The sequence below is a fragment of the Zingiber officinale genome, chromosome 3B (assembly GCF_018446385.1).
Source record: "Zingiber officinale cultivar Zhangliang chromosome 3B, Zo_v1.1, whole genome shotgun sequence".
Lineage (NCBI taxonomy): Eukaryota > Viridiplantae > Streptophyta > Magnoliopsida > Zingiberales > Zingiberaceae > Zingiber > Zingiber officinale.
This window is the reverse complement of record NC_055991.1, coordinates 120,989,174-121,061,262: the sequence shown is the minus strand read 5'-3', so window position 1 is coordinate 121,061,262 and position 72,089 is coordinate 120,989,174. Positions and strand designations below refer to the sequence as shown.

The window sequence follows — 72,089 nt, the reverse complement described above, 5'->3', positions numbered from 1 at the left end:
TGGGTGGTCAACTCGGACAAGTCTCTTACCAATAGGACACTGATTGCCTCGACCGACCTTACTAAGGTCCTCCGCTCAGCCACCGTAGGCGAGCCTTTTGACACTTTGACGTTGACCATCTTGACTTTGACCTCTAATTTGGTAGTTGACTCGTGCCGGGCGGGCCTCCCTTTATCGCCGCATCAAGTGTATTCCAAATTGTTTTAAAATAAAAAAAATATTGAAGTATGTCTGATTACTTAAATAAAAGATGAAGAAAACACCCCTTATAAAAAGAAACAAAATTGAAGAAATAAGAACAATCAAATAGGATAAAAATAGAAAAAAAATTATACTCTCATGCTTAACTCATCATCATATGTGAAGTACAAAAAATAAATAAATAAAAAATATATGTATAAAATGACAAAACCAATACAATCCGTAGAAAATAAAAATCACAACGAGACCAAACCATTCATTATCATTTATCAAGAACTAAATAGGAGTCTTTTTAGACACAAAGCAAAAGAAAAAAAAACATATTTTTCATCATCTAAACTAAAAACGATTGTAAATGATAGAATGGAGACAAAGAGAAAATCGAACAATTTATGATTGTAAATACATCTAAATAAAAGTTAAACTTAATGCCTATCAAGGAAATGAAATAGTAACGATATCTAACTCATTATTGCTAAAAAATAATAAAATCTTCTATTTCAATTAGACATAATATAGATGAATACATCAACATTTGAACTTAATTAAGCAAGAAGCATAGTATCAACATCAATCGGATCAACGTGTTAGTGTTAGGTATGGTTTCTCTTCTCCAATCTCAACAAGGAAGAGAAGCATAAAGAAGGAGAGTCAGAAAAGGGGAAAAGGGGGAACTCAACAAAAAAACTAGTATTTTTATTTTACATTATATAGATAAGATAAAAAATTTCTAATTCATGTTCTTATTGATCAAAGGAGAAAGCATCGCTAACAAAAGAAAAACGTAACAAGAGAAGGATAGGATTGAGAGATATTGAAAAGAAATAGATTAGATCTTATAAAATAAGATCCATAATTAAAAATAAATTTAATTTGCTTAAAAAAAAGCTCCTTTATGACTCTATCCATTGGAATCATATTGAGATATTTACGAAATCCAAACCTTTGATCAGAGATTGAGATCATGTAAATCTTTAATCATGTGAGTCCTATTATAAAAAATATTTAATATATTAAAAATAATGGTCCTAATTTTTAGAGAATGAGATTATGCAATCTTTTATCACATAGACTCTATTCTTTCTTATTATTCTCTTTAAAAATAAATAAAAATATATTTAATATATTAAAAATAATGAGCCTCAATAAAATTGGGGCCCTAGGCATAGGCCTTAACGACCTATGCCTAAAGCTAGCCCTGGGTCCATGAAATGATCCTTAACTCGGTCGACACAAGGCTATGTCAATGTAGACTCTACATGACATGTCACCCATCAAGCCGACTTGATCAGTCGAGTCACTCACCTCCTGACCTCTTGAGCAGGCTGACTTGCCAAGCTGACTCGATCGATCGAATTGTCGACCTCCAACTTCTTGAGTAGCCTGACCTGTCGGGCCGACTCGATCAACCTAGTCGCCAACCTCCCGACTTACTGAGTAGTCTAACCTGTCGAGTTGACTCCATCAGTCGAGTCACCAACCTCCCGACTTCTCATTCTGCCGACTCACCACGTCATCCAGGCAGACATGGACCATGATCCCCACTTGCCCATGATCTCTTACCCACTTCTCTATGATCTTCTCCCCACCTCTTCATGATCTTCTAAGAGGGATCAGATCTCCTGGTCAATATTTTTGTAGACCAGGGGATGGAGCATATAAAATTGAGGCCGGATTGTGGCAACAATCCAGCCGCAATTGATTACGATCCCTCCCTAGATTCATCGTCCACCCAGGTTATAGATTGGGGCCGGTGGTCGGAGACCGCTCAAAGGCCACCGGTGGTGGGCAAGTGACCAAGTTACTGGTCGTCGAGTGGAGAGTGGCCTTCGGATGGCCTCCGGCCATCCACCCCGACCGAAGCTATAACTTGAGGCAGGGTCGTACTTGAGTTTTCGTAGGCCTGAGTCGAAATTTCAAAATTAGGCCCCTGCAATCAATTTTTCTTAATCAAAAGTATTCTTTATTAAGACCTACAAAATACAAAGCAAAATATTAATTTGAAATTGTATACACAATATATGTAATTTAGTTAAACAATAATAAATTATAGATATTACCAATACTCACTTAAATATAACACGTCTTGTCATTTTTGATGCAAAAATATCAATTAAGCATGAGTAATCAAGATATTCCACAATTTTCTTCTCAATTGATAGGCCAGCCCGTTCAATCTTTCTTGTGACATAGTTGATCGAAGATAATTTTTGATCAATTTCAACTTTGAGAAACTTTTTTCGACAGTTGCAACTGTAACTGGTATAGTCAACAAAATTCTATAAACAATATAAGCATTCGGATAACAGTCATCCACATCTTTGAGATGATTCAACACGTCTATTGCTCTTTTTGCTTCTGTTGGTAAAGAATGCTTCAAAAGAGTTAACTTCATGAATAACTCATGCCCATTAATATCAGAATTGCCATTATGCTTTAAACATTGTTCAAGATTTTCACAAGATCTTAACAAATTATCATCATCAACACACTTTAATTTCTCCAAACTGAATAAAAATCCAAAAGTTTCTTCATATTTTTTAAATTGTTCAAACCGGCTTTGTAGAGAAGAATACCCTTAATCAATCAAAAAGAGAAAGTAGTTAACTTTGAAAGATTCCTCCGCTGATTATGTTACCTCATTTGTAACAGTTTCATCAAACTGTTTTTTTCTTCTAATAATATGTTTTTCCTTGAATGAAGCTTCAATTCCCAATTCATTTGCCATTTGTTTAGCTTCATTAACAGCCTTTTCAAATCCATGTTCTCTATATTCTTCAAAATTCAACATAAGACCCTTTATATGTTTAATAGCAACATCAATATCTACATCTTCAGCTTGGAGAATCTTGCTTACAATATTTATTGAATGCAACAACTTATACCAAATTACCAAACCAACCAAGAATTTAAAATTTTCAAGATCATGTGTTGCTAAAGACTCAGCCTTACTCTTTCCTATTGGATCATCGCCCATGTCTGCTAAGTCAAGTAAAGCATCTCTTATCTTTGAAATTTGTTTTTTTATCGGTCTCACACTTTCAACGTGACTTTCCCAACGGGTTTGTGACAATGGCTTAAGTGTTAAACCTTCCACGTGATGTTTGAAAATTTTCCATCGCTTGGTAGAAGATGAGAACAATTTATATATCCATTGTATTACTCCAAAAAATGACATAGCTTGAGGACAACAATTCGCAATATCACATAATGCCAAATTTAGGCTATGACATCCACAAGGAGTATAGAAAGCTCTAGGGTTCATATCTAATAATTTTGTCTGCACTCCATTATGTTTTCCTTTCATATTTGATCCATTGTCATATCCTTGGCCTCTTATATCATCAAGATTATGTCCAAGATTTTTCAACACAGTTTTTAACTCAGTAAAAAGTCCATGTCCTGATGTATCATCTACCTTCAAAAATTCAACCCAATATTCTTCTATCACTGCAGAGCTTGCTGAATCATCCACACAACGTATTACAAGGGACATTTGTTCCTCATGACCTGCATCTGGAGTACAATCTAGTATAACTACATAATATTTGGCCTTTTTAACTTTTGCAATGATTGATTTTTTCACTTCATGTGCTAGCATATGTATCAACTCATTTTGGATTTTAGGACCAAGATATGTATAATGAGTTTCCCTTGATTGTATCCGACGAATGTGTTCTTTCATTATTGGATCAAACTCTGCTATCATTTCAATCATTTGTAAAAAGTTGCCATTGTTTTCAGCATAAATTTTCTCATAATCTCCTCGAAATGCCAAGTTGTTTTTTGCCAATCTATGCACAATAGCAATTATCCTCTTTAATAGTTGTCTCCAATGCTCCTTCTCTTTGTTGATTTCTATTTGTATGCTATCATTAATTGCCTTATTTTTTTCCAACCTTTTCTCCAATTCAATCTAATTAATTATACAATCAATATGTTCCTTACTTGCTTCATGATTTTTCAGACTACGACTCAAGTTATGCCAATCTTTGTACCCTTCATTAGCCAATTGACCAATTTTGTACATGGTACTTTTAGTTTTGAATAATTTGCAATAGAAGCAAAATACTTTGTCGGAAGAAATTGAATACACAAGCCACTTTCTATCTTTTTTTTCGCCATTAGGTAGTAATTGTAGGGGATCGGTGGCCGGCTTGAAGGGAGGTTGGATAGACGACACCCCCAAATACTCGCTTCCTACACTTGTTAGTTTACGCAGCGGAAATACAAACTAATATGAATACAAAGAAAGCTAAAGACAAGAAATAAATCAAACCAAACTACACGATCATTTAACGTGGTTCGAAGATTGCTTGCTCCTACTCCACGGCGTGTCCTTGAGGTGGGCGATCCCTATCCGTCGGTGGATTAGCCCCCGGCAAACTCCGGCTATCTCAAGTCGCTCCTTGTGGGTGGAGAAACCTCACCACAACACCGACCAAGACTCTTGAGACTAGTAGACTACTAATTATGTTTACCACCACTAATTTCATCAGAGATAACCAAGCTTCCAAGCCTTGGTTATATAGGCCACGGGTTGAAATTCAACTGTTACATCCCAACAGTTACATCCCGCCTACCAGTCGACTGCCCTCTGTGGAAATTCAACTGTTACATCCCAACAGTTCGATACCAGTCGACTGCTAAAACTAACAGTCGACTGCTCCACACTGATCGAACGAACAGAAGCATTCTGTTCGCTCCCAGTCGACTGCACGGTCGACTGCACCAGTCGACTGCACGGTCGACTGCACCAGTCGACTGCTACAGTAACACTATAGTAACACTACAGTAACGCTACAATAAAATCCTAAAACTAGGATTTTACTCCGAGTACAATCTCTCATGCACTCGTACCCTCACCCTTATGACTCACTTGACGCTTCTTTGCAGCCTTAACCTCTTGCCTTCAAGCCTACTTCCTTTGGCTCTCGTCCCTCGGATGCATTCAAGCCTGCGGCTCATCCCCAATGTCATCCTTCGCGTATGCCTCGAAGTCGCTTCTCTCGGCCCTTGTCCTCGCTGCCTTGTCCACGGTCCCTCGGATGCTCCATCCTTCACCGGACCCGAAGCCATCAACCTGAGTCACATGTGTATCCTGCATACCTGCACACTCATATACACATATCAAATAACAAGGGTGAACCTAACTTAAACCCTTTGCCCAAACACCAAAACACATGGTCTCACGGATCATTGAGATTGCTCCAACAGTAATCTCTTGTAATGTGATGCATCAAAATGCCTACCATTATTGTCCTTAGGAAACAAAACACCATCAACTCTACTTGAACCCCTTTCAACTAAAAAATCCTAAATATTTTGATCAATCTTATCCCAATTTTCTGGATCATCAATATTAAGTGGAAACAAAGTCTCTCGATTTTCAGATTGATTATTAACCACATCCACATCATCTTCATCATTCGATTCATTTACATTGAGGGTTTGAATCAATTCTATATCCAAAGATTGATCAAGTTCTTCAACATGAATGTTGTTTTTATTCTCTTGTTCCACATTCGTTGGATTATCAATTGTTTCTTCTACCATCATTCTCTTGTTACTAGAAAAATATTTATCAATATCTCCTGCTTGACTTTGAATTAATGCTTCTTCCTTTTGCTTTCTCTTTCTTTTCTGATAGCCAGATAGATGTTTGGGATTGGGAGCCATTAATTATATATTTTACCTAAAAAATGTGTAAGAATTATCAAAATATTAAAAATCTTATAGTCTTATGTTATCCAAATTTTTCTAAGGAATTACATTAACTACAAGAAAAACCCCACCTCAAGGGAAGAATTTTCAATTTGATATTTTTGCCTATATTATGCTCCCCTTAGTTAACTGTAACCAAATATGCAAGATATAAACAAGATTCCAATTCTTAGTATAATGATCTTAATTATCAAGACAAAATAAAAAAAAAATCCAACAGCATTGAAAGATACAAATGGAAGCTTTAATCTTGTGTCTCATACCTTATCGAACCTTAGGTAAAGAGAAATGGAAGCTTTAATCCAAACACAAACAAAGACAAATTCTGATTTTTGCAATAAGTAAAGAGAAATAGGGTTATAGCATTAAAACCTCAAATTGAAACATCATCAAATTCAAACCCACTAGAGAAGATACGATGATACGAACCTTGCACAGTTGCACTGAATGATTGGAAATTGGAATCGATGAATGGGAAAGAAAGGAAATAAGAAATGCCGACAATGACGTGAACAACAAGTCAGCACTCAGCAACTTAGGTAGCGTTGCGATTGTTGAATCATGAATGTTGAGCCTCGATCGATGCTTCCTTGTTAAAAAATTTTGATAGAAGGCGACAGCCGACAAGAGACCGCAATAGTAAAGGGAGGAGAAGCATCACAGGTGGCTTCGTGGAACAATGACGAGTCGGCGACGCAGAATGACAGCAGCAGTGCGGACCAACGACGTTAGCTGCTGGCGGCAGGGAAGTGAAAAATCGAGAACATGTGGAAGAAAAAGGGGAAATAGGGTTCAACTTATTATTTTACACTTTTACATAAAGTTTTTAAAATTATAATTAAGTCCTTGAAAAGTGTAGCTCGATTATTACAAAGACCCTCTATTGTGCTCCAACTATTGGGCCCCCTAAGATGATGGGCCCTGAGACAGTTGACTCTTGGGACTGTGCTCAAGTCCGGCCCTGTCCTGAGGGGACAGTAAATCCAAGGATGGACCACATGGAATTGTGGCCGAATTGCTATCATGATTCAATTGTAATTCCGTATGATCCATCCCCTAATCCATAAAAATATAGAAAAGAGATCTCCCCTCGTTCTGAGCTATCTCACATTTATAAAAGGCTAAATATATACTCCGCAAAAAGAGCTCCCTTGAACTAAACTTCTCTTATTACTTTGTCCTTTTTGATTGAAACACTAATGATTTAGACATCGGAGTGATTTCGCCAGGATAACTCCCAACTATTCCTTTGATTTTTGTTATTCTTGGCTCCTCTACTAGACGACAACGAGGAGAAGACTTCAACCTCATCTCTCTTGGGTGTGATGAACAATTTCCATGCTGAAAGGAATTAGTTACTCTTTTTAAGCCGCTCTTCAGCAAATTAGGTAATGTGTCACAAAACTCTCTCCAAAGTTTTATCATTATTATTTTCTTTATAGTAAGTGTTAGAAATGTGGATGTATATTAAAAAAATTAAGGTAAATAAGTTATTTAGGGTATAGTAAGCGTTAGAAATGTGGATGTAAATTAAGGTAAAAAAATTAAAGATGATAAATTTTTTTGGGTATTTGATATAGTGTGTAATGAAAAATGATTATCTAAATTTAAGAAAGTGGATCATTTACCTTAAATTTTAGATCGATAAATTTATATGGCTAAAATCTGGCCAGCTAGAAAATTAATTAAATAATATTAATAATATTTATATTTAATAAATTACTAATTAGCCCTTACTTAAAGTATTACTTATTCTTTTATTGAAATTACTTAAAATTAGTTGAAAAATTTATTAAGAACTTGAAATCAGTGAGAGAATTTATTAATATTTATATATAATAAATCAGTAAATCTTGTTTATTAGAAATCATTTAGAGAATTTATTGAAAACGGTTAATGATATTTCCCTATAAAAAATTAATAATTCGTTCTTAATTATACTATTTTTAAATATTATTAATAATATTTATATATAAAAATTACTAATTAGCTCTTAATTAAAGTATTAATTATTCTTATCCTGTTAATAACATTTTCCTATAAAAAATTAATAATTAGTTCTTAATTATACTACTTTTAAATATTATTAATAATATTTATATATAATAAATCAGTAAATCTTGTTTATTAGAAATCATTTAGGGAATTTATTGAAAACTGTTAATGATATTTCCTTATAAAAAAAATTAATAATTCGTTCTTAATTATACTATTTTTAAATATTATTAATAATATTTTTATATAAAAAATAATAATTAGCTCTTAATTAAAGTATTAATTATTCTTATCTTGAAAAACTTAAAATTAGCTGGAAAATTTATTAGGAACTTTAAATCAGCTAGAGAATTTATTGAAAATCGTTAATGACATTTCCCTATAAAAAATTAATAATTAATTCTTAATTATACTACTTTTTTCCATGATGACTTTAATTAGTTTAGAGTTAAAATTGATATTAAAATTGAAAATCACAACATCAATTCTATTCTTCTTCTACGAGAATATTTCATACGAGACTCTTCAACTTCAGTTCATTAAGAATAAAGTATGTGCAATAAAAAAAAAAATTTCATATTCTTGAAAATTTTTAAGATTTTTGAAAATTCGTATTTATAAAGGATTCCTTTAATGAATGAATATCTCTTAGAAATGCAAGTTATCTTGGAAATATAATTAGTTATTAATATAGAGAGATAATTTGCATGTCTCTTGTAAATATATGTCATTGGAAACGTAATTAATCATCAATATCAATATAAAGTGATAATTTTTAAAAATTAAATATTAAAATAAGTGGAAAGGGTATAATTGACCTATAAAATATGATATTACTTACATACCCTTAATAATAACCTTTAAAATTACTAAAAGGTCCATTCTAGTTGGTCAGATTCGGACTGTTTAGCACTGTCCATTTTAGATATAGTAATACAAAAATTAATATGGATGCTTTTAGATATTCGTAAATCGATTTTCAAGTATGAAATTAATACAAAGACAATCCTAGTACGAATACAAAACAATCCAAGTGCATGCATAGAATTAAATTAGTATACTAGATTAAAAAAATACGTAACAATTACATGTCATATCTCATTCTCGATATAGTACTTCTAATGTCAACAAGTACTATAATACAATGGGATTGATGGTTTAATTTCCAACTATGAAAAATTTATTAAAAAAATAAATAAATAAGACACGTAATTAAAAGATGTTAAATTTCTTGATCTTTCACTGCAAACATTTAGAATCGAACCGATCACTCCCAAATTAATCAATAAGACTAATTAAATTTATATATATTTTTTCATTAATTTTTTCCGACGGGATGTCAGCCCCGTGAAATCTATTTAACTTTATTTCATCCTTTTTGGCCTTGCTTGTAAGGCCATGCCCCCCATGTGATGACCATACGAAAAAGGACCGCCGTAAGATCTTAATTCTCAATACACTTTCTATACCAACCAGAGTACCAAACGCACAATAGGAAAGCGAACAAAAAAATACACCCCGAAACTTAAGGAAGACTTCATTTTTTTTGCTTTAGATCATTAAACAATATTGCACAAGCACTCTCTCTTTTTTTTTTAATTAATATTCTAGCGTAATGCCTTCCTCGCTGTGCAGCATTTGGGTCGGACCAACCTTCCCCCTCCACTCCATTAATGGCTGCTTCATCTGCTCAACGTCTATGTCTCTGCCTCCCCTCCGGGCCCCCTTCCACCGCCTAATTAACACGCCATGCCATTCACGCACTCCATTAAACCTCCCTCCCTCCCATGCATCGCCCACATTATCTTGCCTATAGCGACTGTTCTTCTTGTAATCAAGCACCAATCGCACACAGGAAACTGTAATTAATTCAGACAGAAGAGTAGAGAGCAAGCAAAAATGATGGATGATTTCAGTTTCCCCACCGTCGCAGTAGATGAAGACCCCCTCGCCCCCTTCCCCCACTTCGCCCCATCTCCCTTCTTCTGCTTCCTCTCCTCTGCCGGAGATCAGCAGCCGTTCGAGGACGCTGAAGCGACGATGAAGAAGACGAATCCGAAGGTAGACAGCGCAGAGAGCAGCCGTCGGTTTGTTGACGAGGAGAGGATGGACATGCTGTGGGAGGATTTCAACGACGAGACGTCGAGGAAACTGAGCAACAGCAGCAGCAGCATCAGGAGTTGCAAGTCGGAGCAGCAACGTGGGAGTTTGATTCATAGGAGGAGGCCGAGCCTGATTGTGATGGTGAAGGTGCTGAAGAAGTTGCTGTTGATCCAGAAGGCTGCTGCATCGTCTAAAAGAAAGCAGCATCACTCCTCTACGAATTAAACACAAATTTTTCCATGTCACTTAGTCAAAAGAGCCTGATTGTGATGATTTCCTATAGATATAAACTAGTCAAAAGATATACTTTGTGATACAAAATCCATGACATTCTCTCCCTACACGTACAGATTGCTTTCTGCCATTAGCATTGCCCTGTGTGATTGGGAACTATATTCGAAGAAAGATGACCAACAGTTAGAGGTATTAATGACCCATGTAGAGACAATTTCACCTAAGCTAATCGGGTTTTTCCTGATTCACATAGTTAAATTTTTACAATTATCAAACAGGATAGTTTTATAATTATCACATCCCGTACCCATTTTTCATTTTATCTCTATCAATGATTTATTTTTTATCAGTAAAATTGATTCTGCAATGTGCCAAAACATCGAAATTTTGAGCAAATCAAGTTGATGGACCAAATGACCTTGAATTGACATGAAATTAATTTTTATGTGTTCGGCTATCTCTCCTGATTATATTCATGCCCTCAAATATTAATTTGACTTAATATATTAAGAACATCGATTTTTAAACACAAATGTGTTTGAAAAATTCAATTCGTGTTCAAAAAATTATTGTTCTCAAATTGGTATTTGAGAACACAGATATAATCAGGAGAGATAGTCGAACAAATAGAACTAGTTTAATGTCAATCCGACCCCCGGGGCAAGGTTGAGTTGGCTAGTACGGAATAGAGTTGCAACCATAAAACAAGGGTTCGAATCTTAGCAAAGTCAAGGAAAAAAAGCCCTCCTCCACACTGGCCAACTACGCCTTTCAGATTTACCTCTTCACATATGGTTGTGGGTCCGACCATGTGGAACCACTTGGGTGGCGGATTTCACTTTTTTTTGCTACCATAGTTTAACGTCAATCCGAGATCATTTAGTTCATCAGCCAAATGACCTCGGATTGACATAAGACTAGTTCTTATGTATTTGTCTACCTCTCCTGATTATATCATGTCCTTAAACATTAATTTGACTCAGTATACTGAGAACAATGATTTTTTAATAAGAAAATATTTGAAAAATTCAATTTGTGTTCAAAAAATCATTGCTCTCAATATATTAGGTCAAAATGATATTTGAGGGCATGGATATAATCAGGAGAACTAGCTGAACACATAGGATCTAGTTTCATATCAAACCAAGGTTGTTTGGTCCATCAACCGAATTTTATGAACATGAATTAAAATTTTTAAATATATTCGTGTTAAAAAAAATTATTGCTCTCAAGATATTTTGTCAAATTAACGTTTGAGCACATGGATATAAAGCAGGAGAGGTAAACGAACACATAAGAACTAGTTTCGTATCAATTACCTTGAATTAACACAAAATCGGCTGATAGACCAAATGACCTTGAATTAACATGAAACTAGATTCTATGGGTTCGACTAGTTTTCCTGATTATATCCATGTCCTCGAATATCAATTTGACCTAATATATTGAGAGCAATGATTTTTTAAACACAAATATGTTTGAAAAATTTAATTCGTGTTCAAAAAATCATTGTTTTCAATATATTAGGTCAAATTGATATTTGAGGACATGGATATAATCAGGAGAACTAACCAAACACATAGGATATAGTTTCATATCAATCCGAGATCGTTTGGTTCATCAGTTAGTTTTTTTTTAACATGAATTGAATGCTTCAAACATATTCATATTTAAAAAATTATTGTTCTCAATATATTGGGTAAAATTAATGTTTGAGGGTATAAATATAATCAGGAGTGGTAGAAGAACACATAGGAACTAGTTTCATGTCAATCCGAGATCATTTGATCCATCAACCTATTTTGGGCAAAATCAGTTGATGGACCAAACAACCTCAGATTAACATGAAACTAAATCCCCGTCTACCTCTCCTGATTATGTTCATGCCCTCAAACATTAATTTGACTCAATATATTGAGAGCAATAATTGTTTGAACACGAATTGAATTTTTATATTGAATTAACATTTAAATATTTTCATGTTCAAAAAATTACTGCTCTCAATATATTGAGTGAAATTGATGTTTGAGGGAATAGAGATCATCAGGAGAAGTAAATGAACACATAGAAACTAGTTTCTGTTGAGGATTGTTGGATTGACTAAGGGAGGGTTGAATAGCTCGTTACCCTGAAACGTTTGCTTCTCTATAAATCGTTAGTTGCGTAGCGGAATAAAATTAAAAGAATTAAAGCAATAAGAATGAAAGCAATCAAATTCTAACATGTTTCCTTTTACGTAGTTCGGAGATTTCTTACTCAGATTCCACGGCTTGACTTGAGATAGACAAACCCTCAATCCGTCGGTGGATTAGTCCTGGTAATCTCCAACTAGAGCTTATTCCTTCTCGATGGAATACAACATCTCACAAAGCTCTCTTCCTCTTGCCAAGATGAAACTTAGGTTTAGGAGGAAGAAAAAGACTTAGAAACTTAAGGGATGATTTAGAAGTTTTTCAATACAGATCAGTAACCTCCTTCATCCCTCAAAACTCCTTTAAATAAAGTGGAAAGAATTGATCACAAGACAACTCATTTCCTGCACCAGTCGATTGGTCCATACACCAGTCGACTGGTGTAGCCGTTAGACACAGCCAACGATACTTCGTAGAATCCGAAATTCTGCCAACAACAGTCAATTGGTTCAATTACCAGTCAATCGGTCTTCACAACTGTCGAGTACAAAATCATTCTGTGCTCTTGTGAATTTGGACCAGTCGACTGGCTTCAGTACCAATTGACTGATCCATTACATTCTCTCACACTCATCCTCTCCAGAGTCGCCCTTGAAGTCCTCTTTATCGACCTTTGTCCCTCAGATGCACTTGAGCCCACGGCTCCTCTCCGTGCCATCCTTCACATTACCTTGAAGCCCCCTTCCCTCGGCCCACTCCTTTGCTCCTTGTCCGACGGTCCCTCTGATGCATCATCCTTCACCAATCTCAAGGACCTAAACCATAGGATGAGATTTTGCTCATATGTTTCACCAAATCCTGCATGACTCCAACACATAACAAAGCAATATAAAAGTCTAACTTAAACTCTTTGACACACACATCAAAATCATGATCGTACCCGATCAAACTTAGGTCGATTACACTCACAATCTACCCATTTTTGATGTGTGACTATGTTTAAGTTAGGCATAGAACAACAATCGAAAATAACAAGCATGAAACATAAAATGCAAGCTTCTCCTTAACATTTGCTCTTCCACTTAATTTTCAAGTTTGCACAAACATGGAGAAATAAAAGTTTCTAATTTAAATTTTCCCATTTTTCTTTCTTTGACACCATCAAAAAGATAGCATTGAAGCACTAAGTACAATGTGGTATCAACTTTGACTTAAATTTGACAAAAAATGAAATTTTGAATTCATAATTAGAATGCTAAAAACATAGCCACCAGTCGACTGCCCTTTGACATAGTCGACTGATATATGTTCAGTCTGAATTTCTAATTTCTGAAATCAACTTTAGAAATACATAAAAAATTCTAAAATTTTTGAAAAATCATGAAATTTTTGGAAACATGTTTCTTTTAAGTTCCTTTAACTAGGAAAAATATATTTTCATGAAAAGTCAATATGTTTTTAAAATTTTGACAAACACTCAAAAACTTTGAAACCCACTCAAATTTATATCAATTTTAAACTTATTTTGAATTCATATGTTTTTCAAAAACTAAGTAGTAGTTTATAAAATATAGAATTATTTTGAAAACATTTAAAATGTCCAACTATGATCCATTAATTAAATGTTTACTTTCCCCATAGTTAGTATTATGATGGCTAAAATTGATACATTTGATAACTCATCAAGATGTCATAAGCATAAGTAAATTAAAAGTATCATTCTATTATCTCACATGTGTAGAAACAAAAAGAAAATCATTGTGAGATGAAATTAAGGTAATAATCTTAGTTTTCCCCCCTTAGGTCTTAAGCCAACTATTTTCAGAAATTTGAACTATAACATTTATGGTTGACTAAACCCTAAATCCTTTAACCCTTGAGAATTGATTTTAACACCCAATAGAAGTTCTTTCTAATTAGGTTAACCAAATATTCCTTGGGAATCCATTTCCTATATATGGTCTTTATCTTAGATTGCCCCTTAGTAATTAGACAATGGTAGGATTTATCATTATTAGATTCCTCATAACCTAATTTCCTTTTGTTAAAACTAACCCTTTAACTCCTAATTATCATATTTAGGGTCTTAGAACTAATAGTGAATTTTTCAAGGGCTTTTGTAAGATATTTTCCATTAACTCCTTATTTTCTTCTTTTAAACATGAATCATTTAAACTACAAAAAGAAGCATGCAAATTAGAGGAATTTTGCACCTTAGGGGACAAAGATTATAATTTTTCTTCTAAGCAAATAATATCATTTTTTAAAGAGTTATTCTTGTTTTTTTACCTTAAAGAAATCCTTATTTGTGCTTGTAATAATTTTGACTAAAGTTTGAGTGGGTAGATTGTATACCTCACTTACCAAAAAGTCCGAATATGATGTTTTCCCTCCCCCTTCACTTGAGTTCCCTTCTTCTTCACTTGAGCTTCCTCCTTTTTCATTTCGGATGAGGTGGATGCTAAGTCATCAACTCCCATTAAGGCAAGATGGGAGATGTGATGATGTTCTTCTTCTTATTCCGATGAGAAGGGATCATCCCAAGTTACCTTTAGATTTTGGATCTTCTTCTACTTTTCTTTGGTCTTCTTCTTTTCTTCCTTCCTTCTATTTTTCTTTAAGAGAGGGCATTGATCCCTCATGTGTCCTTCTTGATAATTGTAGCAAATGATCCTCCTAGTTCTACTTTTGCTTCTTGAACTTTTCCTAGCATGAGATTTGTTAGTTGAAAATTTTTTAAATGCTCTTCTCATTTTCTTACCATATACGCCTCTTGATCGCTATTCATTGAGGCGCTTGATTTTTCGGAGTCGGAGGATGGTGGGGATGAAGACTTCTTCTTCTTACCCTTTTCCTTGTTTGCCACAAGGGCTACTCCTCTTGATCTATGGGCTTCTCCATCTAACCCTTCAATTCGAATATCATAAAGCTCTATGGTTGAGAAGAATTCATCTAGAGATCACTTCTCTAGATCATTTGAAATGTAAAATGAGTCTACAATTGAACTCTAAGTTATGGTTTTGGGGAAAACATTGATGACTTTCATCATTATGTCACGGTTGAAGAGTTTCTCACCTATACTTGTTAGTCTACTTAATATTTCTTTAATTTTAGCATGAAGTGAAGATACATTGTCTTCTTTTTCAAGTTTGATGTTGTTGAGTTGAGTCCGGAGAAGTCTCTTCTTGCTAATTTCGCTTCTGATGTCCTTTCATGAAGCTCCACTAGCTTTTCCCACAATTCCTTGGCACTTGTGTAGTTTCCAATCTTAATCACTTCTTGTTGGGTAAGGGCATTTAGTAGATGATGTATTGCCTAAGAGTTTGTTAAATGTTCTTCCCTTTGCTTCTTGCTCCATCTAGTTTTGTTGATTATTGTGTTGTTTTCATCCCTAGGTATCTCAAAATCATTTTCTATTATTAGCATAACATCGAAATCAGTATCGAAGAATACCTCCATTCTCTTTTTCCACCCAGAGAAGTTTCCTTCGAATTTGGGTGGATAGATGCCTGAACCGACCATATTGATGATATTGCTCTTCTTGGCAATTAGTTCGTTAAAGAGTGTCCTCGCTCTGATACCACTTATTGAGAATTGTTGGGTTGGCTAGAAGGGGGGTTGAATAGCTCGTTACCCCGAAACACTTGCTTCTCTACAAATCGTTAGTTGCGTAGTGGAATAAAAGTAAAACAATGAAAACAATCAAACTTTAACACGTTCCTTTTACGTGGTTCGGAGATTATTTCTCCTACTCCACGGCTTGTCCTTAAGGTGGATGAACCCTCAATCCGTTGGTAGATTAGTCTCGGCAATCTCCCGTTAGAGCTTACTCCTATTCGATGGAGAAAGGCTTGGAAGCTTGAGGGATGACTTAGGAGTTTTTCAATAAAGATCAGTAATCTCCTTCATCCCTCAAAGCTCCTTTAAATAGAGTGAAAAAAGTTAATCACAAGACAACTCATTTCCTGCACCAGTCGACTGGTCCATACACCAGTCGACTAGTGTAGCCGTTGGACACAGCCAACGGTACTCTACAAAATCCAAGATTCTGTCAACTGCTTTCTACCAGTCGACTGGTCTTCACAACTGTCGAGTACATAACCATTCTGCGCCTCGTGAATTTGGACTGGTCGATTGGTCTCAGTACCAATCGACTGATCCCTTACATTCACTCACACTCATCCTCTCCGGAATCGCCCTTGAAGTCCTCTTCCTCGGCCTTCGTCACTCAGATGCACTTGAGCTTACAGCTCCTCTCCGTGCCATCCTTGGCATTGCCTTGAAGTTCGCTTCCCTCGGTCTACTCCTTTGCTCCTCGTCCGATGGTCCTTCGGATGCATCATCCTTCACCAATCTCAAGAACCTGAGTGTTAGGACCAAAAGGAATTTAGATATCTCCACAATGATATGATATTTTCCACTTTGGGTCTAAGCCCCCATGATTTTGCTCTTGAGCTCTACCCAAAAGATCTCATACCAATGGAGATATCTTTTTCTTATAAACTCATGATCTTTCTCATGTATTTTAAATGTAGGACTATGTTTGCAACCTTGCAATCCCAACAATCCCCCTGAAACAAAGGACTACATGATCCCCTACAAGTATCGAGTTACTCTTGACCTGCTTAGAGTCTCTCCTCGAGCATCGGGTCATTCTTGACTTGTTCAGGATCTCTCCTCAAGCATCCGGTTACTAACCTGCTCAAGGTCTCCTCTACTTCGTTCAAGATTTCACCTACATGGTTCGATCTTAGATCATGGCTCTGACTCGTGCTTCTTCCGACGGTTAGTCCGGTGAAAAGCAACTTCGCTCTGATACCAATTGTTATGACCAAAAGAAATTTAGATATTTCCACAATGATATGATATTGTCGACTTTGAGTTTAAGTCCTCATGGTTTTGCTCTTGGGCTTTACCCAAAAGGCCTAATACCAATAGAGATATCTTTTTCTTATAAACTAATGATCTTTTCCATGTGTTTTCAATGTGTGACTATGTTTGCAACCTTGCAACCCCAACACCGAACCATAGGATAAGATTTTGTTCATGTGATTCACCAAGTCTTGCATGACTTAAACATATATCAAAACAATATGAAAATCTAACTTAAACTTTTTGGCACACATCAAAACTATGATTGTACCCGATCAAACCTAGGTCGATTGTACTCACAGTTTCATGTTATTCCGAAATTATTTGATCCATCAACCGATTTTACCTAAAATTAACTTTGATTAAAAATAAATAAATAAGTAAATTAGTTGTCTGATTTAAAAAGTCAGTCGACTGATTTACTCAAAATTTCAGCATTTCAACATACAACAAAATTGATTTGACTGATTAGATTGATAGGAGTAAAATGGGAAATAAGTACATGATTTAATAATTTTAAAACTATCCTACGCGATTTTGTAATTTCAAAAACTTACCTACGTGGTTCGGTAAAAAGCCGTAAGCCAATTGAGGGTACTGTGTAGGACTTTGGCTCGACCAATTTAGATCATGTTGCACATGGGCTGAATTGCTCAAGGTCCATCCTAGTACGAGTCCAAGCATAGGTGAATTCATGTCATAGACAGCAGCTAACTGCTCAGGGCTCACCAGGCCTTGAAATAGTCGGCAAGCAAGGTGGTAATTTTTTTTTTCAAGTCTTTTTAAGAATTTTCAACCTTCCAATTTACAAATCAATATAGCTAGCTCCATCTAAGCAAAAACTTCATATGCACAAATTGCAGCAACACGATATGATAAAGAACAAAACAAACAAAGAAAGACACACAGACAGTTATGATCGAGACAAAACATGTAATTAACTTAAAGATGAATTTATATTAAAGGACAAGAAAAGAATGAAAGAGAAAGAGAATGAGGAAACTAAGACTCTCAACTTCAGAAGTTTTATTTCTGTCTAGATGGAAATAAAAGGGTACAAAGTTTTTCTAATAATGTTTTGTTTGTCTTAAAGTTACTTTTTTGTGTCCTCTTATTGTTCCTCTGCCCAATAAAAACAACAGCAAAGTATTATATAATCAAATTTAGAATTGGATAGCAACTAGGACAGCGAGAGGTAATATTTCCAAAGTAAATAGTAGAAAGGTTATGTGTATTCCAGAGAACATTCGGTCCAACTTACAGAGTTTTCAAACATAATAGGTCCACTTTGCCCTTTGATTTAGTGATGCAGAAGTCTCCTTATAACGAAGCAAGAAAACAAAATTCTAAATACCCTTGGATGCTTTAGTTAGGAAAGAATAAGAATTGCTCGAAGAAAACTATACAGAGAGATTTTAAGTGCATATATATTAACAAAAAGGCTAACGTTAATTGCTAACCTCTAAATTCACTACGATCAGCCAACCAATGAATTCTGAACACCTGTTTAGTTGCCATCGGAAGGTTGGGTTGCCAGTCCACTATTGCCCAAACTTCAGTTCTGGATGTTATGTTGCTGCGTGTCCATGGTGACTCTGATTCCATTGTATGCTTTCAGTGCTTCAGACGTAAAAGTTCCCAATTCTTCAAATGTTGGAACTAAAGTAGGAAAAATATTGGAAACAATTTTTTCAAGCCGTATCAGAGTTTCCTTGTGTAGTTCTCTCTTCTCATCAAGTCTCTTTTTTATTGCCATCAAGGATTCATCATTTTCATCCATAAGATCATTATTATCTGATACAATTTCTAGATGCCCATTATCCTGCTTTACCTGCATAGATTTAACCCTTGTATTAAAGGCCTTTGACAGCTCTTCTTCTTCTAGTCTTTGGTTTTGTTCTTCATTTTGACTCACCCACATTAAGTGGACAGTTTCTGCAAAAGATCGCATTCGTTCAAGAACCTTGTCGGCCGAAATACACTTCATTGCATGATACCAATCATTGGAGACAATAAATACGGATGGAGCTCCAATCCTGGTTGGAGAGAAAGGAGCAAGGCCATCAGGTGTTAGTTCTTGTTCTTGAGGAAGCCATTTCATTTGCCATCCATTGAGCGCTTCTACAAATGACTTTTGAATGCTGATCCAGTTGTTGAAACATTTGCACAAGTTTAGGAAAACCATCTCCAATTCTTTTGTAGCCGTTGTTCCAGACTTTCTTTTAATAACTAGATTATAGTTTTTGCAACCAACCAGAGCTTGCAACTGTTTCTGATGGCAATCCATCATAGACTTCCACATTCTTACCAAACTGCATGGGAGGGAGGAAGATTACAATAAGAGAACAAGCTCGGAACAAATAAAACTGGCAAAAAAAGGTTGTTTGAAAAATCTTGAGAAGCACATATTATCAACTAAATTGATGAAGCATTCATGTATTTCTGATTTTCTCTTGTATCCATTTCACCTAATGTCATATTGTAAATTAAAGCATTAATATGACTCTGTATTAAACATGCAAAAGACTATCTGCTAACCTTTTAGAGTCAGAGACAGGTCTTCCTGTCTTTTTTACCCTTTGGATCACCTACCAAGATCTAAGAAAAGAACATAAACAACAATTGCATTGTCCAGGTTGGTATGTTTGACATATCCTTGTAGTGAATCACTAAGATTGCCATAGGACCCCTATCATTTAAACACTACTTGTGCAACCCAGCTTGCACCCAAGGAAAGCAGAAAATTAACAAAACATGCAGTATCAAGTCACGCCTTTGCTTCAGGATTCGGAGTAAGATTTATGTTTGTTTTCTCAACCGAAAAAATATGAATATTTCTCATTTAAATCCTAGATAGTTGAGACATTCAATTATTTAGTTACAGGTATTTTGTCAATTTTAATTTGGAGTTGGATTGATTTTCTTTGAGAGTTTATCCTATTAAGACCTAAAATCCAATTAAATTCAAGTTTTTTATTTCTAAGAAACCCAACGCTTATAAAAGTTGGTGAAACCTTATACTTTCAAGTTGTGTCAAGTTTATTTGATCTAGTCAGGTTAGATAGATATTTCTATTTTTCCATCTATAAAGTGAGAATTTATGCTCAAAATCAGATATAGGAATCCAACATTGAAGGTATGCTGCATCATTTTGCATAAGTTGAAATTGGGATCAAAGGGATCCAGGCATCCAACATATTAAACCGTTATGAAGGTCATGCCGTAAATGGAATTGCCAACTTTGACTGATAAATGTTATATATTTTTTTTTAATAAAAAAATATATATAATGATGACCAGAAGACATCGTAACTCTAAAGTAACCTTGTACTTGTATACAAGGGCATGCATAATGCATTTATTAAGGTAATAGTAGCTCTTTACAATTATAAGGTATTCTTATTAATCTAATAAAATGATTTAATTATTTTTAAATGTTACTAGCAATATAGCATTGGATAAATCTCAATTGAGGTATAAGATCCATAAAGCCAATCCCCTATACATCATCTCTCCTCATTCTATTTCTCCTTATAAATTCAACACGGTCTTTCATAACTATTAACTCTTCTTTTTATGCCAAATGTGTTCTATTAACCATTTTAGAATCCTCTATCCTACCACTATGTTACCAACAGATTAGAAGTGCGCCAACTCCATACGGTAGTTACATTTAGAGTATCTAAGATTAATTACATATTTGAGAATTAATAATAATAATTTTCAATATCATCTATTCCTTGAAATTTTTTATAGAGGAAATATAATTAGGTATTATTTCATTTATACTATTCCTCAATTTATCATTTATTAGGTCAATTATCCAAATATGACTGATGTCCAGCACTCCAGCTTGCCCAACCAAGTATACAAGGTCAGCAAAATGTGTATTATTATTCAATTGAACTTATATCACTAGTAATAATCAACTAATTAGATCCTTTTGTATAACATTAACTAGAATTTTCCGTAGTCCACTTGTATCCCTCACACTTTCCACTCCAGTTGCATCAAATAGTCTAACTATAACTTTTTGTAGGCTTTTTTATTTTAACACTGCTCCATGCATAGTGGAATACATCAGTCATATTTTTTCTTTTAGCGAAAGGGGCACACTGTGAAACAAAAGACACCAAGGAGTTCCCTCTATTTGGATCATCGACTCTTTATGTTATTATTCCCATCTTCATTATTGTCATCCTTGTTGAATAATAGATCCTAACATCCAAATCTCTCATAAGAATGCCATGTTCATCTTAACTATTTCACTAATATTATTGAAACTACATTTGCTATTCAGTCTTATAATTACTTAAAACTTATAACCTTTTGTTTCTAAAATTTCTCCTAGTTTAATTTTTCATTTATTACATTAATATAATCGACTATATGTCTCTTTCTTCTCTCACCCCACAATGATTTTACAAGGCCTCTCCAAATCCTTCTCTTCTCTCCATTTTTCATTAGTTATCTTATTAAATGTACATAGTCTCTAGTTGATCTTCCATAATATTTATCTCAACTGTAATTCTGCTCTTAATAACTCTCCCAAGAAACTTTCCCTCTCTATCTTTCCATTTAAGTAAAGCAAGCATTCAAGGGAAAAAAATTGTGATATCAATTCCTCCTCAGTTGTGAACATATTATTGAAAAAAATTGAAGCAAGAAACTTATGGCAGTTTACAATAAAAATATGTATCATGACATGAAAAGGTAGTCAATCTGTTAAGCCTACCAACTGTTAAATACTAAAATCTCTGCTCATGAAATCGATTAGTTTGAGAGATATCAAATGAAATCTTGAAACATCACATGCAAGATCCACTGAGGAAATGTTGAAGCCTACCTTTGGATTAATTGGATAAGTTGGGGCCCCAACTCTTCATCTCTAATCTTGTGCATCTTGTCTGAGATATTGGTGACTGATTTAATGATAATGCTTAATTTTGCATGCAAGTCTTTTACTGATGCCCAGGCCAAATCAATCTTGGAGTTGTCTTCCCCTTTGTCATCTAAATCTTTCAAACGTTTATACTTCTTCTCATAGCAGAACCGTAGCTTTTCTTCATCCTAAATACACCACCTAAGTAATTTAATGTAAATGTTGACTCCACAAGGAAACCATACTTTACAAATAGTTTAAAGAACAATTATGGTATTATATTTCACTGTGCTTAAAAAAGTAATTTTTTTTCCATGCAAAGGGCCTGCTGATTGAAATTCAGGCTTAACATACACCGGAAGTGAAGTGATTTGAATGTCAGATAAAAATTTCACTTTTTAGGACTATATGAATGATGTCGTTTCTTATAGATTCTAGCAAAACAAGAAAACTACTTGAAAAGAGCATACAGAGATAAAATCTAATCATCTTCTTTTGTGACTTCTTTATATCAATTTTAATGTGACAACAAGTTTGTCTAGTGATAAAATTATGAACAGTAGACAGAACAAATTTTGAATCTGCAGGATTGCTTTAGGCAGATAGGATTTATAAATTGGCAGTCAAATCTTAATGTGCAATTTGTTTAGTCTCTTTTCTTCTCTTTTTCTCTGAATAAAACATGGGAATTGGATTTCTTTTCTGATTATGCATTTAGATTTTCATATGTTTTTTTTATGCCTCCACATGCTAAAGAAGTGCAGATCCAGTACTTCCGTGCTTCAAAAAGTATATTTAAAGAACTAAGGAAGAATTGAAATCAACAAGAAAAACTTCTACTTTTTACGCATGGGGCAGTAACCACTATGCATGCACACTGCAGAGAGATCTCAAATACAAAGATGCTTCATGATATTAATACTGCTAGAAGTCAATAGTTATAAGAGTGTTAAATCTAAATGATAGTCGTGATTGACTATTATTGCACTAGTTGCTCTGTCAGAGCCTCACACACGAGTGTAATTGTTTTCTTTCACTGGAATAATATAATAATTCTGTTTCCACTTAATTTGGCATCACAGTAAAGCAAATTTCCTTTTAAGGTTATGAATTTTCTATTTCAACCCCAAAAAAGGGATGTTGTGGATTTGATGTGATGGAACAATCTCCCCCTTACATTATGTGCTCTTTCTTCTTTCTCCACGTCCACTTTCATCCCTTCTTGAGTTAATAGTCACCCTTCTTTTCAACTCACTGTAGCACAGCAACAATGTCCCAATGATGTAGAGGATCCATATAGTCAACCCCGCTTAACAGGATAAAGACTTGATTATCGTTTTTGTAGCATGACAACAATGTGATGGCATCCACATAACTCTTATCCTGAACAATCAATATCCTCCATGTCACAACATCAACATTTGTGGCATTATTTCTCCAAAGTGAATTGCTAGCGTCCCCATCCACAGCCTCTACAACAGCAACAACCAAGTCTTACCTTAAACGAGTCTCTCGGAGTTTTCACTTAATAGATGCAACTCCAACTTTCCCCATCCATAGCCTCTATGAACTCAAAATTAGTTAGGCTTTAGGTCATAAGGTTTTTATTATTTTTCTACTTTATTTTCTCTTATTCTTATTACATTATGCATGGAGAGAAAAGAAAAGTTATTAATTTCTTTTAAGCTACCATTACTTGCACTCCTCTTGTAGAGAAATTCTTATAGTGGTTTTTCAAGAGTGATTCATCTATCAAATCAGTAAGCAGGAACAGATAACAATGTTAAATTCTCTTATTTGCATTGTTATTAGTTTTTCTTTATTATTTCTCCTACATTTACATCTCTGATTGTTAAAAACAAATAAGTTGTGGTAGTCTTAACTTTTATTTAGCCTTGCACTTGCCAGAGAATAGAGTTTATAATTTTTAGGTTATCCATTGGTCACCTCCCACTCTAGTCATGCCTTTTATTTATAATCCAGGTATCCAAGCCTTCGGTCCAACTAGTCTTGGAGGTGGATGACCAACATCCCAGATTTTTCATCCCATCGGAGGAAAATATCCTGTAGTGCACCGTAGTTGTGATTCAAACCATGGGTGCTTGAAAAATTGCTTGAGCACCTTGTCATTGCACCATAGCCCAGAGGGCTTCTAGTCATTTGCAGTAAAAGGTGAAGTCATCACCTTAACGGCCCCTCTATGGCGGCCCCACCCACTCTGGAATGAGGTAAATCACGGGGACATTTTTCCCTAGTGCAGCGACCCTTTGCATGGGGAGGTCAGACACCTAGCGAGACATTTTTGTAGCCGTTGGAAATTGACCACAAGACATTACAACAAACACTACCAATTGCGCCAACTGTCTAGTCGTGCCTTTTTTTTTATGATGACTAGTGGTGTCTTTTGATCCTATAGAAGGCAGTGCATGCATCGACCAAATCGACCATAAAATAGAAAATCAAACCTTGAAATATTGTCATTATTTTTTTTTGCATTAATATGCGTTGCTAAACAGAAAAAGGTGTTCTTTATATTTTCCATGTGCTTGCATATCTTGACCAGTAATGTCCACATTATTTTCAAAATCTAATGCATATAATAACAAGGTTCCTTTCTCATAACCTCCATCCTTGGTCAATGGCTCAACGCTTCTGTTTTCTATTTAATAGTTCTTGAGGTAAGCCAAAACTATAATATTCTATACAGAAAGCATACAAATGTAGTCAACAAACAAGGACATACATAAAATGATCTAGCAATTGATATAGATAGCTGCAAACATGAATGAAGAGGAAGTCATATAATTTCTTGTACTGGTAACCATACCTTAACTTCTGTGAAGAGTTTCTTCTCCCATAAATACAACTTTTCCAAAACGGATGAAAGGCTGCTAGATATTCCAGCCACATGGTTATTTGAATTGCTAGCCTTTTGCTTTGTACTTACAATTGAATGTTTTGACCGCTTGAAAGGATGTGAATGAATCAATACACGTAGAGTCATGGGACAAAAGAACCTGGAAATGACTGGAACAAAATATACGAGATTTAGAATTTCCATTTATTGTAGAGCAATAGTCCTCTCCTGACAACCTTCTTTAACAAACAATTGCTTTAAGAAGAATTTATAGGACAGTGCATCAAGTATAAATGCCATTAGAGCATACAAGCTGAATGAAATACTAGACCAATTTTTTATTATCACTGCAGGTGATTGAAACAAAAAATTCGAAATTATATTGCTATATACCTATTACTCGGTAAATTGAAAAGAAATGTGTCATCATACACATAAATAAAAGAAATCAGAAAAATACTTGTAGATCATCATTGATTTCTTTTTGAAAAGAAAATAATGATAGTGGTAGAAAGGATTAACAAAATTGTTACTTAAGAGATAATTTGTGTATTAACATTCATGTAAGATGTATCAACCTATTTCAAATTTAATCAAGGACCCATTCATTGCAAATACATAATAGTGATTTAGTCAAAATTATACAGAAGTTTGCATAGCCACTGACAAAGATGTTTAAGAAAAAATTCTAGTTTGGTAATTGATAATTTTCGTTTCACATTCACAATTATCTAGAAACCCAGAATTAACAAAGGCAAGTAGCAACCAGTAAAATCCAGAGTTATATTATTCTTTTCATTTTTAACAAATTGTTCGATGAGAAGATTGCAACAAAAACATTGAATAAATGTGCAAGATCATGGAAGATAAGCTCTGTCATTTATCCATGTGAGAGTTGTAAGAGATTTCTTTCAGTTAGTAAGAAAACCACGAACAAGCTAATACCAAAATGAATCTGAGGATGTTATTTATTTTTATTTTTTTTTGCTTGAGAACAAAAACTAAAAAATGGTGATAAAACAAAAATGAAGCCCTTCTTACTGAAAAAAAAAAACTTTTTTTTGGGGAACCCGAACCTCTAGTTACTCTTCTAGTGAAAATGTCAAATAAATAAATAATCCAGGTCCGTCCAAAACCATTTCAAGTATAGAATTAGAATAACAAAATCGATGCCCACCTCTATGCCTTCTGCTTCGTGGCCGGTATGGCAACTTGTCCACCTCGAGGGTCGTAGATACTTCTTCACCACAATCAGTAGCTGACGAGAAATGATCCTTAATCTCTTTCACAACCTCCATCATATCCCTCGGACCCTGGAACATCAGTGTCTGTGCATCACTTCGTGCAGACAAGGATTTGTCACCACTAGGCCCACTCTCGTCTGTCAAATATGAGCTACCCTTATACGTCACCGTGTTCTTGTTCCTACTAGATCCTTCATCGCCGTCATTGCTTTTCACTTTACTGTTTGCTGAACTTTTTTCTTTATCTGCCAACCCGATTTGTGCAGCCTTCTCATCCTTCTGTCCCATTGCTTGAGTAGAAAATAAATTTGAGTTTCCAACTGTTGTTCTTACTCCTGAATCATCATCTCCTTTCTTTTTATTTGTCAATTTCATAGGTTCCACCTCTGCTACCTCCTCAAGATCAGGAATACCTTCCTGCTTCCGCAACTCCATTAAGTCAGGACTGCTAACAGAGGAGCGTACACCAAGCTTTCCCCCGGAATAATCGGGCATGAACTCCTCATAGGAAACGAAGGGATCAAAGAAGTCCCAAACAGAGGATTCCTGAGCTGGAGGAGGAGGAGTACCAGGGTCGACTTGAGGCACGGATGTACCAGTCATCATAGCCTCTCTGCCATGAGACGGAGATCCTATTGGAAAACCATAGGAAGGATAGTCAAATCCATATCCATATTCATTGTGTGAAGAATTCGTCCAAATCGGAGCAAATGGATCCTCGTATATCAACGTGGGGATCGCCGTGGATGACCTCATGTAGGAAGAACTAGGACTGTGAGAGAAGGAACGAAGGTTGGAGGAAGGCAGCTCCTGTTGTTTAGCATCATCAACGCCGCCTCTGTTCTCGGTCTTCCCTCCCGCATCACTTTCTTCGCCGTTTCTCGACCCCGACCCGGAGGAAAGCGGAAGGTGGGAATCCTCCAGCGAGATAGAATGCGAGAGCGACGTCGCTGATGAGGAAACGGAGGCGGCAGCGGCTAGAGGGCCCGAACGCGGCTTCCCCTTGCCGTCCCCGGGGGGAAGGATGAGGACAGGAGAGCCCGATGGCAGGGAGACCGGCGCCAGCTCCTCCCGTACGAAGCGATGCAACGCGTTTCCGACGGCGGCGAGCTCCCGGAAGTAGGCGAGGTGGGCGCGGGCGAGGTCGTGACGGCGGTCCCTGGCCGCGCGAATGAGCTCCAACCGCTCACGGCAAAGCGCGATCAACTCCGACTGCTCCTCCGCCTTGGAACTCGCACATCCCATCTCCCGACGACGAAGACGACGACCTCAGTCAGTCCTTCCATCGCGCTCCGACATGAAGGAGACATCGACCTCAAGGAACCCTAACCCGAGGAGGAGGGCAGGCCTCTTGGTTTTCATCCATCACACCAACAACCACCATGAGAGCTCCTCCGCTTTCCAGCGATAATGCGAAATGAACGGAGGCGTCCGCGCTGGCGTTGGAATAGGCGAAAGCGTTACGCGGTGGGGGCGGCGGTGCGAATTCGAAGCCGAAGCGAAACGGCCAGGGAGGCGGTAATACATGAAGGCGTGGTGGGTCCCAGTCTACGACCGTGGAGTTTCTGTTTTCTTTTTAGAAAATAATAAATAATAATCATCATTTTGCCCCCCGCCCGCACCCGGCACACCGGCACCTATTTTTTTTTTTTTCAAAATAATCCATTAAAAAAATTTAAATTGGTTATAAACACATCTTAAAGTTTAAACTTACTAAAAACAAAAATAAAAACAAAAAAAAAATACTCTTTTATTCTGGGGCTTATCAAAAATAACATTTTATCTTAATTTTTATCCAAAATATCATTCTTTACTAATTTTGGCCAAAGGGTTTATAAGTTAGTTAAAATTGTTCTAATGCTAATTAAAAAATATCTATTTCAAATTATTTCTTACTTAAAACTAGTTCAATTTAATTAACTTTTTTTAACATACTTAAAAATTATTAAGATATAATGGTTTTGATAAAACTGCGGCGATTAATAATATAAAAAAGGATACTTTAGGGGGACATCTTTTTGATTTATTAAGATGCCTTTGAAAATCATCAAACTCTTGTTTTTAGTTGGCATCTTAGTCAATTATTCCTATAACAATAAAATTTTTATCATCATGATTATACTTACAACAAATGGTCTATCAGTTTAACCTTATCAATTATCCGTTAATTTATCGGTACTAATAATCAAGGTGGTAAAAGATAAATATGTTCATCCCCAGCACTCTCGTCAACTCGTCCCAAGATCAATACGGAGGAGGTAAATCACGATCGGCTATTAGTCTTTGGAATAATGACTAACATAAGGGAGACATTTATCTCAACTTTATCAAAATTCGATCCTCAAATTTCATGATGATAATATCTCATATGCTAGCAACTAACTTTGCCGAGGTAAATCTCTTTATAGTAAAGGACGCATACCAAATTATGTGAATAATCAACCTCTTTATGCGGTACGATAGTTTTGCGTTGTTCCACAGGAATTTTCTGTCCATTTGTTGTTTATGGATGCGTCGAATTCCACGCGGTAATTAGGAATGCAGACGGGAAAGTTGGTAGTTTGTTTGAACTTCAACTTTATTGATTATTATTTCAACATCCTTTTTTTTTGTTTATCTCAATTTTGCTGATTTTATTAAATGTTGTTGATTAAATAAAAACTGAGGATAACGGTGAATTATCTTAAAATTTTCTTCATCTAAAATTGTATTTACTTAAATTTTTTACATATAAATATTATTATCTAATTACCTTTTATTTTATTTAAGTATAAAAAATCTAAAAGAAGGTATAATTCTTTCTAAATTTAGTACATTTAAACTTAATCAACTATATTTTCTATCAAATTGAGCATAATTTTTTTTCATTTAATATAATCTCTCCTTAATTTAATATCATTTAAAAAAAATCTAGTGTATTTTCTATCCAATTGAACATTATTTAAAAAGAATCAAATATATTTTCTATCTAATTAAGCATCATTTACAATGTAAATTCATATTTGATAGAAAATATATTAAATTCTAATTTAATATGTTGTATTTAGAATCTTTGTATTTTAAAAACATAGGAGTAGTTAGATAAATTGATGTTCATTATGTTTAGTTAAGAAGTAGAAATAAAGTTTTTTTTGACATGATGAGTGGATGCAAAATTAAAGTTGTGATAGGATATTTTAAGATAATTTTCTCTAAAAAAATAAGATTTAGAATTTATAATTATAAATATGAAAAAAAAATATATTTTTTTTCTTTATTATTAACTTGGCATGGATGGGTTCACGTTACTTTCATATTAAAACAAGGCAAAAACGTGATGAATTAAAAATATTGATCAATCAAAAATTCCTCCTCTAATATTTGAAAAATATCTTGATTGAATTTCTTTGCTCCAAAATATTCAAATCAGCTCTTTCTTATGACTTTTGTGGAACGAAAATATTCTTCATTATATAAAAAAAATTGTTCCAATAGTCAAATTCGTTTGTCAAAGGGGTTGAAAGCTTAACTAGCTGAGCCAAACTAATGAAAATGAAAGCTCTCCAAGAGCTTGTGATGTTAAAGCTTGAAACCTTTAGGTTCTTGTATTGTTTTGGACAATTCTCTACTTGCCTGTAGCGAACATTCATGGCATGCAGTAACCAAATCAATCAGCAGTGGGTGCAACGAAGTAGTTTTGATAATGTTATCTAGATCAAGGAGATTCAATAACATTGAACAGTCATCCTTACGAGTCTCCTTGAGTCTCATTTCCCTCCAAAACTATAATATCTTGGCATTGGAAATTTCCATGAATGTGAAGCAGCATTGGAAATAAAATGGACAAAGATATTGACAAGTTTGATGAAGAAACTCCTGGCAACTTACCCTGCAAAAAGCTCACAAACGTTTTTGATGTTTTAGGAAATGAATTGACACTTCATCAAAGGGCGCATTCAGATGTGTCTTTTGTACAAAATGGCATGAAGTCAACAATGTATAAGGGGTGATTTCTTTTTTACATACAAATAACCTTAAGTGGAGCAGGATGCAGTGGTCTTCTCACAATATCATATACACCACAGGATAAACAACTTTAAAACAGCCCAACTCCCAGACGTCTCCTTTTATTTCACAAGTCAGCTCAACTTAGCCAGACAACCAAACCATTAGCAAGACAAGCTACGGAGAGCATGCTCTAGCACACTGCTCAGCGAGTTCTGCGGCTATTGGGTGGCTTTAATGATGAAGAAGATTTAGACTTGGCAAAATCAACCAAGTCTTTGAAGAGTGCATCCTCAGGATCGGTTTGTTTTGCTGATGGTGACGAGTCCAGTCCTCCCAAATGTTGTTGATGAAGTGGACTAAGGCTGGTATTTCCCTGATCAGAAGAATAGTTATTTTGAGAAACAGATCCATCACGAACTGTGCCCACACCTGATAAAACATTCTTTTGTTGCTCAAAGAACTGCTGCCTTTGGCCATATTTTGAAGGGGGAGGTGGTAGTAAGCCAGTAGTCTGATTCTCCTGATGAGGTTTTGGAAGTGTCTCTGCACTGGATTTCGTTGCTGAAATGGGCTCGGCATGACTGGTTAGACCATGTGGCTCTAACACTCTGGCTGTATCAGAAGCTAGCAGGGAATGAGATAGGGAAGGTGGCAATGGTGGGTTAGGAGGAGCAACATCATCGTTAAGATAGTCAATTGAGTTTGCCTCTTCCCTGACTGGCTTTGAGGGTTGGGGAGGAGGTTTTAGGGTAGTTGCGTTTCCAGCACAAGAAGAATTCTTGCTCTGCCCTATTGCACTCTCCCTAGAAGTCCTGGAGCAATTTCCAAACATTTTTATTTTGTTAGGTACGTCTATACAACAAAAAAAATGTTGATATGAGGTAGGTCGAGCTCATGATAGAACATAGGCAACAAAGAATAATAACAACCGTGCCTGATAATAGAATAATTTCTAGTTCCAAGTGAATTGAATTTGACATTAGATAAAGAATACAATGACAGTTTTTAGTTCAAATGGTATCATGATTTTGATGTACTTCAGCAAAGGCATTAAGAAATAATACTAAAACGAACGTTGAATGTTAGGACATGCTCAAGTAGAATATCTAAACCAAAAATTATCTATCTGCTTAAGAATATATTATTAAGTCTCCTAGTGCAGCACATCAGTCAAAAAAAAATGGAGAAATAAATTGAGCAAGAAAAAGCTGAACTGTTAGTTGCAAATATCTAAAATTGAGCACATCATAAATTCAGAATTAAATAGAATAAAATAAGAACCAAAAGAAGCAGTTTCATTAATTCACAATCATGTTAGACTCTCATCTTCTAATCAAACTTTGATTATTTCACTAAAGATAAATTTGGCCTAACCAAGAAATTTTAAACCAATCACCAACCAATTCAATTCAAATGTTAGACAAACCAACAGGAAAAATCAACAACAAAGTATTTCATTATGTCTTTTCTAGAAATAAAGAGTTTAGATCAACCCTATTAGTGTATTGTCTACATTGTGATTTGGTCTCAGATGATGGTGATGAGGAAGCTCTCCACCTCCTAATCTGTCTACTAGAGATGCCAAACTTCACTAATACACTGTGGATTGCTGACGTGTTAATCCATTATGTGCTAGTAGTGAATATTACAACTTGTACAAGGTTTCAGCTCAAATTCATTTGGATTATAATGTGACAGTATGAAGCTCATGGAATCATAAGAACCCTTTTCTACGCTGTACGGCGTCATTTACAAGCATAATATGAAATAACATCAGTTTTCTCAAAGAAGGATTCATTCAAGGTGAACCTCTAATATTGTGACTTGCTACAGTGCATGAAGCATGAAATAAATACCAAGAGTATTCTTCTGCCATAAATAAAAACCAAGGTACAACATGTTCAAGCTCAAATTCACCTAAAATGGACTCAAGTCCCACTTGAGCCTCTCCTAGTTGTCTGCATAATTTTTCCCTTGCAATCATGAAAAAAATAACTGTGCATATAGCCAACAAAGTTTCCCTTTGATGCCTCAGTCCCTGTTTGGTCTATTTGGATGAATAACTAGGAAAGGTGAGGGGAAGCAGCATAAAAATGTATATGAATAATCCATGAAATATGTCAATTCAGCAATGGATATTCCCTCCCTCCCCATTACCTTTCTACCCTGCAGCTATATTTCCAACCATGTCAATAAAACCTCCAACTCTTTCTCTTGATGATTATGGATTACTTACAAGGAAAATAAAATCTACTTCTCTTACAAATTATAATGCCACTTGACTTCCGTAACTATCTTTCATCAAGGTGAGATAGCTTAGTATATTCTCTACTTCTTTACAAATTTATTTAAGACTTCATTCAGAAAGGTGAGTATCAGGGACAGAGAGAATCCTCATGTCTAGTACCTGAGAGATAGCTGAGAGAAATCATCCTCAACCTCATCATCCTCATGGTTCATATTGACAATAGGTGCAATCGAAGCAATTGGCACTCCAGCACTAAGAGTAGATCCCTTCAACATATCATTATATCTTTGAAGCACACGCTGAAGTTCATCATTCAGTGCCAGACCCCGACAAAGAATCTCTTCATCTCTGCAACATACAAAAGTCAAACTCTTTATGTATAATTTTTGTTTTTTTCCAAAAGAATTAGTGTCTAAGATCTCAATTCATTATCTCCAGAGTAAAAGTAGCAAAAGTTTTGAGAATGTACTCTGTAGTATTCACAAGAACCATTACACGCTTCTGAAAAGAATGGCATTGCTCAATGAGGTCGACTATAACTTCTTGCTTTAACTCCTGCCATATGCAAAATGATTAATTGTCATTCTGATACTAATTAATATTGAGGTAGAAGAGAATCTGATGAGTCATAATTTTGACCCACTAGCAGCCAACCAATAGTATAAAGAAGGGAAGGCGGTTGAGCTAATATTTAGGTAGTTAGTCGCATAAAAGTCATTGAATTGAGACTCACACTCCCTCTTCAATCATCAAGAGGAAACATAATTCCTAGTTGGTGAAAGAAATTGAAAACATTATGGGAGAAAATACACATTGAGATGAAAGGTTAAAATGATCTAATTTCTATTTCAAAGAAGAATTAGATCAAATTGATCAACTCCATTAGCCTCCCTATCCTTGGTGTTCCTTAGTACTATGCAAACAACAAAAGTGCAATCAAAGGAGAATGCCACCATGTCAACACATCGAGCCTTCCCTTGTTCATCAAGCACCCCACCCTCACCGAAGGCTAACCATTAACAGTTTCTGAAACAACCCCTTGCATTCACTATATTTAATTCTCCACTGACATTGAGGGATGATTTGAGGAGGGAAATGAGTTGGGGGAAGGGGAATAATTTAGTAGACGAGGTAGAAGAGACAAATTTAGAGAAAAATGAATATTTTCAATCAACATAGTGATGTTATTAGTCACTCCTAAGGAAAACAAGGCAATTCCTTAATGGCTAGAGGAATTTCAAATATTTTTTCAAATTTTAATCAACAACCAAAGCAAGTAAAATATTTGGATTGGTTTTAGAAAACCAAAAAAAATAAAGATAAATTAATTAACCCATCCTCTAGCATACAAGATAGGAAAAAGCTTTGGTCTCAACTTACCAATAAAACAATTTGATAGCAACATGACATGCATAAAAGGGACCATATCATCATCCTCATCCAGATTAGCATTGTCATTATCATCGGCATCTCCCAATCATGTTCATCTCAATTACTTGGGATCGAATACATGGATCTTTTCCTCCATTTAACTTTATGCAAGGCTTTGTCACTATATTCAAATCAATAAGATCTCTTTTTACTACATTGATGATTTTTTTTGGCTTTCCTCTGCCCCTGACACCTTCAATTTAGCTCGTCTAGATATAAAATATATTGGTTTCCTTCTAAACATGTCGCTACAATCTTAATCTATTTTCTTAATCTACTGTAACTACACCGAATGCTCATGGATTATCTGCATTGTCAACCATATTTGACCTAAATATTGAAGTTCAACTATATGAATCTCATCCGTCTATTGACCAACAAATATGGTTAAGACTTGTGTTCATTGGTCTAGACAATTTTAAGGTTGACTATCTTAGCCTAATGCAACCCTCAATCTTTTTCATTTGGGCATAGGTCTCATAATGATGTTTTACCTAAAGTCTCAGATATGAATATTTTATTTTATCCTTTCTAATGACTCCACACATCTCGCCATTTTATATCCAATAATTGATTTTTGTAAATGTTACTTCCCAATAATCGAACACTATGATTCTTCTAGCCGAACACCAATTAGTGAAAAAAAATATTATCCTAAAGGGGCACACAGATGATACAAGACTAAGACAGAACAAAGTTTTAATAAGAACTAAGGTGCAAGTTTCACAATTTGAATTATGCATTAAGAGGGCCTAAATTGATACATATAAAAGCATTCACAAAAATAATCAAAGCAATTCATGAAATGAATCAGCTGAGAGAATGTAAGTTGCATGATCATATAGTTACCTTTCTAAAAGCAATAAAAGGGAAAACTCTACCTCATGGTTCTTTGGATCTAATGCATTGAGTATGTCAGATAACACATCTGCTACTCCTTGAGCATTCTGAATTTCCTCCAAGCTGCATCAGGAATTGCATTTCAAATGAATCTTTTTTTTAAAAAAAAAATCCTATATTAACAAAAGATCCAAAAAAATATATTTCACAAAGCACTGTAGCTTACATAAATCTTTTATGCCTCACGTCCTAAAACTAAAACAAAATAACAGATCAAGAGCATTCCAGTATCAGATCATTGTTCATTTGGTAATTAGTTAGAGCGTGCATTCACCCAGTGATACAAAGAATAAAGGGCAACTCGGTGCACGAAGCTCCCGCCAATACGGAGTCCCACGAAAAGGTCTATTGTACGCAACTTTACCTTGCTTTGCAAGAGGTTATTTCCACAACTAGAACTCATGCCCTCTAGGTCACATGGCAGCAACTTTACCGTTGTGCCAAGGCTCCCCTTCTCTTGTTAAGTGAATGGGCACACTATTCACTGTCCTGCAAGTTATATGAATATTACACACATGCATAAATGTTGCTAAGGTTATTTTTATTGTTAGTAGTTAACTACTTTTACAATTAGTAACTTATAGTGATAGGTTGTTCACTCAAACTTAACTGTTTATTCTGGTTGAAATATTTATATATGATGGACTAATACCCTACTTTCTGTGGTGTTGATCCCTAGATCCCCAGGTTGGGGTGTTTTGTGCCCATGATTGGCTCACTAGGATGGCTCTATGATGCCAGACCAGCTTCTACTTTATCCTAGAGCCTTCTTATTGGTTTATTGCTTATGTTTCATTTTCATGTTTACTTTATGTAAATTTTTTTCTACCTTGTTGAGGCTATGGATGTTGGTTCGATTTTGTGTTTGTAATATATGTGGTCTTGTGTCCCTGGAACTTGTTTAGAGCTTACTTTATTTCTGCATAAGTTTTATTTAGAGTAAAGTTCTTACTGATGTGGCTTTGTTTTATACTATTATGTGGTGGATTGCTCTACTTATGGATCTAGCCATGTACTAGGGAGATTGTGTCAAATTTTCTTCAAATGCTCTCCCTTATGATGTGTTTCTCAAGTCATCTCTTGGATGGGATCCCACCTTTGTTTTTTTATTATTATTGAAATCAATTTAGTACAAATTAGATATCTGAAGGGTCAACCAAGCATAACCATTTATTTAATAGACAACTCGAAAATGTAAGGCTCAGCATGTGGTTTACTGAAAGAAACTTGTTCATCAATGGCACATGACCACACTTAGACTCCCTATACTCACAAGACCAATAAATTGTCAGTCTAATTCAGTATGACAAATATGTGAACTTTGGTTGCAAAGATACATTCTGAATTCAATTTCATTTAGTACCAAAATTATTTCAGAACAAAAGCAAAGAATAGCACCTAATATTGAACAAAACATTTAAAAAAATAAAGATATCGAAGGTTAAACTTTAGTTAATATGCAATAAACTATGAGCTTAAAGTGATCAACTATGAAATTAAGAACATTTGTGAAACCAAAAGGACAAAGAAAGTACCTGAGAGCAGAAAAATCAGACTGAAGTGAAGCTCCTACATCAGCAGTCTCAAATGCTGATGCAGCATTTTCAAATGATGACGTAGCATTTTCATATCCTGATGCAGCAGGCTGATATGAGATAGGATGATTTTGTGGTGGGGTAAATAATGGCACAGTGTTCTCAGTATGGGGTGGGAACTCAATTCCAGCAGCCTAAGTCAATCCATAAAGTAAATACTAGACGATCAATAGGAGCAACATTAACAGCCCTATAATGTAAGAAACTGACAAAGTGGAAGTAAAGAGAAACATAATAAATATCTGTTGGTCAGATCAGATCTTGAAGCATTCTAAGAACACATTCAAATATTCAAAAGCATGCCCCACTCCAAAAAAAAACACTTCAAATAACATAATCATCAAGTTCTATGTAAATCTCTATCACTAGTAATTCCCAAACATTTTAAATTGAATTTTCTTTGCTTTCACTCTATGCCTCACTCCTACAACCCCAATTATCAGCTAGTCAAATTATTGGATCATTTGATCATTGTGCATGCTCATATCATCTATAGAGTGCATAACAAAGATGAATTATGACATACCAAGGATGTTAATAAATATTTTTGTGATAAAGAACACATAAACATTCCCTAGGGCTAAAATAACATCTTGAAATTGCTGCAACTAGATAATGATTCATGTTGTAGCAAAAATTTCAAAGAAAACCAAAAACTGCATGAGGTTTTCCACTTAACATATTAAGAATTTATCAGCATATAATTATAAACTATTGATTTCATTCAATGGTAAGGTATTAACTGGGGACAAAAACAATAAAGGTGCCAGGACAAATGCATACTCTAAGTTCTCTGTATGCAGCATGATATTGGGGATATTTTCCTACTGCTCCTCCAAAAGCCTCTTGCCATGCATCAATTAGGACTAGTATCTTTTCTCTTACATTTAAATCTGACTGCAAATAAAATTAAGATGTAATTCAGTTGTATGAGAGGTGCTAACAGAAGATCAGATCATAACTAAAAGAAATACTTACTTTTTTCTTCACTATTTTGACCATTTCATGTAAAATATCTCGCTCAACAATTTGTTGGTGAACGTTATCCCCACAATTTTTACTCAGAGTTTCTAGCACCTAGTTAAAGTTTTCCAGAAATAGTATCATCAATGCAATCTGAATACAAACAAAAACAATAGGCATAATGAAGTTCTAAGGCCAAAAAAAAAACAAAGGTAGAAGAGCCACATTAGAAAGATATTTGTTTCATGAGTTCAGTGTGAAAGGCTGAAAGCACAGTTTAGCCAACGAATTTTAGTTTTCTTCTGACTTGAATCAGTCAAACTCAAATTAACTTGCAATTAGTTTAACTACTATGGATCAGGGTAAACCCAATGCAAATAGAAACAGGCAAATTGAATTACACTAACAATAGTTAAAATGGGTTATCTGAACAAAACTAGGTGGTTTTGAGTCCTTTGACCACTTTCACTCAAATTGTTCAACTGCATGCACTCTGCTCTAATTATTAGGAGAGTAAAGTTCTAAACACATTTAGGCTGTGTTTCTCTTAGAATTTTTTCCCCAGTTCTCCATGTTCCATATCAAAGTAAAGGAAATCTATCAACAAAAAATGTGCTTGATGATAATTTTTTTCCTTATATTTTAGAGGAAGACCAATCATCCTATGTATAAAAAATAATTTTTTATTAGATAGGGAAGTCAAAAAAAAGATTGCAAATGTTCTTTGAAAATTCCTATTTTTCTAACAAAGGAAAACTGGACATTTTTCCAGAAGCTAACATGCTTAATTTTTTTATCTTTGAAAATCATTCAGAAAATTGAATGTCAATATCCACTTGCCCCTTCTCATGCTTCGAGATAAGAATGATTATCCTGTACTTTTCTCTTTTCTCAGTCCTTTATAAGAGAGATTTTGAAATCATCCTAACCAACAAGTCATTCCTTCAATTTTATCCACTTGACACATGGATGATGGATCCATCTGAATTTTGAGGTCAAAGCATATTAGTTAAACCAAGAGAACAAAGGATTTCAACCACGAGATTACTTGCATTGGTACATATATTTATGAGGCATCAATGCACATATTAACAATATTCTGGTTATTGGCTCATGACATGAGCACCAACACACTATCAGTGAACCAAATCCTTGTCCATTAACATTGACAAATTTGGTGAATGTGTTTCAGACAATATGTACAGAGTAAACAAATCCAAGACTAGATGGAATAATATTATCACAAGATTTCAATAACTGATTTGGTGATTGTGTTTCAGACAATATATACAGAGTAAACAAATCCAAAATTAGATGGAATAATATTGTCACGAGATTTCAGCAAATGATTTTAGCACCAAAAGATCGATTAAAATTAGTAATGATTTCTTCCTAGTTCCTACTATGGAACAAGGCCCTTTTAGTTTCAGCAAACATTAACTTACACACTTATGTGATGTGTCTAAAAAAACCCTGCTTATATACTTATATATAATTCGTGTTGTTGGAAAGCCAAACAAATTGTAGTACATTAGTTAGAATACTTAGTCGTATATACATATGGTCGGAAAGGGCGCGAAAAGGATATGGTTAAACATGATACATGTGAGTGTAAATATTTTATACAAGAATAAATTGACCACAAGGGATGAAATTAATTTATATAATGAGTTTATAGTTGAAAATCTCACTATGATCAATGGCATCAATTTCTACATATTTTGTTGCACCTGAAACCTTTAACCTATCATATAATTATTTTTTGTAGTCACTGGTATTCGTTTAAGCCTGTACTCTTCTCATATTTGTAGAAATCCATAATGATACCGAGTAAACCCAACTTGAAGCCTCATAGGGAGTCAAGATTATATGACAGGATAAATATTGGGAGTACATATTACAAGCGTGTATATCATTATGAGATAAAGACTATTAGGACAAACCTGAATTAGAATAGTTCTATGATAGTGATGCAAAGTCCTTTATGGTCTCTTAATGATATTTCATACACTTGCCTAGAATTGAAACGATATCTAGCAAGAAATTTTAAGTAATCTTATGCATAACTACTATGGTCAATGATGGATATTGCAATGTACATGACAATTTGTATCAGTAAACATACAAAATATAATTCCATTGTACACGCTTTAGAAGTTGTTTTTCATATGTGCTTACACTGTGAAATCTTAAACGACATATATTTTACAAATACTTGCTAAAGAATCTGTAGTAAATTCATGGATAGGGCACAACACATAGGATTCTACAGTAAAATTGTATAAGCCTGTCAAGACGATGGCTCAAATTATTTTTTACTATTACATGTGGCATCCCCAATTGAAGAGAACTTGAGCAGTTAGACCAACAAAAAACTAATATAGCTGCATTCCTTCTAAAGAATTGTAACTAAAACACTGTACATTTGTCATGAATAATTTCATTTTTAATATCAGGAAAGTTTTGTTACTTTTAATATAATTAGAGGAAGAGAAGAGAAAATACTTACAAATAGTGCCAGAAGTTGAATTTTTGGATTCTTACTTCCAAGGCGCTTCTTTAGTATTTTCAGTGCATCCTTGGCTTGTCTGCTCAGATTTGTAAAAAGAAATGTCAATATTGTAACATCAATTTAGTAATAACAAGAATCTATAAGAGAAACATAAACGTGTGTGTGTGTGTGTGTGTGTGTGTGTGTATATATATATATATATATTAATATAATAAAATAACTAATACGTAATGAGGATCAAATAGCACAGTGAAATTAAATATTAAGATGCTTAGTTAATCAGCCTATTAACAATACCCCCTTAATTAATTTACATATTGGTTGTGTGTAAATATATATGCATATATACAATACCATTGGCATATCTATATAGATAGATGAATGTCCTCAAAATTAGTTAATATAATACACTAAAAAGATAAGATTGACACTCATAATCTATACATATAGTGTTACATCAAGTACAGCAACTTCATAAGTATGTTTCGCGCTAAATTTCTCTAATCATACACAAGAAAGTTCACTCCTTCAAAAATGAAGATGCTTAAGAAAAAGGGAATGCCCGCTGATGGGCAATATCAAGTATACGATTCAGTTGACGCTTATGTAACCATCGAAAGGCTCAAATCTATCAACAGTTTGTTTTGGATAACCAAAGAAACTAGCTGAAGAAAGGTGGAAACAGGCAGCATCCATGCTCACCGATAAATCCCAAAGCCACCAAGTGACTCATCCATCTAGTAACTTCCCTCACCATAAAACTAAATGCAACACCAAAACAAAAGAAAATGCCTCGACAAATCGAGATCTACTAAACGGAAAGCGCAAGCAACGAAAGGTACCCAGGATCCATGTTAATAATGTCGCACAACTCGATGTTGATCGCCCAGTCCGGACCGATCAGTGAATCGCTCGTAGCCCGTTCCGCACACACCGCCGCCGTAGTAGCCATCATAAACTAATCTGCTCGTGTAAGGAAACAATGAGCACACCAAACAAAAGTCGAGCAAAATATCAAATCGCAACACACCAAAAGAAACCCTCCGAGAACCCTCAAAACCACCTTCTTCCTACGAAACAAAAACCAGAAGCAGAAGAACACCGCAGATTCATGGCATTCCAGGAGTAAATCAATCAGATCGTGAGCGAGGGTCTACCTTCAAACCAGCGAGCGATGAAAAATCCCTCTCTGCAAAATTCTTATCTTAAGAAGGAATTAAGAAGCCGAAAAGGCAGATTAGATCGTCAGAGAGCAAAGAAGAAGTCGTCGGCGGTTCGAGGGATCGCGAGGAATATAATAGCAAACATCTACTCCGTCCTCATTCTTTCACACGGGCTCGCATTTCTAGTCAAAATCCACCGCCACGAAGTCTAACTTTACGAACGGGTTAACGGTTATCGAAACCCGATCCAATCGATCGGATCCACCAATTCCTCTCTTTTCGGATTTACAATCCGATTGGGCCCGCTTTGTAAAGTTAGTACTTTTCTGCTTTATGAAACCACGTGGTCCATCCCCGGTTCGGGTTTGAAATTACGGATTCGGATTCTGTAGAGTAGCTTCGACTCCACCGACTTATTAATCGGGTTGGGACATCGAAGCGACTTGGGAGCGATCCGGACGTAAAGATAAAGTTAATAGTTTGTTAGGAAAGTTAATCAGTTGTTCTGTCGTTCGATAACTGAATTAGGTGCTTGTTTAGGTGTCATTTCAATTAATCTGTACATGCATAATATTTATTTTAACATATATTCGACGCAATCTGAATAGATTGTAATCTTTGTTCTTTATTAATTATCTATGAGATTGTCCTTTAAATTATTGCTTCATTAGGCAGAAGGAATCGTTATCGGATAGAGGCTTATCACTAATTCAGTAAATTAGAAAAAGATGGAGCTGACTAAGATTAGAAGGGAGTAGTTACCTTTTTCAACGTCGGTGGAAAGGTTTGAAAACAAAAAACCTAAAGAAAAGTATTTGAAATGCAATATTAATTTCATTATTTTATTTTTAGTCTTATTCGGTTTATACAAACTTTGATTTACCTTATTTTCGTGATAAGAAGATTTTTAAGAGGTTTCTTCGTTTTTAAAAGAAAAAAAAAACTAATGACTCACTTTATAAGTCCATATATAAACTATAGAATAAAAAATTGGAATTCTGAACCACATTAAGAAAATCGAGTTAACGTTGTTTGTTTATTTTCTTAATACAGGCATATAACGTGGTTGTTTCCGGAAGAAATTTATATATAATAATAATATTATTATTATTATTATTATTATATTATCTATTTTAAGTCTAACCTCTTGTATCTTTATTTTTGAATTCTATTCAAAATAGCTTAGGTTAATAAAGATATCTTACATCTTTTTAATTTCATGTTTTTTTTCATATCTTTCTAATATGAAATTTTGATTATATTACCATCAATCCTCCCCTCAAACAAAGAACAATCATTACTCTCATGGTTCGGACCTCCCCATGACATCTAGTTATCCAGACCTACTTCGGGTCTCCCCGCGAGCATCCATCTGGTCACTCTTGACCTGCTCCAAGTCTCCTCGTGAGTATTCAGTTACCCTGATCTACTCCGACCCTCCCCATGTGCATCTAATTATTCTTGACCTGCTCTGAGCCTTTCTGTGAGTATCCGATCACCCTGACCTGCTTCGGACCTCCCCGTAAGTATTCGCATCTGATTACTCTTGATTTGCACTAGGCTTGTCCGTGCATCCAGTTAATATGACCTACTTGGGCCTCCCTATAAGTTCGTTTAAGGGAACCCCACATGACATCTAGTATTATTGACGGGTAACTCATATTTGGATGGAGTCAATGTAATTGATGTTATGAAAGAAAAATCTATTAAAATTTTTTGTAATAAAATCTGTTACGATTTTATATAATAGAATTCTGTTACGGTTTTTCATAATAGAATTCTGTTGCAATTTTTCATAACAAAATTCTGTTATGATTTTATCGGACCTGGAGTTTATGCATTATTTATAGGGATGATTGTAAACTTATTGAACAACAACAATCATAAGAATTATGTAATGTAATTCTTTTGTGTAAAGAGAATTCTAGTAAAGCTTTGGCCATTTTTGTGGAGTAGGCACGCCGTCGAATCACGGTAACTCTTCTTCTTTCTCTTCTTCTCCTTCCTCGTGTTTGCTCTCCTTTTATGCGTCTTTGTCTTGTTGCTCCGCACGATCTCTTTTCTCTCTTCCTCTTCTTTCGCGCTTTAGAGGTTGAGAGGTGTTGCCCTCTCTTTGCGCAACAATTGGTCTCAGAACTATAGGTTTTTAGCGGATTTCTTCAACATGTCGAGGATGACTTTTATGAAATTTGATATGGTGAAGTTTGACGGAACTGGAAACTTCGGATTATGGCAGAGAAGAGTTAAGTGTTAAACCTTCGGACGCGGCTAGAGAGGGGGGTGTGAATAGCCGACCCCAAATTCACGTTTCTTCCTACAATTTTAGTTAGCGCAGCGGAAATAAAAGATAGAAACGAAACAGGAGAATATCAAACCTCAAACGCGACGATATAACGAGGTTCGGAGATGATACTCCTACTCCTCGGCGTGTCCGTAAGGTGGACGAATCCTATCAATCCGTCGGTGGATGAGACCCCGGAAAACCGGCTAATAAAAACTCCTTCTGGGTGGAGAAACCTCGCCACAATCTCTCTTGCAACAGCAAGATCGGAGTACAAAGATAAAGCAAGAAGCCAAGAACAATATGAATGTAAAAGCACTAGTTTGCTTGCCTTCTCGTCGACTGGTGATGAAGCAACCACTTCACGGATGCCAACAACAGCAGCAACTGATCAGTTGGAGTCCAGCCGAGGGAAGCTCACACGAAGCTTCAGCAGTAGAGAGCTCAGCAAAGCTCAGATCACAGGAGCAAGAAGAAGTCAGCCGCTCTGTAGAGGCCCTCCACCTCTTGATTTATATGAACCTGCGAAGAAGAAGACACAGAAATCTAGCCGTTGTGACTCAACGGCTAGACCTGGACCGATCAGGCTCCACCCTGATCGATCCAGGACGGATCTGATCGGTCAAGGGACCGATCAGGCCGTAAGCTGATCGGTCCCCAGACCGATCCCAACTCTCACAGAGAGTTGGTTGCAGAGCCCTGATCGGTCTGTGGACCGATCAGGCCATAGGTAGATCGGTCCACAGACCGATCCCTCCTATTCCTTCTCCCAATCTGTTTGGTCACTGATCGGTCCACAGACCGATCAGATGACCCACAGTGAGAATCAGTGTATCACTGGATCGGTCAGCAGATACCCATAGTATCATTGGATCGGTCAGCAGACCGATCCAATTTCCCAGCCTTAAACCTAAAGCCTTCCTGATCTAGAGAACGAGCTACCGAGCCCTCTCTGACCTAGTCCGGAGAACGAGCTACCGAGCCCTCTCCGACTTCCACGTCCGGTCCAGAGAACGAGCTACCGAGCCCTCTCTGACCTAGTCCAGAGAACGAGCTACCGAGCCCTCTCTGACTTCCACGTCCGGTCCAGAGAACGAGCTACCGAGCCCTCTCGGATCTAGTCCGGAGAACGAGCTACCGAGCCCTCTCCGACTTCGTCCGGTCCAGAGAACGAGCTACCGAACCCTCTCTGACCTAGTCCAGAGAACGAGCTACCGAGCCCTCTCTGACTCCATCCAGTCCAGAGAATGAGCTACCGAGCCCTCTCTGACCTAGTCCGGAGAACGAGCTACCGAGCCCTCTCCGACTCCATCCAGTCCAGAGAACGAGCTACCTAGCCCTCTCCGACCTCCCATGCCAAGCTTCCATACTTGGACTTTTCCCCATGCCAAGCTCCCTGCTTGGACTTTTCCCGTGCCAAGCTCTCTGCTTGGACTTTTCCGTGCCAAGTCTCCATACTTGGGCTTTTCCCGAATCAGGTCAACTCAAGTCGGGTCAACCAGGTCAACCTTGACCAAAGGTTGCACCCACAATCCCCCAAGTTCCTATTCTTGTCAAACATTAAAATACAACTTCTCTATTCTTGTCAAACATCAAAATATACCTCGAGTCAGGTCAACTCGAGTCGGGTCACCCAGGTCAACCTTGACCTAAGGTTGCACCAACAATCTCCCCCTTTTTGATGTTTGACAAAAACCATAATCAAGTTAGGTTAACCCGATAACCTAACTTAGGTTTTCCAATAGTTCTCCAATGTTCTTCCTTGAACATTCTCTGAACATTCTCCCCAAACTCCAATGTTCTTCCTTGAACATTCTCTGGACATTCTCCCCCTTTTTGACACACATCAAAAAGAGTGAATCAAGGTCAAGAGTTTCTTCCTAATGAAAGTCCCATACCTTTCATTGAAACCCTTAATTTCCCCCTTGATACTAAAATCAACAATCAACTTAGTGATAATCACTTATAAAAAAAAAACTTGACGAGCAAAAATTCCCCCTAAAAGTCAACTCCCCCTGATGGTCAACTCCTCCTTGACCATTAGGTAAAACTCCCCCTAATGGTCAACTCCTCCTTGACCATTAGGTAAAACTCCCCCTAATGGTCAACTCCTCCTTGACCATTGTACCAACAATGTCTTGGAGAGTTTCAACCCTTTAGAAATCTAAGCACAAACTTCCATAGCTGAAATTTCAGACAACAGTCGAAAATCAGCATTTTGACACGCTCTGATCGGTCACCAGACCGATCAGGACTCCACTGGATCGGCCACCAGACCGATCCACACTGCCCTGGATCGGTCCAGTGACCGATCCAGACTTCCCTGGACCGATTAGGATCTTCTCTGATCGGTCCACAATTCTCTGATAAGAATTTCTGATTTTTCTCCCGAAATTCAGAAACCCCTAAAAAAATTACAGAAAATTCCAAAAATTATAAAATTTTGAGGATACATTCCTCATAACATATATTATCATGAAAAAAAATAATTTTCTATGAAAATAACTCCCATTTTTAAATCTTGATACAAAGTTCGAAAGACTTTGAAATAGCTCAAGGTTAATCCATCTTTGTATCAACTTGCTCAATGATGAATGTTATCACTAGAAAAGCTTCATCAAGGTTTTTCAAATCGATTTTGAAATGATTTTAAACCATTCAATTTAGGACCACAATCTTAGGGCTACATGACTTGTACGCAAGTTTTCCCTATGATCCTCAATTTCGAATTAGGTTCATCTAGGTACAAGAACTATGCACCTTGATCCTAACTCATCATCCTAATATCTCACACACATTTAAGGTGTATCAAACACATCCAAGTCAATTTTGATGTGAGATATGAGTTTAGGTCATCTTAAGCTAAGTTCTCATGCATTTTCTAAACAACAATTAGATCTCCATATCAAATTATGTTTTTATCCTTAAATCAATATAATTGATCATAAATGCAAGAGATGATGACATGGCATAAAATAATATCATAAGTGGAAATATGTGCCAATGTCATGATGTCATGGTATAAAGTATGAAACTTAAATAAGGCATGACATATAACTAACCTAAGTATTATCATGACATTTCAAATGATAATAAGTTAAATATGATGTCATGACATGTCATATGACAAACAATGTATGACAAATAACATATAAAGGTATAGAAAATACCTAATTCTAGCCTTAGTTGCTATTTTTGTTAATTTTGATCATTTTACCATAAATTCTATATTCCTAAGTGTAATAGACCTAAAATCATATACTAAAGATTTTTAGATCACTATGTGCCAATTAGATTGACCCTAGAAAACTCCTCAAATGTGGTTGGCACATCCTAATCACCTTAGGAATAATTTTTAATTTCATTTTCAAGGCTTGATTACACCTTGAAAATTCCTAAAATGCCACCTTTTGCCATGAGTAGGTTAACTACCTATCCAATTAAGGTTGGCACACCCTAAACCATCTAGCGTGAAGGAATCACGCTCCTAGGAACCCAATACCTATTTGAGCTCATTGGGTTCACTAAATATTCACTAGGGATGACTTCCCTAGCAACCCTCCTAATGACCCTCCTAGGCTTTAAAGCCTTGGTCATTTGGGACTCATCAAGATCAACTCTAGGGGTGACTCCCCTTGTGACCTTGGTGATGGTCTTCCTAGCCCTAGGTCTTGTTCCATAATCGAATGGAACATTATGATAAGCGGACTTGACCACTTGAGACTTAGGTTTGTGACCCAAACCTCTCATGTCCTTGGGCTTTGATTTTTGACCCTTAGACCCTAGAGTTGACTTCTCCAAATTCTTAAGAGCCTTTTTTAAAGTGTCAAGTCTTGACCTCAAGACTTGATTTTCCTTCTTTAATACCTCAAGCTTTAATTTTCTATTTTTCTTTGAGGTATTCCTAGGCATATGTCTAGTTGGTTTGGGATTCCTATCTAGGTTTTCCTTAACCTTAGATGAGTTAACTCTAGGGTTGGCATTTCTAGCATTGTCCTTATCTAGGCTAACATGTTTGGCACCTAAGCACATGTATCAGTTTCTATGGTTATCATGCTTATCATTATTGACAATTGCAATAAAACTACTAGCATGTGTCTTATTAGAATTGCAAGAATGTGCCTTAAAGGATACCTTAGGGTTTGCCTTAGCTCCCCCCATAGATGTGCTTGGTCTTTTGTCCTTGTGAGGTTGCCTCCCCCTTGGACATTGACTCCTATAATGTCCCCTTTGCTTGCATTGGAAGCACACCACGTGCTCCTTGCCCTTGCGTATCGGGACTCCAGCTTCCTTGACTTTTGGTGCCGGTGGAGTCTTCCTAATCCTCTTTGGACATTTACTTTTGTAATGCTCATATTCCCTACACTCAAAGCACATTATATGTAATTTACTTGAAATTAAGTTGCTTAAGTTACCTAGGGTTGAGGATGGATATAAGCTCTCTCTTTCATCCCTTCCGGAGGTAGAGGCTTCTTCTTTTTGCTCCAGTCTTGAAGAAGAACTCTCCTCCTCTTCTTCCTTAGATGTTGAGTAGCCCTCAACTTCTAATTCCATACCTCCATGATGTGAGCTACTTGGCTCACTTGACTCCTCTTCATGACTTGAATTGGAGCTCTCCTCATGGAACTTAGCCAAGTTGTTCCACAACTCCTTGGCATTGTTGTATCCACCTATCTTACACAAGATATCATTAGGTAATGAAAATTCAAAAATTTTCGTTATCTCGTCGTTGATTATGGATTGGTGGATTTGTTCTTTCGTCCACTTCTTCTTCTCGAGAGGTTCTCCTTCTTTATCCACAGGAGGAATAAAACCTACTTGTACACAATTCCAATTTACTAGGTTAGTCATAAGAAAATACTTCATTCTTACCTTCCAATACGCGAAGTCGTCGCGATCGTAGAAGGGTGGAATCGTGACATCTTCTCCAAGTTGATCCATTCTCTAGCTCGTGCTCCCCCGGGTGTTAATCCGACGAAGAGCGACCTCGCTCTGATACCACTTGTTAGAACCTTCGGACGCGGCTAGAGAGGGGAGGTGTGAATAGCCGACCCCAAATTCACGTTTCTTCCTACAATTTTAGTTAGCGCAGCGGAAATAAAAGATAGAAATGAAACAGAAGAATATCAAACCTCAAACGCGACGATATAACGAGGTTCGGAGATGATACTCCTACTCCTCGACATGTCCGTAAGGTGGACGAATCATATCAATCCGTCGGTGGATGAGACCCCGGAAAACCGGCTAATAAAAACTCCTTCTGGGTGGAGAAACCTCGCCACAATCTCTCTTGCAACAGCAAGATCGGAGTACAAAGATAAAGCAAGAAGCCAAGAACAATATGAATGTAAAAGCACTAGTTTGCTTGCCTTCTCGTCGACTGGTGATGAAGCAACCACTTCACGGATGCCAACAACAGCAGCAACTGATCAGTTGGAGTCCAGCCGAGGGAAGCTCACACGAAGCTTCAACAGTGGAGAGCTCAGCAAAGCTCAGATCGCAGGAACAAGAAGAAGTCAGCTACCCTGTAGAGGCCCTCCACCTCTTGATTTATATGAACCTGCGAAGAAGAAGACACAGACACAGAAATCTAGCCGTTGTGACTCAACGGCTAGACCTGGACCGATCAGGCTCCACCCTGATCGATCCAGGACGGATCTGATCGGTCAGGGGACCGATCAGGCCCTAGGTTGATCGGTCCCCAGACCGATCCCAACTCTCACAGAGAGTTGGTTGCAGAGCCCTGATCGGTCTGTGGACCGATCAGGCCATTCCTTCTTCCAATCTGTTTGGTTACTGATCGGTCACTAGATCGATCAGATGACCCAGTGTATCATTGGATCGGTCAGCAGACCGATCCAGATACCCATAGTATCACTAGATCGGTCAGCAGACCGATCCAATTTCCCAGCCTTAAACCTAAAGCCTTCCTGATCTAGAGAACGAACTACCGAGCCCTCTCTAACCTAGTCCGGAGAACGAGCTACAGAGCCCTCTCCGACTTCCACGTCCGGTCCAGAGAACGAGCTACCGAGCCCTCTCTGACCTAGTCCAGAGAACGAGCTACCGAGCCCTCTCTGACTTCCACGTCCGGTCCAGAGAAAGAGCTACCGAGCCCTCTCGGATCTAGTCCGGAGAACGAGCTGCCGAGCCCTCTCCGACTTCGTCCGGTCCAGAGAACGAGCTACCGAGCCCTCTCCGACTCCATCCAGTCCAGAGAACAAGGTACCGAGCCCTCTCCGACCTCCCATGCCAAGCTTCCATACTTGGACTTTTCCCCGTGCCAAGCTCCCTGCTTGGACTTTTCCCGTGCCAAGCTCCATGCTTGGACTTTTCCGTGCCAAGTCTCCATACTTGGACTTTTCCCGAATCAGGTCAACTCAAGTCGGGTCAACCAGGTCAACCTTGACCAAAGGTTGCACCCACAATCCCCCAAGTTCCTATTCTTGTCAAACATCAAAATACAACCTATCTATTCTTGTCAAACATCAAAATATACCTCGAGTCAGGTCAACTCGAGTCGGGTCACCCAGGTCAACCTTGACCTAAGGTTGCACCAACATTAAGGACTTGTTGGTGCAACAAGGCATGGTGAAGGCGCTAAGAGAAAGGAAACTGAAAAGCATAGAGAGATTAGATTGGGAAAAACTTCAGGCAAAGGCAGTAACAACAATCAGACTTTGTCTTACAGATGATGTGATGTACCATGTCATGGACGAGTAGTCACCGGTGGCAGTTTGGCAAAAGCTGGAAAGTTGGTACATGTCAAAGTTATTAACAAACAAACTGTATCTCAAATAGAAATTATTTGGGAAGAAGATGACAAAAGGAATCGATCTGAATTAGCACATCAACATATTCAACTAGATTGTGAGCGATCTGAAGCGGGTTGATGTGAAGATCGAAGACGAGAACAAGGCGCTGATGTTGTTGAATTCTATACCTTCATCTCCTACATACGAGAATTTGGTTACTACTTTGATGTGGGGTAAGGAAATTCTCAAATTGGGGGAGATCACAGGTACATTGCTAGGTTTTCACCAAAGGAAGAAAACAAGCGAAGAAGTTTCTCAAGGAGAAGGACTTGTGGTAAATAGCAACCAAGAGCGTGGTAGGAGTAAATCTTGAACTGGATTGGGTAACAACAACAAAGCTCGTTCTAAATCGAAATGGAAGAAGGTGATCACGTGCAACAAATGTCGAGGCAAAGGTCATATCAAGAGAGATTGCCCAGAGATAAAGAAACATGTTACAGAGAACAAAGGTAGTTTGGCAAAGTCTGTAAACATAGTTGAAAAAAAAAATTCAGAGAACGGTGATGGAGATATTCTATCAGTTATGTCGAGTTCGGAGCAGCTGACAGATACATGGATTTTAGACTCTGCATGTTTATATCATATGACTCCAAACAAGGATTGGTTTGACACCTATAGGGCAGTGGATTCTGGTTTAATGTTGATAGGAAATGATGCGTCATGCAAAGTTATCGACATAGGGAATGTCAGAATCAAGATGTTTGATGGTGTGATTAGAACTTTATGTGATGTCAGATATATACCAAAGCTAAGGAAAAACTTGATCTCACTAAGCACGCTAGATGATATTGGTTGTAATTACAAATCAGTGAGCGGGGTGATGAAAGTCAGCAAGGGAGCTCTGACGGTAATGAAAGGACAAAAGGTAGCAGGAAACATCTACAAGTTGATATGAACTACAGTTGTAGGTGGAGTCGTCTCGGTGGAGTCTGAATCAGACAGTAAAGTCTTGTGGCATATGCAGTTAGGGCATATGGGTGAACGTGATATGCTAGAACTTCATAAGAGAGATTTGTTGAAGGGTGTCAAGACATGCAAACTTGAATTCTGCAAATTTTGTGTTCTTGGGAAATAAAGCAAAGTGCAATTCAAGACGACAACAAATAAGATGGAAAGGATTCTGGACTACGTACATTCAGATCTCTGGGGACCAGCTAGTGTAGCATCACGTGGAGGGCACTTGTATTTTGTGAGTTTTACTGATGATTTCTTATGAAAGGTCTGGGTATACTTTATGCGTCACAAGCCGAAAACTTTTGCAAAGTTTAAACTGTGGAAAACTGAAGTAGAGAACTAGACCGAAAGAAAGATCAAATGCCTTAGGTCAGACATGTGACTAAGTACACAGATTCAAAGTTTCAGGAATTTTGTGAGCAGCATGGGATAATGAGACATTTCTCAGTTCGCAGGACACCTCAGTAGAATGGGGTAGCGGAAAGGTTGAACAGGACAATCATTGAGAAGGTAAGATGTCTTAAGCTAAATGTAGGGCTTGTAAAGAATTTCTGGGCAGAATCGGTTAACATGGCATGTTATTTCATTAATAGATCACCAAGGACAACACTAGAAGGCAAAGTATCAGAGGAAGTATGGACAAGGAATCAAGTAGATTACTCTTTTTTTAGTTTTTGGATGTCCATCCTATGTGCACATATCTAGTGAGTAAAGATCAAAGCTGGATGCGAAGTCAAAGCAGTGCATTTTTCTGGGGTATCAGAAAGGAGTTAAAGGCTTCAAGTTTTGGGATCCTAAGGCAACAAGGTGGTGATCAGCAGAGATATGGTGTTTGACGATAAAACTATGCTACAGTGTACTCAGGAAGAAGGAAAGGAAACATCATAAAACAATATGGAGAAAGATGTTATGCAGGTGGAACTAGAGACTCATAACTCCGATGATTCTAGCCCAGAGTACATGGAGCATCACATTATAGCTGGTGGCAGAACAAGATAAGTTGTAAAACCACCCACTAGATACGGATTCGAAGACTTGGTACCTTATGCACTTATTGTTGGTGCAGGTTGCACTAACGATCTAACTCAGATTTTAATAAATGACAAAGTAAGTTAAATTAGGGTTAATGTGATCTAACGATTTAATTAAGTGTGCAGGAGAAGTTCAGATAATTGACGGGCTGACCGGATATCTGGCAAGAAATCCAGCTAGGTCGATGGCTTGACTGAATAGCTGGTACAAAGTCCAAATAGGTTGATGGGATGCCCGGATATCTGGCACGAAGTCCAGCTTGGTCAGCGGGCCAATTGGATAGCTGACATGAAGTTCAGACAGGTCGACGGGTTTACCGGATGTCTGGCAAAGCGGTAAGTTAAGGTAAGTCACTAGAGAAGAGTGACTTAGTGAGGACGCATTTCCCGTTTGAGAGAATAGTAGACGTCGATCAAACTTAAATCCATTTAGGAAATCTAAGTTGAAATCTTGACTAGATTTTGATCTCGAGGAGACAGAATTTAATTACTACTCTTAACTATAATTGTGCTAACACTTATTTTGCAGGGTAATATAAGTTTTATTGTCTCAGACTAACTTCATTTTGTAGGAAATAAAGGCTGCTAGAAAAGTTGGTCCTGGCGCCCGGAAGGGATCTAGGCGCCCCGAGTGGTCTAGGCGCCTAGAAGGGATCCAGGCACCCGGAATGCCCAAAATCAATCTTGTCGCCAGTTTGGAGCACGTTGATTGGATGGATGATGTCACAGTCCAAGCGTCCGGAAGGGATCTAGGACCCCGAAGTTGCCTATATAAGTAGCCTTCCACTAGGAGCACAAAACACAACTTCTATCTGCAACTGCTTTCTTTCACGCTGCTCCAAAGATGCTCCTGCGACGCTGTGAAACTTCTCCAACAACTTGCGACTCAGTTTTTATTTTCCTTGTTGCCGGTAACTTTATTTTATAGTTCTTATACTTATTGTGTAACTTTTTTTACGAACTATTAGTGGATTGCAAAACGAAAGCACTCTTACGTGCGAGCCTTGAAGTAGGAGTCGACGAAGGCTCCGAACTAAGTAAAACTTGGTGTGTTAGCATTGTTTTCGTTATTATTTTCCACTGTGTACTTTGACTCGATAATGATTTTTCAACGATCGCTATTCACCCCCCCCCCTTTAGCTTTCTTTTAGATCCAACACTTATCACTAGTAGCGGAGACCCTACATCTTTTCAAGAGACGATGCACAGCTCTGAGAAAGACAAGTGGACGGGTGCTATGACAGAGGAGATGGAGTCGTTGCATAAGAACCAAATGTAGGATCTAGTGGAACTTCCTAAAGGAGAGAAAGCTATAGGGTGCAAGTGGATATTTAAGAAGAAAGAAGCAATGTCAGAGAGAGAAGAAGTGAAGTTTAAGGCTCAGTTGGTAGCAAAGGGGTATTCATAGAGAAAGGGGATTAACTATAAAAATTTTTTCTCTCCAGTGTTAAGACATATGTCAATTAGAGTAATGTTGGCTTTGGTGGCACATCACGATTTACAGTTGGAGCAAATGGATGTGAAAGCGATATTTCTTCATTGAAATTTGGAGGAGCCGATTTTTATGTCACAACCTGAGAGATTTAGTCAGCCCGGACAAGAACGGTTGGTTTGAAAGTTGAAGAAATCACTCTATGGATTGAAATAATCTCCTAGGCAATGATACAAATGTTTTGATTCATACATGATTCAAAACGGATATAGGAGATGTGAGTATGACTGCTACATATATGTGAAGAGCCTTGAAGATGAATCACTAATTTTCTTTCTACTATACGTAGATGACATGCTCATTGTTGCAAAGAAAATGAAAGAGGTTGATAAATTGAAGAGGCTATTGAGCAAGGAATTTGACATTAAAGATTTGGGAGAGGCTAAGAAGATTCTTGGGATGGAGATTCACAGGGATAGAGTTGTAGGGATATTATAGTTGTCTCAACGTAGCTATGTGGAGAATGTGTTGGAAAGGTTTAACATGAAGAATGCAAAGTCGGTGAGCACACCCTTGGCGCATCACTTCAAGTTATCCAATACATAGTGTCCAAAGATGGATGACGAGATCCAAGAGATGTTAAATGTTCCTTATGTCAGTGCAGTTGGTTGTTTGATGTATGCCATGGTTTGTACAAGACCAGATTTGGCGCAAACAGTTAGTATGGTAAGCAACTTTCTCTCAAATCCTAGTTGACCACATCAGGATGCAGTAAAGTGGATTTTCAGATACTTGAGAAGTACAATTGACTATGACATCATGTTCAGTAGACAACTGAAAAATCCTTCAGTTGCTGGGTACGTAGATGCGAACTATGCAGAAGATTTAGATAACAGGAGATCTACTATAGGATACGTATTCACTGTGGCAGGAGGACCTATTTGTTGGAAATATATGATTCAATATATTGTTGCATTGTTTACTATGGAGTCGGAGTACATGACAACAGTTGAAGCAGCGAAGGAAGCTTTATGGCTTACAAGGTTGGTCAGAGAACTGGGTGTTCAACAAAGTGAAGTCAAATTGTTATGTGATAGTCAGAGTGTTATCTATTTGGCGAAGAATCAGGTGTATCATGCGAAAATCAAGCACATTGATGTGAGGTTTCACAAGATCAGAGAGTTGATTGCTTCCAGGGAAATTCAACATGAGAAGGTTCATACTGCAGACAATACTGCAGACAATGCTGACAAAGCCAATGACCACAGAGAAGTTTAAGCATTGCTTGAACTTAATCCATATATCTAAATGCTAGAGGAAGGAAGCCCAGACCCAGAGATCTAGGTGGAGCTTTTTTCAGATACTCGTATTCTTCGAAGAGGTGAATATTCGCCAAGGTGGAGATTGTTGACGAGTGACTCATATTTGGATTGGGTCAATGCGATAGATGTTATGGAAGAAAAATCTATTAAGATTTTTCATAATAAAATCTGTTATAATTTTATATAACATAATTTTGTTACAGTTTTTTATAACAGAATTCTATTACGATTTTCCATAACAAAATTTTGTTATGATTTTACCGGGTCTAGGGTTTATGCATTATTTACAAGGATATTGTAAACCTATTGAACAACAACAATCATAAGAATCATGTAATGTGATTCTCGTGTAGAGAGAATTTTAATAAAGCTTCGGCCATTTTTGTGGTATAGTCACGCCGCCGAACCACGGTAACTCTTCTTCTTTCTATTCTTCTCCTTCCTCGTGTTTGCTCTCCTTTTATACATCTTTGTCTTGTTACTCCACGCGATCTCTTTTCTCTCTTCCTCTTCTTTCGTGCTTTAGAGGTTGAGAGGTGTTGCCCTCTCTTTACGCAACAAGTATGAACTATGACTCTGATATCATTTGTTGTGTCGGAATGAAATTTATATATCTCCATAATAATATGATATTTTTTACTTTAGATTTAAATTTTCATGATTTTATTTTTAGATTCTAACCAAAGCGACCACGTATCAATAGAAATATATTTTTTTTAATTATCTTTTACGTATCAGTTTTTAACGCGGGGAACTTTTATCCTTTTAAACTATGATCTTATCTTTTTAACATGGGCTTTGATGGTATCTTAAGAGACATCTAACTAAACTTTAATATCAACATTTAGATGGTATATTTCAGATTTCAATTCTCAAGTTGGACTCACCTACAGCAATTAAAATTCTGAATCGTCACGTCAAAAGTTATCATACTTTTTGGGTTTACGTTATGGACGAAATGTAGAGCCGAAATGTCCACCCAGACTCCCGAAATTAATCAGCTCCCAAAAACTAGATATCAGGTAAAAAATACACATAATAGCAAATGAAAATTTTATAGAAGGTTCTTCTTTAAAATTTGTTCCATTGCTATTGTTTTATACACGCGCTAAAATATCGTATTCATGTTTGTTTTAGAAATAAATAAATAAATTCGTTCATATCTATTCATCTCTAAGGCAATAAATCCATCTTTGAGTTGAGAGATAAATGAAGCAATCTAATAGATGTAGTTATAATTGTAGGGATGAACATACTTAATTAACACATCAGGTTTTTCCCTTAAATTATTTCTCTTTAATTTTTTTTTAGAAAAAAATCAAAGGCCTCCCCATCTAAAAAATTATTTATAGAGTACTCTTTATCCAATAGGATTGTATGAACTATTGGTAGTTGGTATAACATATAAAAATTATCAATAGCTAGTATAATATGTAAAAGTTGTCAGTAGCTGCTACTAGTGACAGAGTTAGAACGACTGATGACTTGAGTTGATCTAGGGTTGTGGGCGACGATCGTCAACACCGTCATCTCAGGATACCTTCCTCTTTTTCTCACATTTTCCTTTCTTTAGTCGTAAATCCGAGTTGCAATTCCTTCTCAATGTTGTCGGGGCCCCGGGCTAAAGTCGTGGTAACATAAGATGTGGTTCCGCTCTTGGCTACAACTATTTAATTTTTAAAATGATTTTGATAAAATTTAAATGATTTTGACTCCATTAATAAAGAGAATTTTAATGTAATAGTGATTTATAGGTAATAATTTGTATTAAAATGAATAGTTAATTTTTCACGTTGTAGTTATTAGTTTCTGTTTGGACACCCAGAGCTAGAAGGGGAGTGAATAGCTCGTCTCACTTCGTCGAAGATGATTTGAAACCGAAATTTGAAGTGAAAACTTCAATGTTAATACAAGGATTTATTCGGTATCCACCTCAAGATGAGGTGACTAATCTAAGGATCCACGCCGAGCACACTTTCCACTATCAAAAATACTCTTTTTTGGAAACAATTCAGAGGTGAAGAAACCTCGTACAAGCTCACATAAAAGTACAATACAAACAAGAAGTAGATACACAAAACAAACGAAAAACCTCTCTTGTTTGATCTCTTGTAGCTTGAAGATGCCTCTGGACCAGTTGAAAAATGTAGCAACACTGGTTTCTAAGTTCAAGGTCTGGCAAACAATAGCGGAGAAAGTCAGAAAAGAATCGTGTGAGTGTTGTTGTGAGAAGTGTTGCACGTTTGAATCCGCTTGACACTTTTATACTTTACGATTTAGGGCTCTCAATCGATTTGCCTTACCCCCAATTGATTTCCACTTGAAATCTAAGCAAACCCAGCCGTCAACCTGCACAATGATCATATCTCAATCAATTGATCAATCAATTGGGGAGACTTAATTGATCAACTGATCAATCAGAGTGTCTCTATGCTCTCGCGGAAAACTTTTGAATCGATTAGTCTCCTTCCCAATCGATTCATTCTCTTTTCTACGTCATCACTAGAAACCAGCCCCAATCGATCACTCGATCGATTGGAGTGGCTCAATCAATCAACCGATTGATCCAGCTACATTCTGTGTCCTCACGAGAAAAGCCTTTAATCGATCAAGGTGTAACCCCAATTGATCAACTCCGCCTATGCTCACGACACTTCCCCAATCGATTTGACTCAATCGATTTCCCAATTGATTGACCAACTTTGACTTGCCTAACCAAGTCTAAGGTTTCCTTGTCAGCACCCGGTTAAGCTTGACCTGTTGGGACTTCATAATCAAGTGTCCGGTCAATCATTTGACCCACTTGGATTTTATTTCCTCGTGCCAAGTGTCTGATCAACCTTGACCCACTTGGACTTACCGTCTCGTGCCAAGTATCTGGCCCTCCATGACCCACTTGGACTTCCACTCAATAGATGTCCAGCCAATCCTTTGACCCACTTGGATTTTTACTCGTGCCAAGTGTCCGGTTCTCCATGATCCACTTAGACTTCCGAACACCAGATGTATAGTCAACCTTGACCCACACCTAGATTTTCATTGTCTAGCTTCACTCATCAGGACTTCCTTACTGCTTAGCTTTACTCACTAAGACTTTTCACCACCTAGCTTCACTCACTAGGATTTCCTCACTATCTAGCTTCACTCACTATGACTTTTCACCACCTAGCTTCATTCATTAGGACTTTTCCACCTACCTTCACTCACTAGGATTTCCTCACTGCCTAGCTTCACTCACTAGAGCTTTTCACCTAGCTTCACTCACAAGAACTTTTCACTTATCTTCACTCACTAAGACTTTTTCCACTGTCTAGCTTCACTCATTAGGACTTTTCCACACCAAGTATCCGGTTAACATTGACCCACTTGAATCTCCTTATTCTGTCAACCTTTTCATTGGTCTTGCACTTGCCTAACCTCCAATTAAAATTTTCTCAGTCAAGTATCCGGTCAACCTTGACCTACTTGACTTCTGGTGAACCTTCAACGGTCAATCTTCCAGATAGATAATTGCACCAGTAATCTCCATATATTATCAAACATCAAAACTCAAATATCAAGACTCAAGCTTGAGACAACTCAAGTTTAGTCAACCTGGTCAACTTTGACTCAGGAAAAATTGCACCAACAATCTTCCCTTTTTGATGTTTGACAATACGTTTAAGTTAGGCTCATCCACTAGCGCCAACTTTTGGTTATGTCAAAGAATGAATGAGGGTTTCCTTCATTCTCCTCATTAACAAAAGGGTAATCTACCCCTTTGGATAAATGAATGTTTCCTAACTTAAACCTTACATTCTTCCGCTTTAACACACATAAAAAACTCTCCCTCTGAAGAGTTATCCACATGTTGTTTACAATCTCACTTATTATTTATTATATCACAATGAATGTCTCATACCCTTTATTGTCTCCAAATGTTCATCCTTGATCATACACCCATCATCCAATACTCATCCTAAAGTATTCACAACAATGAAGGTTTACAACCTTCTATTGTTTCCTTGTTCGAAAAAAAATCTAAATCATGTCTTTAAATAGTAGCTCCCTTCAAAACCTGCTCCAATTTTCTATCATTGCACCACCAATGACTTGAAATTATTAAACCATTAGGAAACCAAAAATTTGAAATTATGAGGTTCAAAATTTAACTTTGAAACTAAACCTCATCCTGAACTCCATCTTGGTCTTCTTTAACCATTCCTCTCTTATTTCATCAAGAAAATTACCCGTAAATATATATAAATGTATTTCTTAGGGTAATAAATAGTTAACACGACTAAATGTGACTTTGGACTGAAATTAGACCACCTAAGCCAAAATTAGCTTTTCAATTGATTGAAGTTGGGATTCAATCGATCAAAACCACTCAATCGATCAATTGATCAATTTCACGAGCCCCTGTTCACGAAAAAATGTTTCAATCAATCAACCGATTGATTAAAGTTTGGACCAATCGATCTCATGAGCATCTGTGCTTGCAAGAAACCCAGTTCAATCGATCAACTAATTAATTGAACATCCCAAGCTGATCGATTGAGTTTCTGATTTTTCTGAAATCAACTTTCACCCTAATTTTAGAAACTCCTAAATAATTTTATGTTTTTCCAAAAATCATGAAATTGTGCATACACATTATTTATGTCATATGCTATCATGGAAAAATAGTTTTATAAGATAATACATCTCATTTTCAAAGATTGACACAAAGTTAGAAACTCTTGAAAACTTTAATGTTTCTTCCAAATTTGTGTCTAACTATATAATGGTGATTACTATTAAAAGATAGTCTTCACCAAGATTTTACAAATCATTTTTGAAGTGATTTTCAAAATATAATTTCCAATCATGTTCCTTAAGCTAAATGCACATGACTTGTACACTAGCTTTCCCAATGATTGTATAACACATAATCCATGTGTTTTGATGAAACTATAACTCAAAAAAATATACTAAATCAACATCTTGAGTTTTGTTCATTCTCCTAGTATCTCACTTATATCTAATGTGTATCCAAACGTATGCAAGTCAACTTATAGTCCTCGTGAGATGTAGATATTGATTTTTCTTAATCTAAGGGAGCATGCATTTCTAATTAGGCATTTTAAGTTTTGATCATCCACCTAGGATGTCACTTGACAATCAATGGCATTGTCCTTAATTAATAGGAATTAAAATAGTGTATGATAATGATCATGGCATATACTATATGCATATTTCTCAAAATAAATTCTAAGAATAAATTCTAGATATGTCATAAGTGACATGTCATGTGTAAGATGCATGTGTGATATGATGACATGTCATGTGATAGGGCATACAAAGCATGCCAAGTTTAGTAAAAAAACACCTAGATTATCTAGCTAAGCGTCTCTATCCTTAATCTATTTGCTAAGCCAAAAATAATCCTAGATTGCCCTCATCTCCCAAGAAAATACCAAAATCTCAACTTAGCATTTCTTTGATTTATTATATTTGTGTCAATTTTAATTAAGTTCAAATCTTCATATTTTAGCACATTTTACTCTTCCAAAAAGTAAATATCAACTTCTTATTTTCAAGGTGTAACAATACTTTGAAAATATCCTCAAAGTGTCAACTTCATTAATGGTTGGGTTAACTACCCTTCCAATTAGAGTTGACACTCTCTAAACTCATCAAGAGTATAGAGAACACGCTCTTAGGAACTCAAAATCTATTGGTTTTCCTTAAGTGTGTTAGGTGTTGGTGCAATCGACCTAAGTTTTGATGTGTGTGTCAAAGAGTTTAAGTTAGGCTTTCATATGTATTTGATATGTGTTTGAGTCTAGCAGGACTTGGAGAAATACATGTGGAACTTGGTGCGGCCAAGTGTGGGAAGCTCATCCAAAGGCTCGGATCGTTGAGTCGATGAAGGGTGGTGTGAAAGATATCCGAGGGACCGCAGGACGAGGAGAAATGGAGTGGAGCCGAGGGAAGTGGACTTCAAGGCAAGGTGAAGGATGACACGGAGAGGAGCCACAGGCTCGGGTGCATCTGAGGGACGAAGGCCGAGGAAGAGGACTTCAAAGGCGACTCCGAAAAGGATGAGAGGAGTGAATGTACTGGGACCAGTCGACTGGTCATGGGATCAGTCGACTGATCCAAATTCACAGAATGCACATAATGGTTCTGTGCTTGTCGGCTACGGGGACCAGTCGACTGGTATATAGCCGTTGGCAGAATTTAACTTTCTGCAGAGAGCCGTTGGCTGGGTCCAACGGCACACCAGTCGACTGGTGCTTGGACCAGTCGACTGGTGTCGGGGTTTGAGTTGATTTGTGATCAACTCTCTCCTCTTATTTAAGAAATGCTTTGGGGCTTGAAGAGGGTTACTGGTGCTAATTGTAAACCTTCTTAGTCTTGCCCAAAGCTTTCAAGTTCAATTCTCTTCCTCCCAATCTAAACTCCATCTTGTAAAGAGGAAGAGATCATTTTGTGGGAGGTTTGCTCCACCGAGAAGGAGAAGCTTTAGCCGGAGATTGCCGGGGACTGATCCACTGAAGGATCAAGGGCTCGTCCACCTTAAGGACACGTCGTGGAGTAGGAGCATCATCTCCGAACCACGTTACATCAAGCGTGTTAGCGTTTGTATTCTTATTTGTTTCTAATTACTTTAGTTTTTGTATTTCCGCTACGCACTAACCTTTTGTAGAGAAGAATTCGACTTGGGGGTGGTCTAGCTATCCAACCCCCTTCAAGCCGGCCACCGATCCTCCAACATTAGGTACTCATTAGGGATAACTTCCCTAGTTACCTTTCTACGCTTCTTAGAAGCCTTGGTCATACTAATCTCCTTAAGGTCAACTCTAAGGATAACTTCCCTTGTCACTTTCTTAAGCTTCTTAAAAGTTTTAGTCACATTGATCTTTTCAAGGTTACTTTTAGGGATAATTTCCCTTGTTGCCTTAATTTGACTCCTAGACATAGGATTGATTTCATAACTATATGGAGCTCTATGGTATGAAGTCACATCCTTCTTAGCTTGCTTATCTCTTCCTAGATTTTGTCTATTTAACCTCTTAAAGATATTTTTCATTCTTTTAAGGGTCTTTTCTAATTTATCAAGCATTGACTTTAAGACTTGATTTTCCATTCTTAAATCCTTAAATTTGGATGCCACTTTAAGACTCTTAGATATAGGACTACCTCACGTAAGGACTACCCGAGAATTGACTTTAAGACTCTATTTGCTCTTCTTTAGAATATTTCCTTTGTCATTTATTGGAGCTTGATGTTAGAACAAACCATTACTTTATCTCCATCATAAAATAAATTTTGATCCTTGATTTTTAAAGATTGAAGCTTGTCGATATAAATGGTGGAGGGGCTCCAATATCATATCTGAGTCCATCTCAGAAATATATCTTGAAATTAAGCTCTCTAGATGAAATCTTTGACTTATTGACTTTTAAGGCTTCAACTTCTTCTTCTTCCTCTAGCTCGTTGTCCTTTATGGGGATGAGCCCGGTGAAAAGCAGTCTTGCTCTGATACCACTTGTTGAGACACCCGGAATTGGGGGTGAATAGCTTGTCTCACTTTGTCGAAGATGATTTGTAGAAGAAATTTGAAGAGAAAACATCACCAATATTAACACAAATATTTACTTGCTATCCACCTCAAGATGAAGTAACTAATCCAAGGATTCACGCCGAGCATACTCTCCACTATCAAAAACACTCATTCTTGAAAATAATCTGGAGATGAAGAAACTTCGTACAAGCTCACACAAGAGTACAATACAAACAAAAGTAGATACACAAAACAAATGGAAAACCTCTCTTGTTTGATCTCTTGTAACTTGAAGATGCCTCTGGAATAATTGGAAAGTGTTGGGATATGCCCGATACGGGTGCATGCTAGAACAAGTTTTGTAAACATGCGCAATAGAAAAAAATAATAATAATTTCTAATTATTATATCACACATACCACACGCATATAAGGATACAACATGTCAAATATGATCGCATAATTAAAATTTTATAGGAAGTAAATTTACGCTAGGTATATCTTACAGATGACCTGTAATGAGAAGGACATCAATCGTAGTGACGTTGTCGAACCTCGTCTCTATTCGTATCTACGCCGAGATTCTCAAGACAACTTGAGTACAAGCCTCTCCTTCGGAAGTTACTAGCCACGAGCGAAGAAAAGGAATCAAGAGGAAGAAGAAGAGAAGCACACAAGGGAGAGTTTTTCTCCCTTGTGGTGGTCACGGCAACAAGAGGGAGAACCCTCTTGTTGGTGGTGGGAGAGAGAGGAGAGGGAGAGGAGGATTGGGTTTCCAAAAGTCAATCAACCAAATAATGAAACTTCTATCTAATTATTTCCCAATTACATCTATATATAATTCTCTTTAATGAGTTGGATTAGAAAGTCCAAATCCAAGCCATTATCCCTTAATAAAAAATTAACTCATTAACCCCTTGGTTTGGTTCACAACTAAACCAAGTTGGTTCAAGACTAATTCATGATTAAACCAAATATAGTTCAATTCTACCATAAGAGATGTAGCTCATCCATGCTTCTATTATGACAAATATTTTCATATTTGTCTTATGCATGGTTCAACCAAATATTTATCACTTGATCTAAAAATCTTATTTTTTAACTTGTTTTACATCTTTTAGAGACTCGTTAGTGCATGTGACTCAAGAGGTTCCCAGTTCATCTTGGTCGTCCATAATTAACTACTTAATTATAGAATGATCATGAGTGATACTTAATAGTACATCATGATCCTCAATTAGCCAAAAAATCATAGTTGATCTTAGAACTAATTCTAAACTATTCAGCAGCTACAGTGAGTCGTGTCTTATTCCTTTCACTCATATTATACTCACTTGGTTTAGGGCATGATCTATGTGTCTATCCCCACTAGACTGACTATGTCACACTTAGCCTAAGTAATACTTCTTCGTTCTACGAATTCAAATTACTCGTACATGTGTCTAAGAGTCTCGTACTCTTAACATGTGATGTTTTGACCAAAAATTTTGAGTAATAATCCTAATGAGTGACCATAGGATATACATCTCCTCGCAAGGAGTGGTGAATTCTTTGCGGGTTATCCAAATATTTTCGAGCATTTTGACTTATACCCAATCATCTCGGGTCAACAACTCAATGAGGTTCTTGTTTAAGATGTTAAAGTATAAGTCTTCATGACCAAGATGACTTGTATATCTCAAGTCAAAGGAAACTTACACTCGAGCTGCAGTAAGAGCTTCACAGACATGTCCATATATATAGATAACCATATGAAGTCTTATAGTGAGTCACTCCAATGAACTAGTTACCATGACTAGTATCACGTTTAACTCTCAATATCTCAATGTCTCCAGCCAGTGAGAAAATAGCTGTTTGGAGAATAAAGGAGTATAACTCGTGCTAGTCTTACAGAATTGATGATGTCAAAATGCATCAATTCGATGACTAGGAAAATTCTAATACGTTCATAATTACACATGTAGAGATAATCACTAGTTGTGATCCAATCACAATTTCTCTCATACTATGAATTATATTGCGGGCATTAACTAAATGAGTTTAAGATAATCAAGCATATAATATGCACTCAAATTGTGAATCTATATTTAGTAAAAATCGTAAGGCAATTTTCTTAGGACATCTCTCAAAATCTAACACTCACACTTGGCCTAATACCAATCGTCACGGTGTCCTAAATCGTAAGCATGGACATGACTCTCAAACTTGCTTTGTGATAGAGTCTTTGTCAAAGGATCCGCTAGGTTTCTTTCATTGGAAATTTTCTCGCGTTGTATTTCTTTCCTACCAATGATCTTCCTAGTCAGATGATAGCGACGAAGCACTTTGTGATCGCTAATCAGACCTACTTGCGCAATAGCTCTGGAGTTATCACAATAAACAAGTAATGGTTCAACAATAGATGGAACTACTCTAAGTTCAGCAATGAACTTCTTGATCCAAACTGTTTCCTTTGCTGCTTCCGAAATTGCAATGTATTCTGCCTCACAAGTAGAATCTACAACAGTATCTTGCTTAGAACTTTTTTAACTAACTGCACCTCTATTTAATATGAATATGAATCCAGACTGGGACTTGGAATTATCCTTGTCCATCTGGAAACTTACATTTGTATATTCATGTATGATCATATCACCATCTCCATATACTAAGAACATATCCTTAGTTCTTCTCAAGTACTTAAGGATCATCTTGAAAGTCGTCCAGTGATTAATTCCTGGATCAGACTGGTATCTGCTTATAATACTCAGAGCATACGATACATCAAGCCTTGTACATAACATACATGATAGATCCTATTCCAGACGCATAAGGTATCTTATCCATAAAAATCCTCTCATCTCCTGTACGTGGGCACATAGACTTCGAAAGGTAAATTTCATGCCTCATAGGCATGAAATCTTTTTTGGATTCAGACATGTTAAACTATTTTAGCACTCTATTTATATATGTTGATTGTGAAAGACCAAGCAACCTTTTCGATCTATCTCTATAGATTTTCATCCTGAGGATGTAAGTTGCTTCTCCCATGTCTTTCATGTAGAGTGTTTTGGACAACCAAACTTTAACCGACTATAGAACTGACACATCATTTCCTATAAGCAATATGTCATCAATATATAATATCAGGAATATGACCACACTCCCACTAACTTTTTGATACACACAAGGATCATCTGGATTTTGTGAGAAATTAAATTCTTTAATTGCCTCATCAAAATGGATATTCCAACTCTTAGATACTTACTTTAATCCATAAATGGATTGTTGAAGCTTGCATACTTTATTCTTGTTAACATATGTGAAACCTTTGGGTTGTGTCACATACATGTCCTCGAGCAGATTTCTATTAAGGAAAGCTGTTTTCACATCCATTTTTCATATCTCATAATCATGATGAGTTGATATGGCCAGGAGTATCTGAATGGATTTAAGCATGACTGCAGGTGAGAAAGTTTCGTCATAGTCAATGTCTTACCTTTGATGATAGTCTTTCGCTACCAACCTTTCCTTGTAGGTAATTACATTACCATCCATATCAGTTTCTTCTTGAAAATCCACTTGCACCCTATGGGCGTTATGCCCTCAGGTGGGTCCACCAAATTCCAAACTTGGTTTTCGTACATGGAATCCATTTCCGACTTCATGGTTGTAACCCACTTGTCATTTTCTGAACTATTCAGAGTCTCTTAATAATCAACAGGTTCCTCATCCTCAATGAGTAACACATCATTTGATTCTCTTACAAGAGATCAATATCTCTCAGGAATATTGTGTGTTCTACATGATATATGATGAGGTTATGTCATAATTAGTTGTGGTTCTTGACCTTCCTTGTTGTCATAATTAGTAGTGGGCATCTTGTTAGTATTTGTTGGAGTCTCTTGAACTTCATCAAGTTCAACTATACTCCCACTTGCTTCATGTAAGAGAAATTCTTTCTCTAGGAAGGTAGCATGCCTTGAAACAAACACTTTTTGTTCTAAGGGGCGATAGAATTAGTAACCCTTAGTTTCCTTAGGATATCCAATAAATAAACACTTATCAGACTTGGTTTTTAACTTGTCTGATATAGTCCTCTTCACATAAGTAGGATAACCCTGTATCTTCAAATAAGATATGAGGGGTTTCTTACTAGTCCATACATCATATGGGTAGTTGAGATTGCCTTCGTTGGGACTCTGTTTAGTAAGTAAACAACTATTATGAGTGCATAACCATACCCCAAAAGGTCTTGGGAAGATCTGCACGATCCATCATTGATCTAACCATGTCTAACAAGGTTCGATTACGCCTTTCTGATACAATATTATGTTGTGACATATAAGGCGGAGTCTATTGAGACAATATACTATTGCCCCTTAGATAATCTAGAAACTCTTGTCTTAAATATTCACCACCTCGATCAGATCAAAATATCTTAATATTTTTATCAAGTTGTTTCTCTACTTCACTTCTAAATTCTCTAAATTTTTCAGAGGCTTCAGACTTGTGTTTCATTAGATACACATACTCATAACGAGAGTGATCATCAATGAAAGTAATCAAGTTGCTATAACCTCCTAATGCATGAGTTGCCATTGGTCCATATACATCGGTATGTACGAGCCCAAGTAACTCATCAACTCATTCACCCTTTCGAGAAAAAGGTAACTTTGTTATCTTGCCTTTTAAACATGAATCACATGTATCAAATGTATCTAATTGAAATGATTCAAGAACTGCATTTTTTACAATTTGGGCATGCGTTTCTTGCTTATATGACCAAGGCGACAATGCCACAAGTAAGAGGTTAATTGATTATCTATTCGGGCATGTTTGTTTCTCTTTTCGATATTGAGTACATCACTAGATATATCTAACATGTAGATGTGTAATGCCCGAAAATTCTCAAAACTATTTTAGAAATATTCTATGATTTTTCTGAAATTTTAGGATATTTTTACAGAATTTTTAGAGTAGCGGAAGTAGCAAAAACAAATAGAAAACGAAAACGGCCTAAGCGGGAATTGAACCCGAGACCTATGGTTTACGGGTAATTCTAGTAACCAGTTGAACCCAGCAGGGCCATGCTGAAAGGAAAGGGAAACATTTATATTTAAGTTTAAGATTGGCCGAAATACCCACTTAAAATAAATAGAAAACTTGAGTGGGTTTGGTTTATTTCTTTGGTTCGGGAATTCTCCACCGAGACCTCACCTTACACGCCGCCCCCTCTCCTTCTCCTTCTTCCTCTCGGCGCCAACCCTAGGGTTCTCTCCCTAGGGCCCTAAGAGCACCTTCCGGCAGCGATTCCAGTACAAGAACGTTCCCCTCCGCGAGAAGAACGCGTTGGAGCGAGGAGATTGTCGAACGGATCGTCTCCACCGGAATTCTAGCGAATAGAGTTGTAAGAAAATTAGCGTACGAGGTAAGAAACCCCTCACCTGCAGTATAAGTAGCTTCCGTGTGAATTCCATGTTTTAGTTTAGTAATATGTAGACTTTCGGCACAAGGATGTGAATTAGTGCATACTAAGTGTTCGATTAAATTATTTAGCACAGAAAAATGCAACTTAGGCATTTTAATAGCTTAGTAAATGCAATAGAAGCATTTAAATAGTTTAGTTAGCCTTGCCACAGCATATATGGGACTACGGTCCAATGGGTGGGCACCCACAGTCGCCTCTAGGTTCAGATAACCTAGTAGAAGCAAGGTAAATTAATTAACTATGATTCAGTATTTTATTTTCAGTAGTGGCACTGTACAGGATTAGATATCCATTGGGCTGGGCTCCCATAGTCGGTCCCTAGGTTTAGATAACCTAGTAAACCTTGCTAAATTTGGGATTTGCAACCCCGGGTTTAGTTGAGGATGCGCGCATAGCATGTACAGTTGCCGGGCCCATTAGCAGTATGATTATGTATTTTAATCTATTATATTATAGTTTTTCAAAACTCACAAAGATCAGTTATGTTAGTTGAGTTTGAATTCAGTTCCAGACTAGTTTAATTCATGTTCAACTCAGTTTTCCTTGTTGTTACACATGATAGTTATGGTTAGCTTTGTATGCCATGATTTGGTGTTCATGTTCAGCTTTTATTACACATGTTTAGATGATAGTATGCCATGACTAGCTTTGATTTCTATGTATGATAACATGCCATGTTTCAGTCTAATCAGTGCACTTTCAAACAGCATGTTTTAAAAGCATATTGCATCGAATGCATGTTTTAGTGAGGTAGATGGTTTCTTACTAAGCGAAAGCTTATAGATACTTTCTTTTCCTTATACTGCAGATAAAGGTAAAAGAAAGGTGGACTAGCGGAGGCTGGAGGACAATGCTACGAAGATGTGTGTGGGCAGGAACTTGGAAAGAAAATCTTAGGGAACTCTAGCAAGCTTTGTTTAAACATTAGTACTTTTTAGTGTTTTAGCAATTTGCACTTTAGTATGTTGATCGCTATGAATTAGTTAACCATACACTCTATTATGCTTAGAACATTGTTCTTTATGATGTTAGAATGTTAGTTGTGGTTGTTAGAGTGTTTCCTAGCCATCTTAGAACATGTAATGTGATTGAGGCATGAAATAGTGCTGAAATCAGGGGTTCTGATTCAAAATCAGAAACCCAGATCGATCTACAGATCGATCAGAATTGGGTTGTGCCACTGGATCGGTCAGCCGACCGATCCAGTCGCGAACAGAGAGTTAGCGTCTGTTATGGATCAGTCAGCCGGCCGATCCAGACGTGAACAGCGAGTACAGAATCTCACTGATCGGTCAGCCGACTGATCGGTCAGCCGACTGATCAGTGAGCCACTGGATCGGTCTACCAACCGATCAGTGTACTCCTGGATCGATCGGTAGACCGATCCAGCTGCATACAGAAACAAGATAGTTTATGGATCGGTCAGCCGACCGATCCAGAGTTTTTCTCCGTGCCAGTATCAAGCTGGATCGATCCGACAACCCAATCGATTCATGGATCGATTGAAATGCCTGATTACAGCTAGCAGGACATCCGAGAGGCATAGATTATCTTCCCTAGCATGTGTACAACTCCTAGGTACACCTAGAATATTAAGTTCAGATTTTACAGTAATCAGTTTAGTAAAATTTTAATCAATCCAGATTTCCGCAATAGTAATTTAGCACAGCATAATGTAGCGATCGGCCTTACAGCCTAGTCAGTAGAAGGCGGGTCGTTACAGAGTGGTATCAGAGCAGTTTCCATACTTCCTACACACACATCAGCATTGTACCTGCAGCTTCCAAGTAAGAATACCTCTCACTTTGTATGTTTATTGCTTTTCTGTTATAGATAACTAAAGCATGTTTTTTTTATGATAGTAGTTAACATGATAACAATAGTTTCTCTATTATGCTTGTGTTAGTCATGTATGTCCTGCATGTCTTTAGAAATGGCACGAGGACGCCCAGCTAGAAGGGCACCAGCCACTGAGCCCCGGCATGAGGCAGGCAGTGCACTAGTGGCTCAGTTACAGCAACAGCTAGCTGAACAGCAACAGGAAATAGCCACCTTAAAGGCTAGTCAGCAGAACACTCCCACTGTCACCCCAGAGCCTAACTTAGCGACACCAGTGGTCTTTGTTGGAGTGTATACTGAAAGCCTAAGCTTTGTAAACATTCATCATGAATAAAGAATCACATTTGGTCAAATTTTCTACATTTAGTTGTAGTTGTTCAATTAATTTATATTGTAGATAATATAGTATGTGGTGTCACATACAGAAGATGATATTATCAGTACCTTATAAATTATAAACAGTAGCTCACGACCAAAATGGAAAGGAACAAACCATTAGAAGGTCGTAGTGTAATTAGGTATCAGTTTATCTTGACTGTATAATTACACTAGTACACTCAGAGTGTATTGAGTAGGACCATTTGAGGTTGTTTCTTTTATACTGACTTTATAAAGAAACAAAGACCTCGGTTATTATGGAAGTGTGTGCTCTTAATCCTAATATAATAACAAGCACATATATTTGATATTTATTTCTTTAATTTATCAATGGGTGAGATTTAGTTCGATAAATCAATAAGCCCGATAAGTTGGGAAATGGTATCACTTATAGTGTGTGTTGTTGATTATAAAAGGAAACTGTGTCCTAGAGATACTAGGTTGAGAATGTCCTCAAGAGGAGCTCATAAGGATTGTCATGTTAAACCCTGCAGGTGGACTTAGTCCGACATGATAATAAGGTTGAGTGGTACTACTCTTGGACTAAGATATTAATTAAATGAGTTGTCAGTAACTCACTTAATTAGTGGACATTCGATATCTTAAACACAGGAGACTAACACACTCATAATAAGAAGGAGCCCAAAATGTAATTTGGGATTGGTGCGGTAGTTCAATGATAGTTCTCTAGTGGAATGAATTATCATTGATAAAATTAAGTTGTGTGTTCGAAGCACGGGATGTAATTTTATCGGAGACCAAAACCAATTCCTCCTCTCGGTCCCTATCGTAGCCTCTTATTTATAGAGTTCTATACCCACCTATACCCACCTTCTAAACCCACCCAATAGGGGCCAGCCAAGCTAGCTTGGGAACAAGCTAGGTATAAAATTGGGTGGCCGGCCCTAGCTTGAACCCAAGCTAGTAGGGCCGGCCAAAATAAATTAAAAAAAGAAATTTAATTTTAATTTTTATTATGTGGTAGATATAATTTAAAGAGAATTAAAATTAAAATATCTCTCTTGTAAAAGATTTACAAAAGATTAAAGAAAGAGATTAGATCTCTTTCCTTATTTGTAGATTGGAGAGATTTTTTATTTTCTCTTTAAAATTATTCACATGTTAATAAAATTAAAATTATAGATATTTCCTTTTATTAACCATGAAGAGATTTTTAAAGAGAAATTTTATTTTTTTTTTAAATTTCCGGAAACAAATAAGGAAAGTTTTAATTGTTGATTGAAACTTGTCCAATTTGCTTCCTCTTGATATGGCCGGCCATTAGAGTTTATTTGGGAAATTTTATTTTATTTTTCTCAAATAAATCATGTCAAGGAAATTAAGGAAATTTTATTGTAAATAAATTTCCTAATTTGCCTAGGCCAAGGAATATAAAAGAAGGGGTAGAGGTGCCTTCATGAGACACAACCTCTATTGTTTTCTCTCCCTTTTTTTTCTTGGTGTTGTGGCCGGCCATTACCCTCTCCCTCTCTTCCTCTTGTGGTGGCCGAATACTTCATCTCTCTTGGAGTTCTTGTGGTGGCCGGATACTACTTGGAGAAGAAGAAGAAGAAGGAGAGAAAGCTAGCATCTCTTGGAGCTTGGTTAGTATTTTGATTTTCTTCTTTGGTGAAGTTCTTCCTTTGTGGCCGAACCTTGCTTGGAGGAGAAGAAGGTGGTTGGTGGTTTCTCATCTCGGTAGATCGTTGCCCACACAACGTCCGAGGTTAGAAGAGGAATACGGTAGAAGATCAAGAGGTTTTTCTACAAGGTATAACTAGTAATTTCTATTTCCGCATCATGCTAGTTATTTATGGAAATAATACCAAATACAAGAGGCTTACGTTCTAGAATTTCGAATATGTTTTTTCGAAGTTGTGTTCTTTTGTTTTTTCTTTTCCTTGTGATTTGATTGTTCTCTTTGGTTAACCTAAAGTTATTTTAGGAAATTAAATATTAGCTTTCTATTAAAGGTTTTGTCTAGTCGGTGGTGG

General features: G+C 36.7%; 2 protein-coding genes across 3 annotated transcripts; both read right to left on the bottom strand.

Moving 5' to 3' along the window:
- Nucleotides 1-18,526: 18,526 nt before the first annotated feature.
- On the bottom strand, nucleotides 18,527-27,743 carry LOC121967499 (protein ALTERED PHOSPHATE STARVATION RESPONSE 1-like). The gene is made up of 4 exons (XM_042517768.1): nucleotides 26,178-27,743; nucleotides 24,971-25,170; nucleotides 22,108-22,331; nucleotides 18,527-19,573 (listed from the first exon to the last, which is right to left on the bottom strand). The coding sequence occupies exons 1-4, from the start codon at nucleotides 27,487-27,489 to the stop codon at nucleotides 18,817-18,819; spliced, it is 2,493 nt and encodes an 830-aa protein (XP_042373702.1). The 5' UTR covers nucleotides 27,490-27,743; the 3' UTR covers nucleotides 18,527-18,816.
- A 2,419-nt stretch (nucleotides 27,744-30,162) lies between these two features.
- On the bottom strand, nucleotides 30,163-41,215 carry LOC121967498 (TOM1-like protein 4). 2 transcript variants are annotated; one of them, XM_042517767.1, is made up of 11 exons: nucleotides 41,038-41,215; nucleotides 40,911-40,950; nucleotides 40,723-40,843; nucleotides 39,878-39,956; nucleotides 37,384-37,482; nucleotides 37,189-37,302; nucleotides 36,346-36,539; nucleotides 34,792-34,873; nucleotides 32,949-33,034; nucleotides 32,639-32,827; nucleotides 30,163-31,043 (listed from the first exon to the last, which is right to left on the bottom strand). In XM_042517767.1, exons 3-11 carry the CDS (start codon nucleotides 40,833-40,835, stop codon nucleotides 30,434-30,436), a joined length of 1,566 nt encoding a protein of 521 aa, XP_042373701.1. In that variant the 5' UTR covers nucleotides 40,836-40,843; nucleotides 40,911-40,950; nucleotides 41,038-41,215; the 3' UTR covers nucleotides 30,163-30,433. The 2 variants fall into 2 exon arrangements, with proteins under 2 accessions (XP_042373701.1, XP_042373700.1); XM_042517766.1 differs by lacking the exon at nucleotides 40,911-40,950.
- Nucleotides 41,216-72,089: the final 30,874 nt, after the last annotated feature.

Bases quoted from the DNA above. Each gene is read 5' to 3' on its own strand.
- LOC121967499 (XM_042517768.1), bottom strand. From the start codon at position 27,489: ATGGGATGTGCGAGTTCCAAGGCGGAGGAGCAGTCGGAGTTGATCGCG. The intron at 25,171-26,177 runs GTGGGCATCGAT...ATTTTGTTCCAG, and splicing joins ACGAAGCAGAAGGCATAGAG to TCATTTCCAGGTTCTTTTGT. The intron at 19,574-22,107 runs GTAGGCTTCAAC...CCTCCCATGCAG, and splicing joins CTTATCCAATTAATCCAAAG to TTTGGTAAGAATGTGGAAGT.
- LOC121967498 (XM_042517767.1), bottom strand. From the start codon at position 40,835: ATGATGGCTACTACGGCGGCGGTGTGTGCGGAACGGGCTACGAGCGAT. The intron at 36,540-37,188 runs GTATGCATTTGT...GGATTGACTTAG, and splicing joins CTGCATACAGAGAACTTAGA to GCTGCTGGAATTGAGTTCCC. The intron at 33,035-34,791 runs GTAGAGTTTTCC...TGCATATGGCAG, and splicing joins TAGATCCAAAGAACCATGAG to GAGTTAAAGCAAGAAGTTAT.